This window comes from Molossus molossus, unplaced genomic scaffold (assembly GCF_014108415.1).
Source record: "Molossus molossus isolate mMolMol1 unplaced genomic scaffold, mMolMol1.p scaffold_m16_p_4, whole genome shotgun sequence".
NCBI lineage: Eukaryota > Metazoa > Chordata > Mammalia > Chiroptera > Molossidae > Molossus > Molossus molossus.
The window spans coordinates 59,639,166-59,711,254 of NW_023425377.1; the positions used below are offsets into that span (position 1 = coordinate 59,639,166).

A 72,089-nucleotide genomic window follows, 5' to 3' on the forward strand; every position below is an offset into this window, starting at 1 on the left:
AAGGCCATCTGATCTCTCAAAAACAAAAGATAAGGCAACCAATGAGACACAGCTACAAGAGTGTCCTTCCCTTCCACGATGCCAGAGTAAATACACCACCTGCCTGGGGTGTGTGTGTGTGTGTGTGTGTGTACTCACGTGAGCGCAAATATCCCATGAAAAAATATAAAGTACTTGTGAAAATTTGATAAGAAAAGTAGAAGAATAAATTGATTCCTGGAGCAGAGAGAGGAGCTTTAAACAGCCATAGTGTGGGTCTTATTCCACAGAGCAACGAGGACGAGTGATAAATCTCGAACTCTGCTCATTCCACCATCAAACACTGGTGCAAAGGCTCAGGAGCCTGAAAGACCCCACCAATTCAATAGAAGTGAAAAAGCGGAGAGAGAGAGTAGAGGTCCTGGAAATGCTAGGGCTGCATGCTCCATTCTACATCCCCCTCCATTTTTGCCCCCTAGCGCCCACTTTCGCTCCAGCAGCTCACGCTGACTTTCCTCTGCTCATTGGTTTAAACGGGTCAGGCTGGCTAATTGGTGGGAGGTCTGGACAGTTCAGGATATGGTGAGAAGGGCATAGTTGCCTGCGGATACTGCAGCAGAGCCTTTACCCATACCCCGCTCAGAAAGGACAGGGTCACCCTGGTTCTCAGAAGTGGCGCCCGGGCAGCGGTGTTTTTGGTGAGGAGGGACAGTAATACGTGCCATACGGGCTTCTTCCTCCCACCCAAAGTCGTCATCCCGCTGTTCTGCCTTGGGAAGCAGCCAACTAGAAAAGTAGAAACTGCACAAAGTTACTTAAAAGCCAAACCACTAAGAGATTCAAGAAGTGGTGTGTGTGTGTGTGTGTGTGTGTGTGTGTGTGTGTGTGTGTTTTGGGAAAGTGGATACACCAGCAGAATTCGGGCCGTTACTGCAGCCTTTTGCACTGAGCAGCACACATTTTCCAGGGTGTTGTCAGTGCTTGCGCCAGCAACCAAGGGCCTGAACCGGCATGGCGAGGGGTGGGCTGCCCAGAAGAAGAGAAAAGGCAGGAGCTGAGAATGGGCAGAGGAATTCTCTACTAGGAATTCCCAGAAGTAACTTTAAAAATGGACAGAAAAGGTGCTTCCGGCAAACCTTGGATTGGGAGAGGACAGAAGCCCAGAGGTTATATCGAGGTTGAAATGCAAATTGAGAACAGCAAGGTTAGTTAGTGTAAGAAAGCCGGACCCAGGGGAAACCCTTTCCTCTCTGAGTACCATTTCCCAACAGTAATACAAAGAGGTTGTTCCCGAGTGGTAATTCCAAGTTCCCTTTTGAGTCAAGAACGCCTCTAGCATGCGATGAAAGTTTGATGTTCTTTCTCCCCGAAACACGCGCGTGCACGAATACACATTCAGTGGCGTGCATTTTCATGGGGTTCCTGTACAGCCCCGCGGCTGAGTTCAGGTGCAGAGCCGGGACCCTCACCGATTGCTGGGGCTTCTTCCTTCTCTTTCCTATCTTCTCAGGGGAAGGGAGAGCAGGTGCTGCGGAGGGGACAGAATGACTTGCATCTTCCTGCGGCAGGCCGCGAGGATAGCGGAGTCAGCACCGCCTTAGGCCCGCGCTCTCTGGCGTTTGGCACGTCACTGCCACATCGATGTCTCCTTTCACCAAGGGACATTCCCTACTCTTCCTGGCCCGGCACGCGGCCAGCTTTGGGTGCAGCTTCCTAAGTCATCTTTGCTGTCCCCTTGGGTCTGGGCAGTCCACGGCACCCCCACACCGCGCCGCTGACTTGTCCCTCCCTGCAGCAGTCCCGGGTCATCCTCGCTGCGCCTCTGGTCCTGAGTAGGTCAGGGCACTCTCTCCACCCCGCAGTTGGCTTGCCCCACCTGGCAGCAGCCCGAACCCTCGATCACCGGGAGGCTGAAAAGAAAGCTGCCCTTCCGGTCCGCCGGATTGCCCTTCACTCCTCTGCGGTGCTTTCAGGCTTGCCCTCCCTCCCGCCTGGTCTCAGCTCACCGCCCCGCCCTCCTTCCCGAAAAGTTACAGCCGTATTGAACTTCTGCGGGTGAGAATGCGGCAGCGGAAGCTCCCCAGAGCCCGCGCAGGGGGAGAAAGCGTGGGGGCTGGTGCAGGCCCCCCACACCACAGGGAAGGGAGAAAGGATGTAAAACAAAGCCTTCCCGCAGACATTTTGCATCAACAGCGCCATTATGGCGACTCCAACCCTGCACAATCTGAAGGCCACGCCCTAGGTGGCCTGTCCCGGCGCTGGCACTTGCTCTCCTGTCTCTGCGCTCTGCTCCATCTCACCAGCAGAGGCGCTGTCGGAGCGCGCAAAGTGCTGATACCGAGCAGGAGGCTGCGTCGGTTGCCCGCGCCTTCATCCAAAAGGGTGGCGCCCGGCCTTTTGAGAAAGGGGGCGGCGCACAGCACAGACGGTTCTTAGCACAGCTTCACCTGTTCAGGGAAGAGGGAACCTGAAAAGCTTTTTCAAAAGAAAGGCCGTGGAGACATGTAGTTAATTTTCTCTTTGTTCCCCGTTGGTTGTCAGGCTGCAAGTGTAACTGTCAATCTAGTTAATCGAAAATATTATAATTAAGTAAGGGCCACTTCTTTCTTTCTAAGTTATGCCACTTTCTAGCCCAACTTGCTTAAACATTTATCCTCAGTGCCTGCTTTTGGTGCCAATAATTTATAAATCTATTACCTCCTTTCCTATCCAGATTCATGTCACCACTGATCCTCTGCCTTGTTCTTCATTTCTCTTAGTCCCTGGCTTTATGACAGCCCCTCCCTTCCCATCTCCCTGACTTTTCTTTTAAAGCTATATATTACCTCCTTTCTCCTATGCCCAGCTGAGAAAGGGTAATTCATTCACTCATTCTTCCAGGCCCCTGGCACTCCCTTTACCACCCATACTTCCACACTTCCTTTAAATATAGAAGTTTGAATCTCTTCTTTTCAGTCACTAACTTAGACATTCTGTGGTTCTACAATTCTTTTTATTCCTTTCTGCCTTTAATTGCTCATCACAGCTTCTTCTTTTCCATGTCCCTATGAAAAGGTTACCTAATGACACAGCAAAGCAATAAACTAAATGGGTGTCAGTGACAAAGCAGAATCTCAGAGCCTGGGAGACTCTTAATGAGACATAACTTCAGCCTCTGGCAGACATGCCAATGAGATAATGTCTCAGGAGGAAAAGATGAACTTGGGCTGTAACCTATTAATGGTCCGACCAACCTCAGATCTCTTTGCGGACTCTCCCTGGCACAACTTGGAGACACGCTGATGTCTGCTTTCTTCTGCAGCATTTCTGATCAAAATATGTGTCATTTGAGGACAGCATAGTTAGGTTGCAAATCTGACCCATCCGAGTATGTACATTTGAAGAGAGACCAGTCACCTGGGTCATACATGTAAGTCATTTGCCAGTGCTGCATGGTAAAGACAAAGGCAGAAAGGACCTTGTGCTTCTGATACTCCTTCCCTGAGCCTGAAATGCACCTGAAGACCTTGGAGACTGATCCTTTCCTGAATAGGAAACTGAGACCCAGAGAAGTTAGGGCTTGCTAACTTTATTTATTTATTAATTAAATTTTAGTTGAGGTCTAATTGACATTATAACTTTATATTAGTTTGAAGTGTACAACACAGTGCTTCGATATTTGTATCTTTTGCCAAGTTAAGGAGCTAGCTAACTTTAGCATCCAAGACTCTGGATTCTCTGTTCTCTTTTCTACTATCCAGTTTTTTCTTTAACAATTATTGCCTGGGATGTTCTTTAACTCACACACACACACATCCCATTGGGAGGATTGATGAACTAATATTTTGCAATACTAGTTTTTAATACTTTTAATAGTAAAAGAATGTGAATTCTTTTAGTAAGTTAATCATGAGGAGATGTCTTTGGGGGATTAGTGTATTTAAAATTTATTTTATTAAAGTATAATTGTCATGAAATATTATAATAGTTTCAACATAGGGTTTTGACATTTATATGCCTTATAATGTGATCACCATGGTAAGTCTAGCAACCATTTGTCACCATGATAAGTTATTACAATAATATTGACTATTTTCCCTGTGCTGCACATTACATCATGGGGAAGTGTCTTGAAGGAAGAAAGGAGTAGCAAAGAGAAGTGGGTGGTGAAAATTGCTGCAGTGGAGTGTCTTGGGTATCCGGTTGGCTCATGGGAGCTGTTGGGGCTCACAGGTAGGCTGGGAGGCAGGAAGGCAAGAGGGTCTGGAAAACAGTATCCTGCCTAATGTGCAGTCTGGTCGAAGGCAACACAGCAGTCCTCTTGGGTACCGCTCAGACAATTGCTTTTGACAGGCTGTGATGTATTGCTTATGATCCTTCAGCCACTTTGTCTCCCTTCTTGCTCTGAGGAGTGAGTGGAGTGGGGAGTGGGGCATCATTATGCAGCAGAGAGCTATGCATTTAGAAAAACACCCCTGGCTCTCAATTTAGTGTCTGACATTTTAATCCATCTAAAAGCTTTCTTCATACATGAACCAGCTGCAGGAGGTCACTTGTCAGCCTTAAGGAGGTGAGCTCAGCTACGAGGTGCTGCTGGAGTAAATGCAGCTGCGTCCAGATTTAGAAAGTGGGAGCTGTGCGGGACCGCTGTAGCGGGCGACGACGAATATGACTTTTGGGTTTCAAGTTCTAAATTTTCATACTGACTTTTTCCTCAGCAATTTACCTACTCTTTAAAAAAAAATTTTTTTTTAAATTGATTTTAGAGAGAGAGGAAGGGACAAGGAGAGGCAGACAGAAACATCCATGACAGAGAACATCAAGTGGCAGCCTCCTGCATGCTCCCCCCCCCCACTAGGGATTGGGCCCACAACCTGGGCATGTGCCCTGACTGGGAATCAAACTGGTGACCTCTTGGTGCATGGGTCGATGCTCAACCAGTGAGCCGCACTGGCCAGGCTGCCTACTCCTTCTTGAATTCTTATATTGTTTTGATGAATCAGAGTTTTATGGGCAATAATGCTATGCTTCTGTCAGCCCCATGGCTTTATGGAATCAAAGAGAGATTAGGAGAGTCATGTACATCATTTAAGAAATATGAGCACCCTGATCACCACCTACTTTTTCTTTATTTTTTGTTGATAAGCATAAACACAGTAAACCAATAATTCAAAGATATTTATCCCATAGTTATTGCTCCTGCAGTCCCTTTGGGTCTTGTAATGTCAACCCTCTGACTAAAAGAATACATTTGCCCCTGAACGATGTCTTAAATTTTACTGTAATTCTGTGCTCTGTAATACATGGGTTGAATTATGGGAGGTGGGGGCAAACAGATAAACCAAATTTAATGTATAAAATGGCCATTGAGGTTGTTCAGATTTGGTTTGCTCTACAGATATGGTTAAATATAAAGTCTTTTTAATGATTTTGTTTTCAAGAATAGAACAAGGTCTTCACATACTCAATTGTGTGACACTTTCCAGAAAGAATATTAAAAAAATAAAGATTATACAGGATCAACAGCAACACAAAGGAAAGGGAGTATTCAACAACAAAATCCTTTTCTATATATTTTCATTTTAGAAAAGACACCACCAATCAACTAAATATTTTAATTAAGAAGTTTAATTAAAGAATTTGGATAGCTCATATTAAGAAGGAATATAAAAACCATTCAAATAAGGTAGAAATAAGTTTCTCTTCTCTATTAATTCTTATGCAGCATATTGCCAGTTTGGTTCTAATACTTTGAAAAATGGTATGTCCTATTCAGGGCAGTTCAAAGCAGGCTTGTGATATCTTTAAATTCTTTTTCTTCTTCTTATTTTTTTTTATCCTTACCCGAGGACATTTTTCCATTTTTTGTTTAAATAAAGTGAGAGAGAGAGAGAGAGAGAGAGAAACATCAACATGAAAAGGACACATGGAGTGGCTGCCTCCTGCACGACTCTACCAGGGCCGGGGACAAACCGCAACTGAGGTATGAGGTACGTGCCCTTAGTGGGAACCGAACCTGGGTCTCTCTGGACCACAGGCTGATGCTCTAACTGTTGAGCCAAACTGGCCAAGGCTATTATTATTATTCTTTTCTTTTAAAAAGACAGCTATTATTTTAAGGATTTTTACATTGATCAATTCAAAAAGTGGTAATGTTTCCTGAAATTTATTAATTTGTATTTCAAAGGAACTGTTAACAAAGAGTCACTAAAAATAGTCTGAACAAGTGGGAAAATACAGTTAATAATACTGAAATATTACTAAAATAATTTTGGACATATGGGTTAACTGATAATACAACGTCTCTTAGATGTTGTCATTGATACAAAACGTGACTGCTTTTTACCTTTCTAAGCACAAAGAGGTATACTTGACAATATTCAATTGCTTCTATACTTTCCTGAATATATAAAAATTAAAATACCAATTAAAAACATATATCCTTTCTTTAAATGTTTCTTACAGATACAATTTCAATATTTTAATTCAGTAGTGGTGCGGTTTAAGAAAGTTTTCCTTCACAAGTCAAATAACAATCCACCCAAATGGAACTGATAGTCTTTAGGCTCGTAGTGCAAGAGTTTAGGAATGCAGCAACTGACATTTTGAAAATACAAAACAGATGAAATTCTTAAGGAATACATGCAATAAGCTCTACAAAGCAGCTGGTCACAGAACTAGAACATTTGATAACTTTACTGGTGATTTCAATAGGACTCCAGATGTTTCCAAACTCAATTTGAACTCTCATTTCAAGCTTTGTATTTTGCTTTTTCAGTTTTACTAATAACACCAACATGATTCAAATCCCTAAAGTGTTCATTATAGTCAAGGGCATATCCTGCAACAAACTTGTCTGGAATTTTAAATCCAAAAATCTTGTCTATCCCCAACATTTCCAGGGGTCATTTTTACCAGCAAGCTTGCGCGATCTTGGCCATTTTAGGATTCTGCTGCTTGACCGGGAAAGCAAGGTTTGCATTGTTTTGCCAGTGTCAATTATGTATTCAACAATCAAGACCTTCTTTCCAGTTAAAGTTGAGAGATCATCTCCATCAATTACTTTTATGTCCCCTGTTGATTGGTCATTACAGTAGCTCTTCAGTCTGATAAAATCTACAGTCATAGGAATAGATCTGTCATTATGTTCAGTGCTTTGATGTAATCCAGCAAGTCAGCAAGGAATGTATAGCCCCCTTGAACACGCAGAGGACTATAGTGTGATGGCCTCGCATCTCCTTCATCATATCTCAAGCAAGCCATTTGGTCCTGTCCATGATTAGCCCACCTTTTCCAAATCTTCAGGGTAATGATTAGGTATATAAAATAAATCTAGGTCATACCTGGTTCATCATCACTAAGCACTACGCTGGGGGACGAGTCACCATAATGGGGCCGGCAGATGTGCCTGGGGAGGACAGTCTATTTACATTACTTTTATCTTTATATTTGGAGATCCCTGGCTCCTCCAATCTGCCCTTCTCCTGCCTCTTTCCTCCCTCAGAGACTCTTCTTCTCACTCAAACTTTTTCTCAGGAAAGAATCTGATATTAGTTCCTTACACCTTCTTGGGAACATACATCAAAATAGAAACTCTTAACAGGGCCAGCAATGTTTTAAAATATATCTGAGTTCAAAATGAAATGGTTGGGATTTCAGAATATAAAATACTTTGAATCATTAAGATGAAGGGGAGAAGGTATTTTTGAGGCAGAACTTCCTTCTGGAACATCTTGTAAAGAATCCAGCTGAGGAACAACTAAGGAAATTGAAGAGGTAATCAAGACTCTGGCCAGCAAACAAAAGCCCAGGCCCAGATGGCTTCACAGGGGAGTTTTACCAAACATTCAAAGAAGAACCAACACCCATTCTCCTCAAACTATTTCAAAAAATTCAAGAAGAAGGAAGACTTCCAAACTTGTTTATGAGGCCAGCATAATTCTAATTCCAAAACCAGAAAGAGACACTACAGACCAATATCCCTGATGAACATAGATATGAAAATCCTCAACAAAATACTAGCAAATCGGTTTCAGCAATACATCAAAACGATTATTCACCATGACCAAGTGGGATTTATCCCAGGGATGCAAGGCTGGTACAATATTTGCAAATCAATAAATGCAATACACCACATAAATAAAATGAAGAATAAAACCACATGATCATATTAATAGATTCTGAAAAAGCCTTAGACAAAATCCAGCATCCATTTCTGATAAAAATGCTCAGCAATGTGGGAATACAGGGATCATATCTCGACATAATAAAGGCCATATATGAAAGACCTACAGCCAACATCATACTCAATGGGCAAAAATTAAAAGCATTTCCCTTAAGAACAGGAACAATACAAGGATGCCCACTTTCTCCACTCTTATTTAACATAGTACTGGAAGCCTTAGCCACAGCAATCAGACAGGAAGAAAAAATTAAGGGGATCCAAATTGAAAAGGAGGAAGTGAAACTGTCATTATTCGCAGATGACATGATTCTAAATGTAGAAAACCCCAAAGACTCCATCAAAAATTTACTAGACTTAATAAACATATTTGGCAAAGTAGCAGGATACAAAATTAATGTCAAGAAATTGATGGCATTCTTATACACCAACGATGAACTCACGGAAAGAGAAACTAAGCAAACAATCCCATTTACCATCATGGCTAAAAAATTAAGATACCTAGGAATAAACTTAACCAAAGAAATAAAGGACCTATTCGCAGAAAACTACAGGTCATTGAAAAAAGGAATAAAAGAAGACATAAAAAAGTGGAGCACATATTTTGTTCATGGATTGAAAGAATTAACATCATTAAAATGTGCATACTACCCAAAGCAATCTATAGATTCAATGCAATCCCCATCAATATACCAATGACGTACTTCACAGAACTAGAACAAATACTTCAAAAGTTCATATGGAACCAAAAAAAGACCTCAAATAGCCACAGCAATCTTGAAACAGAAGGACAAAGTAGGAGGAATAACATTACCAAATTTCAGGTTATACTACAAAGCTACTGTAATCAAAACAGCCTGGTACTGGCACAAGAACAGGCATATAGACCAGTGGAACAGAACAGAGAACTCAGAAATGGACCCAAGGCAATATGCTCAATTAATATTTGACAAAGGTGGCAAGAGCATACAGTGGAGTAAAGACAGTCTCTTTAATAAATGGTGTTGGGAAAATTGGACAGCTACATGCAAAACAATGAAACTAGACCATCAACTTACACCATACACAAGAATAAACTCAAAATGGATAAATGACTTTAATGTGACTCATGAATCCATAAAAATCCTAGAAGAAACTGTAGGCAACAAAATTTCAGACATCATACGCAGCAGAATTTTCACTGATACATCACCTAAGGCAACAGAAACAAAGAAGAAAATGAACACATGGGACTACATCAAACTCAAAAGCTTCTGCACAGCAAAAGAAACAACCATCAAAATGGAAAGGCAACCCACTGTATGGAGAACATCATTGCCTATGATACATCAGATAAGGGGTTAATTTCCAAAATATGTAGAGTACTCCTACAACTCAACAAAAGGAAGACAAAGAACCCAATTGAAAAATGGGCAAAGGATCTAAATAGACACCTCTCCAAACAGGACATACAAATGGCCAAGAGACATAAGAAAAAATGCTCAACAGCACTAATCATCAGAGAGATGCTAATTAAAACAACAATGAGGTATCACCTCATACCTGTCAGAATGGCTGCCATCAACAAATCACCAAACAAAAAGTGTTGGTGAGGTTGTGGAGAAAAGGGGACTCTAGTACACTGCTGGTGGGAATGCAGACTGGTGCAGCCACTATGGGAAACAATATGGTGTTACCTCAAAAAATTAAAAATTGAATTGCCATTTAACCCCGTGATCCAACTTCTAGGAATATACCCTAAGAAGCCTGAAGCACCAATCAGAAAGAATATATGTACTCCCATGTTTTTAGCAGCACTATTCACAATAGCTAAGATCTGCAAACAGCCCAAATATCCATCAGTAGATGAATGGATAAAAAAGTGGTGGTACATATACACAATTGAGTACCATGCAGTGAGAAAGAAAGATCTCTCATCCTTTGAGACGACATGGGGGGACCTGGACAGTATTATCCTAAGCGAAACAAGCCACGCAGAGAAAAACAAATATCACATGATCTCACTTATTTGTGGAATATAATGAACATAACCATCTGAGAAACAGGGTAGACCCAGAGACGTGGAAGTAGGGTACAGACTGACAACCCTCAGAAGAGGGGGTGATAGGGCGAGGGAAGAGATAAACCACAGAACTTATATGCATGTACTCATAACCGATGGACATGGACAACAGAATTGGGTACGTGGTGGTGGGGGGGGGATGGAGAGGAGGGTGTCAATGGGGAATAGAAAGGAGAAACTTCTGTAACCAAAATAAATTAATAAAATAAAAGAAAAAAGAAAAAAAAGAATCTTGCTGAGGATTAGCGAACCGATGTCTGGACAATTTAGGGCAGTGTGGTCTCATGTGATGAAAAGTTATGGCTCCTATGTTTTTTCAGGATGCACAGCTGTGTCTGTGTAACTGTTACAAGACTGGCTACTGGTGTGAGACCTGCATGGAGTGCCCCATCCATCACTTGCTAGTTGTTTACATTTGGGCAAGACTTTGTCTTCTCACCTGTAATATAGTGTTCATAAGTGGGTTGACCCCAACCAGGCTGGTGGGAGAATGAGAAAATATCCTGCATGCTTAGGACAGTGTCCAGTGCATGGTTAGCATTTGCTAAAACATTTTTTTTTTCTTTTCTTTATTGATATTATAGAGAGAGAGACAGGAATGGAGAGGGAGAGAAAGATAGAAACATTGATGAGAGAGAACATCGACTAGCTGCCCCTGCATGCCCCCCAGTGGGGATCAGGCCCACAACCTGGGCAGGTTCCCTGAGGGAATCAAACCGGTGTCCTCTTAGTGCATGGGTCGACACTCAACCAGTGAGCCACACTACCTGGGCCACCTCCTTGATAAATCTTTACAAAATTAAAAATAAATTCAGTTACAGTTGACATACATTATATTAATTTCAGGTGTACAACATAGTGATTAGACATCTATGTAACTTACATAGTGATCTCTCCATAAGTCTAGTACCCATCTGACACCATAAATAATTATTACAACATTATTGACTATATTCCCTATGCTGTACTTTACATCCCCATAACTGTTTTTATAAATGGTAAGATTGTAAATCTTAATCCCTTCCCCCTTTTCACCAACACACCCACCCCTCCTCCCATCTGGCAATCATCAGAATGTTCTCTGTAGTCCTGGATACATCTCTCTCTCTTTTTTTTTATCCTTACCCGAGGACATTTTTCTACTTTTTGTTCAGATAGAGTGTGAGGGAGAGAGAGGAAGAGAGAGAGAGAGAGAAACATTGACGTGAAAGGGACACATTGAGTGGATGCCACCCACACAACCAACCAGGGCTGGGGACAAACTGCAACCGAGGTACGTGCCCTTAGCGGGAACTGAACCCAGGTCTCTCTGGACCGCAGGCCAACGCTCTAACAGCTGAGCCAAACATCTTAACTATTATTATTTTCAGTAACAAATGAATGCAAATTTAGGAGTTAGGAGACTAGGTTTCCTGTTTATATACTGATTTTGACTTTTTTATTTCTCTAAGAATTTCTTTTTCAAAAGTTTCCAAGTCATTTGGCAAACATATTCCGGTGTAGGCAGTGTTTGCACCAGTATATTACACTTTGGGGAAGGATCTTAAGACTCAGGGTGGAACAAAGGGCCTCAATCTTGCCAGACTAGAATTTCAAGCGTTGTAGCTGCCATTACTTCTATTCAGCTTTTCTTAAAGGCAAATTCAGCACACATTTATTGCATGCCTATTTACTGAGGCCCAGTGCTAGCAACATTATCACCTTTACCCGTCATCGCTGTAACGTAAAGCAAAGCAGAGTTTATTGTCTGGACTATAAAAATGAGGAAAATAATGCTGAAAGAGATGAAAACCTTATCTAGAACCACACAGTGGTATTTGGTTAAGACAGATAATTTAGGTATAGTTTCATTGTTATTGAAATCTCTGTGTTAATTTTTTAGGCTTCTCTTGGGAGACCGGTTCAGAGTTAACAATAATTGAGTTTCCCTTAATCTCTTAGTTTTCAAGACAATAAAAAATGATCTCTCCTTTCAACCAAGCAGAGAAAAGAATAGCTGCCAGAATGCTCCATCGTACTATGTTAGTCCCAGACAGTTTAATAAAATGAACAATAAAATTTTACCAATTACTATTTCAGTAATTCATTGGGTTTACTTCAGTTATTTATTTTATTTTTATTTATTTAATTTTATTTTTGTTACAGATGTTTCTCCTTTTTTACCCCAGTTATTTCTTAACCTTTGACAATATCTAGGGATATTTATTGACACCTTATTAATATTAATAAGGAACCTGTAATCTATTTGCATGTCCAACAAGATGAAATAAATTAATCACAATATAATTCATGCATGTGGAAGAATATTAAGAAGTATTGCAAATGAGCCATGGAATATTTAATAAATTGGAAATGTACTTTAAAAATATATAATATGAAATTTTAAAGCACAGGATATGTTTTAGACAACATAATCCAAATATGGGTAAAATTTCATTTAAATATGTATGTATGATTGCAAAGTCTGGAAGGGAATATGCTGAGACATTAACAGTGATTTTCTTTAGGCACTAAGATTTGTAGTTGTATATGTTTTGAAATTTCTACACTAGGCATATAGGATTGTTAAGCCCCATTCCCTCCTCAATCACCTCCCATCCATTGTAAATGTAAAGCGACTGGGAGGATCATCATGATCATTTACGTAGTCTTTGTTAAGCATGTGACACCAAAACCAGCTGCTGACCCCTGGGGCTTCTTTCTGTATTAGAGAGCTGGCTGTCCATTTTTTTGTTTGTTTGTTGTTGTTGGTTTTGTGCCTCAGCGGGGCATTTATGTACTCCAGATTATTAATATTGGGCTTTCTAGACAAGAGGCCTGATGAAGTCTTCATTTAGTGAGCTTACTTGTTTTGGAGCTCTATATTCCTTTGTCCAGAGTCTCAGCTGACAGAAAATAAATGGTAATTTCATTTATATCACGCACATTGACTGTCTGCTGTCGCTGAAGTCTTCACTAATATCATCCTTGATTAGATGTGTATGGTTTTCTTGCTTGTCATCCTCATTTGCTCTGGGTATGTTTTGCTGAATTCACTGTGGATTTAAAGAAACGCTTGTGACATCATAGAATGTCAGAAATTGGCTAAGTATATATGATGGAACACAGTCTATACAAAGCACATCTATATAAAAGATATAAAAATCTTGGGTTATACTCTTTGCTGAGAATAGCTCTCTGCCTAGAAAAACACTATCTTTGATGGAAAATGAGAATATAATATCTACTTTCTACTTTCTCCCTCACCCTATGTATCATTATCATTGGATGGAAATAAAAGGGGCTCAACTATAATTACTTTATAAATAAATAATAAGGTACTATTATTATTAATTAGGAAAACCTGTTTTGGAATGAGTCTCTTGATAGAAGCTGAAGTTTAATTTAGCTAAATAACTGTTCTGCATTAGTTAATGTGGCCCATTATTTTTAGGCTCAGAAGATATTTTCAGATGTACTGAATCAGTGGCAATCTACCACTCTTACTGGGGGCCACTTTCTCAGCATGCCTGTGACACATCTGGGTTTATCACTTTCCAATGATAATGTGGTAAAATTAGTTTCATATCATATTGTCCAAGTATCTATAGTAGAGTCTATGTAATTCATTTCAATACCATCTGTTCTTTGTAGAGTTCAAGTTCTAAATAAACTGTTTTAATATGAAATTAAGTGAAAATGCCACACATAGATATATAGTTAATATAGAATTAGCTATGTTAATATCCCTAGTTGATTATAATGTATATACATTTAAAGAAAACCTACGAAAATTAACTGTGATTATTTGAGTGAAGGTCTAGTAACCATAATATTTATCCTCGTCTATATATAATGCCATTATGTCTGTAATAGGCATGTATAATTTTTATAACCAGAAAAAAATAGAATTGGTTAGAAAAAAAACACATCTTTTTGAGGCCTTTGCCCTGATCTCACAGAATGCCTTATGAGACATTTCCACTGCATCCAGGGGGATTTCAATTTGATGACCTGGTTCCTAGCATATCATCAAAAATAACTGATTGACAATGCAATTCTTGGAACTTTCTTACCTCTATCTTGGCATCTGTGGTTCATAGCAGGAAAATGGATCCTTAGATAATTAGAGGGTACCTAATATTCTGATCCCAGGTGCTCTGTGAGCCTACAGAACATCAACTCAGCCAGAACATGCACAATTTACTTGAGTCTAAATAAAGAACACCAAGATTTTCAATTTTTCTCAGAAGTATCTTTAGCATTTAGTTTGGAGAAAGTAAATCCTTATGTTGAGAAATACCAAGGCTCTGCTTCCATACTTTTCATCAATTCGAAAGCAGAAGCCCTAGAAGTGAACTTCACTATTCTTTAATGTGGTTGCAGCCACAGAAGAGTAATTTGGTTTAGATTAAAATGCCACCCATCCCTTAGCTCAGATGGTTCCTGGCCACTCATAGTGTGAACATTCTTGAACATCAGAGTCTTTAGGACCAGGAGCAAATCCTGTAAGACCTGGTCTGGAGGATTCCTGGAGTTTCTCTGTACCTCTTTTTACTCCATTCTCAGCCCTGGCACTAGTGCCCAGGCAGTGTTTTTGCCTCCAGTTGAAAAGATGGGTCCTGTTCTTTCTTCTTACTTTGTTAACTAATGAAATTCCAAAAAGGCCCTATATTTCTGATGTGTTTTTATTTTGGCCTTCCAAAGCTACATTCCTCTGTTCCTAGAGAATCCTCTTAGTGTTAGAAAGCCTGTCTAGAACTGGCCTCCTCTCTTACCTTGATATCTGATGCCCAGGGTATTGGCTTCTGCTCTCATTTGACTCATAATCCTATTAGCATCAACCCCCAGGAGTGAGTGATCTTTCTTCCTTTGCTCTTATGTTTTCTTTCTGGCACTCTTCCTAAAAATGACATTGAGTACAACCTTTGCCACATTTTTACTAAAAAAAATTTTATTCACTTAAAAGGGTAAAATATACCACCTCCAAAGCTACCACAAACATTCGGACTAAAGCCAGGATCTGGGAAAATGAGGAAACAAAATCTCAGATGGGTCAAGTATTCTTGTCTGTCTTGCTCTTCCATTGTGCCACACTGTATGGAGTGCTCCTCGACATTGATATTGATCTGAAAATGTGTTCCTTATATCATGAATAAATTATAAATGTAGTACAAAACTAGCGTACTGACCCAAACATTTTTAACTTGACAAAATGTTTCTAAAGTTTATCTCGAAGAATAAACACTTGAAAATGACTGAAATTATTTTGGAAAAGGAAAATAATGATGGTGACTTGTCATACCAGATAGATGAAAGAGAGTAAAAGTAAAAATATAGATTCTAGTATATACAATTTTTGGTATGGGATCAAAAAATGATACCTTGAATCAGTTCAGAAAAGAATGGATTATTTAATAAGTGATGTTGAGGTAATTGACTAGCAATACATTTTTTCATGCATCAAAAAAATTTCAGATATATTGTTTTAAAAATTAGATAAATGAAACAAAAAATCCTGCAAGAAAATATAGGCAAACATTTACAGACCATTGAGATGCAGAAGGACTTTGCAAGCTTTAAAACAAAAAATTAAGAGGAAGAGCAGAATAATGGGTTTGAATTATTTTAAACTATTATAGTAAAAAGCCATCTTAAGCAAAGTTGAAAAGCAAACCACAAACTGAACAGAGCACAGTTGAAGATATCACTCTTCCTCATTTCAAACTATATTACAAAGCTATAGTAACCAAAACAATATGGTATTAGTATAAAAACAGATGCATTGATCAGTGGAACAGAATAGAGAGCCCTTAAATAAAACCATGCATATATGGTCAATTAATTTATGACAAAGAAACCAAGACTATATAGTGGGGAAAGGATACTTTTCAGTAAGTGATGTTGGAAAAACTGGATAAACACATGAAAAAAACAAAACAAAACTGGACCCTCATCTTATGCTTTACACACAAAAAAACTCAAATTGTATTAAAACTTGAATGTAAGACTTGAAACCATAACATTTCTAGAAGAAAACATAGGGGTTAAGCTCCTTGACATTGGTCTTGGCAATTATTATTTTTTAAAAATTTGATACTAAAAACAAAGGAAACAAAAACAAAATAAACAAGTGGAAATATATGAAACTGAAAAGTTTCTATACAGCAAAGGAGACCATCAACAAAATGAAAAGGCAACCCTCAGAATGGGAGAAAATATTTGCAAATCTTTTATCTCATAAGCAGTTTATATTCAAAATATATAAAGAATACATACAACACAATAGTATAAAAACCCCCCACAAAAAGTTCAATTTTAAAATGGGCAGAGAAATCGAACATTTTTCTTTTTTTATTATTAATTAATTATTTTTTGTTACAGATGTTTCTCCTTTTTCCCCCCACTAATTCCCTCTCCCCCTCCCTCCCCGCCCTGTCCCCAGCTTTGTTGTCTATGTCCATTGTTCATGCATACATGCATGTAAGTTCTGTGGTTATCTCTCCCCTACCACCCCCTCTTCTGGGGATTGTCAGTCTGTACCCCACTTCCATGTCTCTGGGACTATCCCATTTCTTAGACTGTTATGTTCATTATATTCTACAAATAAGTGAGATCACATGATACTTGTCTTTCTCTGCATGGCTTGTTTCGCTTAGGATGACACTTTCCAGGTCCCTCCATGTCGTCTCAAAGGATAAGAGATCTTTCTTTCTTACAGCTGCATAGTACTCCATTGTGTATATGTACCACTTCTTTTTTATCCATTTGTTTACTGATGGACATTTGGGTTGTTTTCAGATCTTAGCTATTGTAAATAGTGCTGCTACAAACATTGGGGTATATATATTCTTTCTGATTGATGTTTCAGGCTTCTTAGGGTATATTCCTAGAAGTGGGATCATTGGGTCAAATGGCAATTCAATTTTTAAGTTCTTGAAGTAACACCATATTGTTTTCCATAGTGGCTGCACCAGTCTGCATTCACACCAGCAGTATACTAGAGTCCCCCTTTTTCCACAACCTTGCCAACACTTGTTGTTTGATTATTTGTTTGGTGGCTATTCTGACAGGTGTAAGGTGATACCTCATTGTTCAAACAGACATTTTTCCAAAGAAGACATACAAGTGGCCAATAGGTACATGAAAAGGTGCTCAATATCATTAATCATCAGGGAAAAGCAAAGCAAACCACAATGAGACAATTACATTATACCTGTTAGGCTGGCTATCATCAAAAAGACAAAAAATAACAAATGTTGGTGAGAATGTGGAGAAAAGGAAAAGCTTGTGCACTGTTAGTGGAAATTTTAATTAGTGCAGCCACTATGGAAAACAGTATGAAGATTCCTCAAAATAATTAAAAATAGAACTATCATATAATTCAGGAATTCTATTTCTGGGTAAAAATCTAAAGGAAATAAAATCACTACCTGAAAAAGATATTTGCACACCATGTCCATTGAAGCATTATTTACAATAGCCAAGACATGGAAACAACTTAAGCATTCATTGATGAATAAATGGGTAAAGAACGTGTGGTAAATATACACAATGGAATATTTTTCAATCATAAAAAGAAGGAAATCTTGCTATTTGTGACAATATGCATGGACCTTGAGGGCACTATGCTAAGTGAAATACAGTCGGCCCTCGTTTATTGTGGTTAATCGGTTCCAGATTCTACCGTGATAAATAAATTTCTGTGAAGTAGTATTCTTTATTTATAAATTGAATATTTTCGCACTTAAAGCATAGAAAACCTGTTTACAACCTTCTAAATATGTTTTTTAACATTATTAGAGCCCTCAAGACATGAAATAACACCCTTTAGTCACCATTACATTTGTATTACCCAATATATTAGACAAAATAAGAGAAAATAAAACATATGAGATGTTATAAATATCATATTATTATTATTGTACATTTAATTACACACACACACACACACAGTTCTTACATACAACCACTAACCTATGAAAATAGTGCAACTTGTTTGATGATGAAGCGATGATGAAGAGGTGTACTGCACAGCAAAGAAGAGCAAGGTTACTGCTCCTCTGCAGACATGATCTCAGCAGGAGAGCCTCCAGGTGGTGCAGTATCTTCAGCAGGTGCATCATTGTCTTCTTCCACTGAAGGAGCACTAGGTGTAGGCATTGGATGTCTGGGTGCGCGGCTGAAGAACATCATGATAGGCAGTTGCTGGCACTGTCCTTTCATATGCATGAGGAGGCTTTTGTAGGGTTCTATCGTACCATTAAGTGCATTCCAGAACAATGCATGCATCATTTGTGGGTCCCATTCACCAACCATGTCCTGTACTACCTTAATAGTCCTCACAACTTTCGAGAGATGCTCAAGTGTAAGGCCAACTTCCTCCTCCTGACCCTCAGGAAACTCTGGCTGCTCTTCCTCCTCCTCACTCACAGACTTAATCATCTCAAACAGACCCTCATCTGTTAAGGGATCCAAATGTGTCTTCAGCAGCTCATCCATTTCATCACGGTTCATATCTGTGAAACCTTCTCCCAGCATCTGGGCTCGCCTAACTGCCTTATCTCTGCCGAGTTGCTTATATCCTCTGGGGTGAATCCTCTGTAGTCGTGGACAACTTCAGACCACAATATCTTCCAGCTGGCCTTCACGGTCTCCGTCTTTGTGTCCTTCAGCATGGCCTGGATGTTCTTCAGACAGGTCGCGATGGTATACTGCTGCCAGTACTCCTCCAGCAAGAAGTTCTCCTCATGGTCCATGCCTTCTACGAGGTGCTGCAGGGGGTTTTGCATATAGAGGGACTTGTATGCACAAATAATGCCTTGATCCATGAGCTGGATCAGCAAAGTGGTGTTGGGAGGAAGGAACTCAATCTGCACACCGTTGTAAGATAGGTCTTGCACATGACCTCCGGCATTGTCCATGAGGACAAGGACATTAAACAACTGTTAAGTACCATATCTTCCCTACTTGTAGGAAATCTGAATTTTAAAAGAGAATTCTGAAGACCAGTAATCCTTAAAAATATTTATTTTGTAATGCATAAATACTTATTTTGAATGCAAAATTTTGGAAAGGGGAAGAGGGCTTATTTTGAATACAATAACACTGCATAGGAGAATATATTTGCCAGTGATACATCTCATCAGGCATTAGTATCCAAAATGTATAAATAACTGAAACATCTTAGCACCAAAAGTAAACAAACAATCCAATTTATAAATAGAAAAAGGACCTCAATAGACACTTCTCCAAAGATGGCATACAGATGACCAAAGACATATGATGCTCAATGTCACTAATAATCAGAGAAATGCAAATTAAAACCACAATAAGATATCACCTCATATCTGTCAGAAAAGCTGTCTTCAATAAATCCACAAATGACAAGTGTTGGCAGGGATGGAGAGAAAAGGGAGCCCTCCTGCACTGTTGGTGGGAATGTAGATTGGTGCAGCCAAAGTATGGAGTTACCTCAAAAATGTAAAAATGGAACTGCCTTATGACCAATCAATTGCACCTCTGGGGATACATCTGAAGAAACCTGAAACATTGATTTGAAAGAATATGTGCACCCCTATATTCACTGCAGCATTATTTACAATAGCCAAGATTTGGAAGCCGCTCAAGCGTCTGTCAGTAGATGAGTGGATAAAAAAGCTGTGGTAAATTTATGCAATGGAATACTACTGAACTCTAAAAAAGAAGGAAATCTTACCTTGCAACAGCCTGGATGGACCTAGAGGATATTATGCTAGGTGAAATAAACCAGTCAGAGAAAGACAAATACCATATGATTTCACTTATATGTACACTCTAGTGAACAAATAAACAGACTCATAGATACAGAGAACAGACTGACAGCTATCAGAGGGGAGGTGAGCTGGGGAGCTGGGTAAATAGATGAGGAAATTAAGCAAAACAAACAAACGAGAGAGAGAGAGAGAGAGAGAATTATAGATATAGACATTATGAGGATTACCAGAGGGAAAGAAGGGCATGGGTAGGTATAAAAGGGTAAACGGGGAGACAAATGGTATCAGAAGGAGACTAAAGTTTGGATGGTGAATACACAATAGAATATACAGATGATGCATTATAGAGTTGTACACCTCTATAATAATTTTATTAAGCAATGTAAATTATGAAAAAATTATACTCAAAGAATTAAAGAAAGAGACATGAGAGAGATGTTCTTTCTTTCTCTTCTCTCTTCCCCCTCCCCCATATGACAAAGCAATATTGCATTCATCTACGAACCAGGAAGTAAGCTTTGACCAGACACCAAGTCTGCTGGTACCTTGACCTTGGACTTTCCAGCTTCCAGAACTGTAAAATGAATTGTGAAATAAATGTTTACTGTTTAAGCCACTCAGTTTATGGCATTATGTAATAGTAGTCCAAACTGATGGCTAAGTCAGTATTTTGGGGCTCATCCTGGAGGCAATCAATTGATGTTTCTCACATTGATCTCTCTCTCCCCTCCCTCCCTCCCTGCCTTTCTCTAGGATCAATAAAAAATATCTGTATTTTTCAAAGAGCCAGACTTATGGTGGATGTTGATGGATGCGGAGTGAATGTTAAACAAAAATGTACAGAGATCTAATGCCTCATTTCTAGAGTCATGTGTATAGTATGTGTTCAATTTAAATCCCTGGCTGCAAGTACATATTTTTAAAAAAACAGAATGCTTCATAATTGTACTTTGTTGGCATTCTCTTATATTCTTGAGGAGTGACTCCTACCTTATACTCACCCTCAACGATCACCACTGTTGACTTAAAATGATAGCAGTAAGAGCTGAACTTTAGATACAGAGGAGGAACTATGGTATGACTATCAAAAATAGAACTACGGTGCAATGGGAAGTAGCTGCCATGTAGATCCTTGAGTTACTGGACTCAGCGCGGAGTAGCCTGATTATAGCTGCGGGTAGGGGAAGAACAATTATGCTGTCCTCATTCTTCTTCACAGAAGTAACTTGTGATGCAAGTGTGGGAAGGGGGTCATTTTTTGGACTCATGGAGCTGATATTTTATGGTCACAGTGTGTTCTGTGGGGTTTGGGAATTCAGATTGCAACTGAGGCCTCATGGTTTTATTATCATGATGCTTGTCATTAATTGAGGCCTTCCAACAGGCTAGGTAGGACTCGAAACAAAGGTTTGCAGTGGTTAAGTGACCTGGTTCAGGTCACAGTGAGGGCAGTGGGAGAGACTGAGCCAGCCAGGCTGCCTGCAAAGCCAGACTTCTTTCTCAGAGGCATGCTACACTCCCAGTCACACAAAGCCCTGGATGGAGGGCGGGTACACTGGCATCTCCCAGCTTGACCGAAGAATAAAAAAATGCATTAACAGAGAAACCTGTCAAAATTTCTGTTCCCAAAATGAATGCTTTAGTAATCCAATATTTCATTTTATTACCATGACTGCAATTTCACAAATTGCATGTTTGGCTTCAATTCACACCATAATTAGTTCAAGTGACTGCTTTAATGTTTTCAGGCACTGGAGGAGAGAAATATACCAGGAGACCTGTTAATTCTATTCTGTTCCAGGATTCTGACACCTTTATGTGAGCAGTCCGTTGACTTATCTCTCAAAAGTCCTAGAGCCATCTAATTCATCGCATTTCTTCTGGAGAACCTGGAACATTGTTAAATGGGCCATCAGAAAGGCCATGGTTCGGAGTACTAGGAGTACTATTTTAGGGCTTTCACAGTCCGGCGTCCACTTAATCTCCACTCTCCATGCTGCCCTCAATCCTCTTGCACAGTGATCCTCAAACCCTCCTGCTTTCCTCTCCAGCTTTTTGCATATGCTGTTCCCTCTCTCCAATATAGCTTTTTTAAATTGGTCTTACCTTTGGATCTGAGGCTATCAAGATTCAGGTTGCTCCTGGCTTCCGGAGAAAGGCAGAGCTGCAGTAGCATGGTGGCTAAGCACACTGACTCCATGGCAGGCAGACCTCACTCACAGCACAGGAAATACAGTCAATCATATTGTAATAACTACATATGGTGTCAGATGGGTACTAGATCAGGGTTATCACTTTGTAACTTATATAAATGTCCAATCACAGGGTTGCACACCTGAAATAAATATAATATTCCATGTCAATATTATAAGTTTTTATTGATTTTTAGAGATAGGAAGGGAGAGAGAAAGAGAGATAAATAGATAGAGAGAGAGAGAATCATCAATGTGCAAGAAAAACATTGATTAGTTGTCTCCCATATGTGCCCCAATGGGGAATCAAACCTGCAACCTACGTATGTGCCCTGACCAGGAATCAAACTGGCAACCTTTTGGCACATCTTGGAAGGGCTCTCCAACCAACTGAACCACCCTATCCTGGGCTACAAATAAATATAAAATGTCCTGCCTCTGTGGCCTTAAGCAAGCACCCTAACTTCACTAAGCATGGACTTTCCCATCTGTTAAGTGGGGACAAGAGGAGAACCTTCAACATAGGGCAGCTGTTGGGATTAAATAATTCATGTGAATCTTTACCATAATTAGCATCACACAGCTAAGGTCAATGCTGGGAAAGGCCTTCCCTGCCACTTCCTTTCCCACCCTCATGCTAAAGAAGCTGCCCCTTATCTCTGATCCGATCTCAAGTCTGCTCCCTCTAGAACAGCGGTAATTAGACTGGTTATTGTTGGTTTGTCTTTCTCCTTCCTTAGATGGTGAACTCTTCAAGGATGGGGACTGTGAACTTAAATTCTTCATATCATAGGCCTAGTACAATACCTACCATACAGTAGGCCTTTAATAAGTACAGAAATAATTGAACTTTTATAGTTCATTTATTTCTTTATTTATTGCCTTTTATTTACCATGATCACAATTGAGCTTTATATGAGATTTTATAGCTGTGGATAGAACAAAATGAGCTTTTCAAGGTCAACAGCAAATAAATGGCAGAGTTTGGGCTAATTGCAGGTGCCCTGACTCTTGGTCTGGTGTTCCCCCCGGAAGGGCTGAGCAGCACACAGATTAAGAACATGGGCTTTGGAAGAAGCCAGACCTGCTCTCAAAATCCACCTCTCCTCTTCACCAACTGTGACGGGGATCAAGTTATTTCATGTCCAAAACATCCATTTCCTAGTTTTTAAATGCAGAACCTATTTCACAGGACAGCCCAGAGCCAGCGAACTCAGTCCGTGGTCCCATTATTATGCGAATGACATTGCAGTTGCCCATTACTACACAGATGCCAGATCCTACAGAGGGCACTGTGATCCTCGCACAGCCAGTCTGACAGAGGAAGAGAAGTCTGCATGGTGTCGGTTCTGTGCCCCAAACCGCATCTCAGGGTGCCTTGCTGTGGAGGGAAAAAAGGACAGTTTGTGACACTCTGCTCTGCCTTCCTGCTGTCTCTCATCTGTCCACTGCTAAGTTCACTCACACAGGGTGTTGTCCACCTGCATTGCAGTGATTTTTGCCATCCCAATGATTGAATTTATGCCAGGTACAGACCATTTCTCCAATATATTACAAGTTCAGCTCTTATTGCTACATTTTAACTTGGAGAGGTGGTGGAGGATGGGAAACATTTGTTAAGGATATGGAAGAATGAGACATCATACAGTCTCCAATAAAGAGGGTGAAACACTCTGTTTTGTCTTCATACTGCTATCAAGAATTCAAAGTGGGTATATGCTGTATAAGAGGCTGCAAAAATTAAAGTCACTGGATCTCTGCACTTTATAAAACATGTTTTGTTCATTAATTCAACATTCGTTCAACTCTTAATAAGTACCAGGCTTAGTGGGGAATTCAGAAGTGGAAAAGACAAAATATATAACCCCAAGCACACAGCTATATAAAAAGAAAATGATGTCCTGGCTGGTTTGGCTCAGCGGTTAGAGCGTTGGCCTGCCTGCATTCCAGAGAGACCCAGGTCCAGTTCCTGCTAAGGGCACGTACCTCAGTTGCAGTTTGTCCCCGCCCCGTGGCAGCCACTCGATGTGTCCCTTTCATGTCGATGTTTCTCTCTCTCTCTCTTCCTCCCACTCTATCTGAAGAAAATATGGAAAAATGTCCTAGGGTGAGGATTAAAAAAAAAAGAAAGAAAATGAGACATGCAAAGGAAAGATTCTAAGACACAGTAGAAAGCCACTGCAGCTCAGAGGAGAGAACGGAGCAGACATTTTAATCTGGTCCTGAAGGGACGGGAAAGGCAGAGCGGGGAAAGGCGCTGGTGTCCGTGATAGCACTGGGACAGGGACAGCGGGAGCACAAAGCTCAGTCTGGATGAGATAAAGGGAGGTTTAGGTGCCTCATGAAGGGGATGAGAGCAGACATGAAGAGCCAAGCACTCTGCTGACCAGGGCCTGCTGACAGTGCCAGGTCTGTGCTCCACGGAGGCCTGCAGCAACAGTGGGTGGATGGACTGAGATTGAAGGGAGACTGAGGCACAGAGACCTTTGGGTGAGTGTTAAAAGAATCAAGGACCATGAATGCCTGTTTTCTCATAAGTGATTTGTACTCAATTATGGAGCAGGCTCATAACTTTACCGTCTGTTTTTGTTCTTGTTTTTGTTTTTTTCATTGAAATGCCCTGCTTTCTGGTGCTAATTTTAACATCAAAATCCCAATACAATAGTTCCTCAAATAATGTCTTTTCATTCAATATCACTTCATTATAACATTGATGAGATGCCATAGGAACTTAACCCTTGTTTATATCAATTAGCCTATGGTAAAATTGGTTTCACTATACATCGTTTTGCTTCAAGTCACAGAACCTATAGACAACGTTGACTGAAGACTTTACTGTCTTCAGAAAATTATTAGAAAAGTGATGAAAAGCCATGCGATGGCTAAGTCACAGCTCCTTGGCCCTTGAGTAACTGACGCCAGAGACACCAAGCCAGTAAACAACGTAACCTGATGAAAAGAGCCATTTGTTTAAAATGCCACCCATTTATTTCTTGATATATGGGTTGAACAAAGCACATGTAACAAAGGCTGAAGTGGCCTCACTCAACAGCAACCCTTGAATATTACCCAGCAGCATGTAGTAAGGAGGGTCACATTCTCATCCTGTGAGTTTGAGAAGGGCCCTTCAGGGCAGGGCAGTGGAAGCAAGCCAGCCCCATGGCTGCTCAGGTGAGAGGCAACATCAGGACCAGAGCCTAGAAGCCCACTGAGTGTACTTAGTGGACCCTTGTAGTCTGTTCCAAGGATGGGTGGACAGAGATATACATCTGAGTGCAATGAGGCTTTCTTCACAGGAAGCCAGCTGGAATTGGACAACCAGAGGATGAAGTTTGCATTTGTATTTTATAAATCAAGAAAAGATGTTACAACATCCCACTGACACTTAAACTGGCTTGGGATCATATGCTAGTGCAGCTCTGGCAGTTTTGGGTCTATATTTATGGCCAAGAGAGAATGGAGCCTCCAGTAGCCCAGGAAAGAGACGGATTCTGAAAATCCAGGGTGAAAGAGGAGTGAGAGGGTAGACAAGGGTCACTGAGAACACGCAGGCATGATTGAGGCCCTGCAGATAGCCTCAGAATTATTGTCTCACGCTTAACCTTCCATGGCCCTTGTGGAGTGATTTTATGCATCCCGAGATGTAAATTATAAAGAATACACTGCATAAGTGCTCCTAATGAGCTTTATAGATTCAGAAGAAACAGATTTGTTTGCTAAGGCAGTCTTGTAAAAATAATATATGAAGTAATTAACCGTCTGATTAGAAGCTCACTTTTACACTAGAAATTTATTTACAGCAGTAACGATTCTGCTGCATGCTAAAAGCACAAGTACAGTTATAAATAATAACCAAACCATATTTTCTACACTGGACATAAAACACCTCTAAAATTTGGTACAGCAGCTTTCACTCTGGAGACCTCTTAAAAATAAGCTGGATAATCATTGCTGTATCATATATGTTAAGTAGCACTAAAAAACCACCCTAAATACCCCCCAAATGTCCTCTATTTAACAAAGACCTGAAATTTTACCACTAACAGTCAGCATTTTGGGGTGACTCTCTAGGAATCCTGGTTTTTGAAAGCAACCTTGCTCTGGAAGGTGCGGGTGTATTGCTAACATTTTCAGGCAGGCACTCATTGTGCAGTGTACTTATTTCACCACTAGATGTTGGTCTTGTTGTTTTAATAATTTTGAAAAATTATTCTGCCCATCAGAAATGATGTTAAGGTACTTTTTAAGATGTAGAAAACTTCTCTAAAAGATCATGCTGATCTGACTAGCTCTTAATAAATACCTGCTGAAATGTTAGCACTCTGTTTTAGAAGAAGAAAGCATCAGTTAGGCCTAAACCTCAGTTCCTTTAGAAGGTGATAGATAAGTTTACAGCTTGGAAACTAGTGCCAGTTTCTTAAAACCAAAATAACATGATAGGTAGTACACAAAATAAGCAACAATATATTCTACCTACAAAGAAATAAAAACATAAAGTCATTTATTCTCAGTGATTCTTTTGGGACTCAAGATTAAGACTGAAAAAAAAACAAAAAACAAACCAACAGAGAAATGGCCAAATATTAATTATCTGACTATTATTACCCAATAATGTAGTTTATGTACATGTTCTTATTTGACCCTCTCAACGTATCTGTATGCATACTTGACTCTGTGTACAGATAACGAAAGTTAAAATCAGAAAGGTTATTTGTTCAAGAACCTCCAGTTAGTAAGTTGTGGAACTGGGATGTGAATGCAAGGCTTTGGACTTGAAATTCAGGGTTTTTTTCCCCACACCACAACTAACCACATGGGAATTTTCACTGAGGAAATCATGCAGCTGAGAACACAAAGCCCTTTGCAGCTGTCCAAGTAGGATGGTGGAAAGTGGGCATCACTGGGCAACACTGGGTACTTTGCATAGACTAAATTTAGACTTCAGTAACTCTACTGCTGTTAGATCTTAGCCACCAAATAATAAAAAGGGTTAAGGTTTTCAAAATGGAAAAGAGAGAAAAAGGAAATAAAGAAAACTTGACCACTCCAAATGAAGGCAGAAAAAAAAATGCTTAGAAAAAGCAGGGTAAACAAAAAGCAAAAAATAAGATGATAAAAATAAATCAAGAATATTTGTAATTATAATAAATGTGAATAGGTTTAATTTACCTACCAATTAAAAGCAAAAGGTTGTCAGAGGGAATAAAAAGAACAAAATCCAGCTTTCTGCTATTTATAAGAGATTGCTAAGGAGTAAATATTATAAATACACAATGAAAAAAAGCAACTATTATTCAGAAAGATGTAAAAATTTTACACCTGTAAGCACTTATAAATAACATAGGTTGAAATACATATAAGCAAACATTGGAAATATATGTAAAGAAGCTTATAATCCAATTTTAACTCTTGTTTCTTTTTTATTTGTTTGATTTGAGGATCCAATTGCCAAGCTTAGTCTAATGGATATATACACAATGCTATACTCACCAAACAAAGGATTCGCAAACTTTCCAAGGATCAATGCAACCTTTATAACATTGACCAAATACTACATCATAAATCAATTCTTAACAAATGATACAACCATGCCTCTTCCCCCTCCAATCATACAGAACCATATTCTCTGACCAAAGGGTAGACGAATTAGAAGTCACTGACCAAAGGTAAATGAAAAATTCCATATGTTCATAAATTTAAAGATATAGTTCTACGTAATCTTTTGGCCAAAGAATAGAATAAATCGCATTGACATTTAGAATGCATTTGAACTGAATGACAATTAAAATTCCACAAAGCTCACCTGGAATAATACAGCATTTATATATATATATATATATATTATATTTATATATATATTTTATATATATATAATAAATAATATTCTTACTCCTTGTTTTATTTTTTCATAATATTCAAACATCAATGTACACAGTTGGAAAAAGAATCTTCAAAACATTCTCAACTTAAATGGAAATTATGAATTTAGTTCTTTTTTTTTTAGTTGAGAGGAAGACAAAAGCAGTTATCTTTGTAGATGGAAAGACTGAGAACTAATTGTTTGTGTATTTTCTTTCTCATATTTCTAGATGCACAGTAACCAGGAAGCTCCCATTCCTATCCCAGACCATCTGGTAGAAAGTTTAACTTAGTCTATTAATGGAAGACAACAGAAAAAATATTGTTTAAATTTCTTCATATAAAAGTGAATGTGCAAATCTTTGTGTGGATGTATGTTTTCATTTCTTTTGGATAGATTTTTAGAAGTAGAATTGTTCAATCACATGGTCGTTCTGTTTAATATTTTGCGAAACTGCCAAATTTTTCCAAGGTAGCTGCACTATTTAACAATCTCATCAATAATGTTTGAAGTTTCCAATTTCTTCACATCCTTGTCAACCATGTTATTGTCTATTTTTATTATATTCATTCAGTGGGTGTGAATTGATATCTCACTGTGATTTTGATTTAAAATTTGCTAATGACCAATGATGTTGAGAATCTCTTTATGTGCTTATCAGCCATTCATATATCTTCTTTGGGGAAATGTCTATTCAAATCTTTGCCCAAGTGAATGTACTTTAAACATTTTTTTTTCTTTTACTCACGCACTCCCTTAGATAAATTTAGAAAATCTATATAATCCTTACTTTTAAATTGTCTAAATTTTTCATCATAAGTTTAAACAGTTTTTGTTGCAAAAGATGTAATTTTAAGTATCTTTTAAATATAGACATTTACAAATAGTTACACTATTAAATATATCAAATGAAATTTAAACACAAAACCAACATGTTACCCATCTCCATTCATTTAAAAAAATGCATGAATAAGCTCTTTTTACCCTTCACTGTGTTTTAATTTTATTTTAGAGAGACAGGAAGGGAGAAAGAGAGAGTGAAAGAAACTGTCGATTGGTTGCCTCCCATATGCACTCGAACCAGGGAATCGAACCTACAACCTGGATATGTGCCTTGCCTGAGAATCAAACCCTCGAGCTTTCAGTGCACAGGATGATGCTCCAACACAACCACGCTGGCCCTTCACCAGTTTTAGGGATCCTGTTTTGCTTCTTGAACTCTCATTTTCACTATCTTTTCCACATTCGTTTATCCCTAATATAGTATGTTTAATGCTTGTAAACTGTGTACTATAATTCTATCATTCTTCTCTGCAAAATAAGTATGAGAATTGTAAATTAAATGTTATTTCATGTAATCATAAACATCTAAGTATTACAATATTTTCTGGATTGAAATATGATTACAAGTAATATTAGTAGACCATTACTCAAAACAGGCTTATCTTATAAGTTCTAATAAATAATCATTAAAACCAAACTGAACTTCTATTTGCAATGAACCTCTTAATTAATCCATACATCCATGAATGAATAGTACTGATTACTAGAATGAATAATAAAACAATTGTATTCCTTCTTTTTAAAAAAATACACACAGACATGTAAAATAAAAAATTGCTGAAAGCCCTGGCCGGTTTGGCTCAGTGGCGAGAGTGTCGGCCCTCAGACCAAAGAGTCATGGGTTTGATTCTGGTCAAGGGCACGTATGTTGGTTGCAGTTCGATCCCTGGCCCTGGTCGGGGTTGTGCAGGAGGCAACCAATTGATGTGTCTCACTCACATCGATGTTTCTCTCTCTGTCTCCTTCCCTCCAACCTTTCTGAAGATAAATGGAAAAATATTCTTGGGTGAGGATTAAAAAAAAATTGCTGACAAATCTTGTTTACCTAAATAAATAAGTATAAAAGTATACAAGTGTATACGCACACACACACACAAGCATATATATATATATACACACACATATATATGCATATAGGTTATAAGAATATAAGTATACAGGAATAGAAGTTTTCATGTTGTTTTATATTGTTATAGCAAAGTCACTCAATAATTGAAATCTTTCCAAATTTTAAACCAGAAAGCACCTATTGACCTATTATAAAAAATATTTTAGTGCTCAATCAGTTAATCAATCTATTAAATACTTCTTTAATTTTGTTAAAAGCAAAGTTTTGGAAAGCAATTAGCTTGCATAAGGGTGTATCTCTGATGATTAAAATAATTTATTCACTTCATTCCTGGAAGTATACCAAAAGACACTTCACCAAGTGTTATCAAATGACTATACATAATACCTATTTATTTGTCACTTAGAACACCTTGAAATATTACTCATTATACTTAGAAAGGTCTGGAATAGGAAATACATTTAATTTCTATTCATTTTTATCAGTAGAATGTTAAGAATAAAATTATCTTCCTATGTAATTTAAATGCATTTTTGTTAAAACTATGTTGCTACAGATTTAGCTCATACAATTTATGATGAAAGTAGGAAGAGAGAATTAGCACAAATTCTCAAGCAGCTAGATTTTACAAAAGACTACATAAGGCCACTGGAATGGGGAAACATTCCCTCAGCACTATCTATGCCTGTGGGCCCTTGGAAAGTCCTTCAGTCCCTCCGGGGGAGTGCGTGGCCCAGCTTACAGAGTTGCACTTGGTGAGTGGCCCAGCTACATCCAGGATCAGACACCTCGACCTCAATCCAGTGCTTTCCCCACCTTCTTGTGTTGTTTCCCAAAACTTTATGCACTTTCAAAATTATCTATACGAAAACATCATATCCAGAAACTTCATTTTTCTGGAGAAGATGATACTTGCTACATTTTGCTGACTTAGATGACTCTCTCTCCCCCACACCTATTTTTTGGAAGTAACATCTGGCTCCACTCACCATCCAGGATGGTTACCATAGTGATACCTAAAGATTATTTGCATGTCCTCCCTCTAACCCTAGACTCCACCTACTCTTCCTTGGCATTCAGTTTAAATTCTTAGGTTTTTTTCTTCAAAGGGAAACCAGCAATACACATATTTTAAAAGGAGATAAAGAACCAAAGACAAGAGAGGAGTGGTGGTGGAGAGGGATTGATTTTATTTTTCATGCTGGGGTTTGGGTACTAGGAGAAAAATGTAAATGGACCTGAGACTCGCTCTGTTTCAACAGTTAATTCTGAAGCAAGAAAAAGAGGAGCATCTGATTTCCGCCCCCTTTCTTTCAAATTCAACCTATGAAAAGAAAAAAAAATCAGGAGAGAAAAGAAATTCCTTTTTATTATTATTAATTTATTTATTTTTGTTACAGATGTTTCTCCTTCCCCCCCCCCCACTGATTCCCCCCTCTCCCTCCCTCCCCACCCTGTTCCCAGCTTGGCTGTCCATGTCCATTGTTCATGCATACATGCATATAAGTTCTGTGGTTTACCTCTCCCCTACCACCTCCTCTTCTGGGGATTGTCAGTCTGTACCCCACTTCCATGTCTCTGGAACTACCCCATTCCTCAGACTGATATATTCATTACATTCCACAAATAAGTGAGATCATATGATACTTATCTTTCTCTGATTGACTAGTTTTGCTTAGAATAATACTTTCCAGGTCCCACCATGTCGTCTCAAAGAATAAGAGATCTTTCTTTCTTACAGCTGCATAGTACTCCACTGTGTATATGTACCACAGCTTTTTTATCCATTCATCTACTGATGAACACTTCTGGTGTTTCCAGATATTAGCTATTGTAAATAATGCTGCTATGAACATAGGGGTACATATATTCTTTATGACTGGTGTTTCAAGCTGCTTAGAGTATATTCTTAGAAGTGGGATCACTGGGTCAAATGGAAGTTCAATTTTTAATATTTTGAGGTAACACCATATTGTTTTCCATAGTGGCTGCAACAGTCTGCATTCCCACCAACAATGTACTAGAGTCCCCTTTTCTTCATATCCTGACCAACACTTATTGTTTGACGATTTGTTGATGAAGACCATTCTGACAGATGTGAGGTGATGCCTCATTGTTGTTTTAATTTGCATCTCTCTGATGATTAGTGATGATGAGCATTTCTTTATATGTCTCTTAGCCATTTGTATGTCCTGTTTGGAGAGGTGTCTATTCAGCTCCTCTGCCCATTTTTTAATTGGGTTCTTTATTTCCCTTTTGTTGAGTTGTATGAGCACTCTATATATATTGGAAATTAACCCCTCATCTGATATATCATTGGCAATGATGTTCTCCCACACAGTGGGTTGCCTTTCCATTTTGATGATTGTTTCTTTTGCTGTGCAGAAGCTTTTGAGTTTGATGTAGTCTCATGTGTTCATTTTTTCCTTTGTTTTTGTTGCTTTAGGTGATGTATCAGTGAAAATTCTGCTGTGTATGATGTCTGAAATTTTGTTGCCTACATTTTCTTCTAGAATATTTATGGATTCATGGGTCACATTTAATTCCTTTATCCATTTTGAGTTATTTTTGTGTATGGTGTAAGTTGATGGTCTAGTTTCATTGTTTTGCATGTAGCTGTCCAATTTTCCCAACACCATTTATTAAAGAGGCTGTCTTTACTCCACTGTATGCTCTTGCCACCTTTGTCAAATATTAATTGAGCATATTGCCTTGGGTCCATTTCTGGGTTCTCAGTTCTGTTCCACTGGTCTATATGCCTGTTCTTGTGCCAGTACCAGGCTATTTTGATTGCAGTGGCTTTGTAGTGTAACCTGAAATCTGGTAATGTGATCCCTCCTACTTTGTTCTTCTTTTTCAAGATTGCTGTGGCTATTTGAGGTTTTTTTTTTTTGGTTTCACATGAACTTTTGAAGTATGTGATCTAATTCTGTGAAGTATGTCATTGGTATTTTGGTGGGAATTGCATGGAATCTATAGATTGCTTTGGGTAGTATGGACATTTTAATGATGTTAATTCTTCTAACCCATGAACAAGGTATGTGCTTCCACTTGTTTATATCTTCCTCTATTTCTTTTTTCAATGACTTGTAGTTTTCTGTGAATAGGTCCTTTATTTCTTTGGTTAAGTTTATTCCTAGGTATCTTAAATTTTTAGCCATGATGGTAAATGGGATTGTTTGCTTCGTTTCTCTTTTTGTGAGTTCATCATCAGTGTATAAGAATACCATTGATTTCTTGATATTAATTTTATATCCTGCTACTTTGCCAAATTCATTTATTAAGTCTAGTAAATTTTTGCTGGATATTTGGGGTTTTCTACGTATAGTATCATGTCATCTGTGAATAATGACAGTTTCACTTCCTCCTTTCCAATTTGGATCCCTTTATTTTTTTTCTTCCTGTCTGATTGCTGTGGCTAAGACTTCCAGTACTATGTTAAATAAGAGTGGAGAAAGTGGGCATCCTTGTCTTGTTCCTGTTCTTAAAGAAAATGCTTTTAATTTTGCCCATTGAGTATGATGTTGGCTGTAGGTCTTTCATATATGGCTTTTATTATGTCAAGATATGATACCTCTATTCCCAGATTGCTGAGCATTTTTATCAGAAATGGGTGCTGAATTTTGTCGAATGCTTTTTCAGCATCTATTGATATGATCATATGATTTTTATCTTTAATTTTGTTTATGTGGTGTATCACATTTATTGATCTGTGACTATTGTATCAGCCTTGTATCCCTGGGATGAATCCCACTTGGTCATAGTGAATAATTGTTTTGATGTATTGCTGGATCCGATTTGCTAGTATTTTGTTCAGGATTTTGGCATCTATGTTTGTCAGGGATATTGGTCTGTAGTTTTTATTTCTTTGTAGTGTTATTTTCTGGTTTTGGAATTAGAATTATGCTGGCCTCATAAAACAAGTTTGGAAGTTTTCCTTCTTCTTGAATTTTTTGAAATAGTTTGAGGAGAATGGGTATTAGTTCTTCTTTGAATTAGTTCGGTAAAATTCCCCCGTGAAGCCGTCCTGGCCTGGGCTTTTGTTTGCTGGCAGAGTCTTGATTACATCTTCAATTTCTTTTGTTGTTATTGGTATGTTAAAGTTTTCTATCTCTTCCTGGTTCAGTTTTGGGAGACTATGTGTTTCTAGAAATTTTTTCATTTTACTTAGATTGTCGAATTTGTTGCCGTATAATTGTTCATAATATTTGTTCACGATCCTTTGTAGTTCTGTGGTGTGAGTTATTATTTCTTCTCATTCATTTCTGTAGTTGTGTATTTGGGTTCTCTCTCTTTGTTTCTTGGTGAGTCTAGCTAAGGGTCCATCAACCTTGTTTATCTATCCAAGGAACCAGCTCTGCTCTTTGTTTCATTGATCCTTTGTATTGTTTTTTTTTGGTCTCCATGTCATTTATTTCTACTCTGATTTTTACTGTTTCCTTCGTTCTACATGCTCTGGGGTTTTCTTTTTGTTTGCTTTCTAGTTCTTTAAGTTGTGAGGTTAGATAGTCTATTAGAAATTTTTCTTGTTTCTTGATGTAGGCCTGTAGTGCTATTAACTTCCCTCTCAGAACTGCTCTATCTGCATCCCATAGATTTTGTGTTGTTGTGTGTTCATTTTCATTGGTTTCCAGGAAGTTTCTAATTTCTTCCTTGATCTCCATGGTAACCCATTCATTGTTCAGTAATATGGTATTTAGTCTCCATGTTTTCAAAAGTCTTTGCATGTTCTTGTTGCAATTGATTTCTAGTCGCACGCCATTGTGATCTGAGAAGATGCTTGATATGATTGAAATCTTCTTGAACTTGTAGAGACTTTGTCTGTGCCCTAACATGTGGTCTATTTTGAGAATGTCCCATGTGCACTTGAGAAGAATAGAAATTCTATTATGTTAGGTGAATGAGAACCAATTTGATAAAAAAATATTGAGCTGTTTAGCTGTGATTATTACCTCTATTCTATAAGAAAGGTGAGTTTCATATGAATAAGCAGATACATATTCCCTGAAAACTTCAATTAATAACTCTCTATTTCTTCCCTCAAAAATCTCATTCTGTTGGCTTTTGTTTATATTCTGTCTTTGGTTCACGTCTGGACTAAGATATTAGAAGGTTCCAGTTTTGGAAGTCATGCCATGAATTTGAACTGTCACTCATGATTACAGATCACTCTTAAGATTTGATTGCTACCCTGTCCTAGCTTAGCCTGTGTTTTTCACCTTTTAAAAACTTTTGAATCAGAATATCGCAGGTTGGCAAGGGACCTAGTAGGTCATCCAGGGTCAAGGCCAGCGTAGATGTGGAGTGATTCCCTTCTGCCTGCTATTGCTGTGTGCCTGGAGGAGTCTCTTTCAGCTTTGGACAGCTCTGAATTTCATAAGGAGCTAAGCCTTCCATCCATCTGTACCTTTAAGTGTTAGGACAGAGCTGTGTGCTTTATGTAATTAATTTTTCCAAATTTGGAAATCCATAAGAAAATTTTAATTTGGATAATTTCTAAAGTAAGTAGTAATCAGGGTAATGGGCAAACACTTTTCTGGCATGAGAAAACACTTTGCCAATTGAAATTTTTCAGGCCTATCCTAAAGCACATCTGTTACTCTAACGTGATTTGGCAGTGTTGTTTATTAAATTTGTAAGATAAAGTGATACTGAAAGAGGCAGGGAATCTTTTTCAGTGCACTTTTTTTCTCTCCAGATAATATAATAATAAAAGGAATTGCTAGTTAGCAATGCGACAGTCAGCCTGTATCTGGAGAGAAATGCCCAAATGCAATTTGGTTCTTATAACATTTTGCAGTGATGGATGTCTATTTTTGGAGCCTGTTAATAAAGCAGAGCATTCACTTACTTGGCTTGTGTCTGTAGTGCTCTGCTTGGTTGATCATTGTATGGATTACTTTACTTGTATGCTATTTGAGCATCCTCAATTCTGATTATTGTAGCATTTTCTTGCACCAGTATACAAATTCAAACTTTGTAGGAATAGAAAAAGAGTGAGAGTTCTGATTTGCATAGCACCTTTCAAAAACATTCTATCACTGTGGTCATACAAGAAGTGTGAGAATTCAGACAGCTGTGTGACTTTGACCAATATTCTTAAATTCTCAGAACCCCATTTTCCTCCTCATAGCATGAAAATAATACCTTATTAGAGTTCTGTGTGTATTCAATGGTATAATATACCTGTATTTTTAGGTATATGGTTTAGGCTCCAGTCTAACTAAAACTTAGCTTCCACATCTTTAAAATGAGGATAATTTTAACAGCTAACTCACCAGGATTCTGTGATGATTAAATTAAATTGATATTGGCATTTTAACAGTAGTTAGAGCTAAGAGGGGATGCTCTTTGAATAGTAATGCATCAAGAATCCAATCTGAAAATAGGAAGTAACTGAGGCTTTCCTTATCCATGGAAGGGCATCATGAAGGGATCTGAAAAAAAAAATATATATATATACTATAAGGCTGTATATGTTGCAACACTATCAGATTCAGAGAAAAATGCCCAGTGACTTTGATGATAGGAAACCTGGTGAACAGTCCTGGACCCACTGTTTCAGGAGACATGGTTTGGGATAAATCTCTTCACATGTGCAGATCTTTCAGCATCCTTATCTAGAAAGCGAGGATGGTAAAACCTGCAGATCTGTTTCTGCCTTATAGGATAGCTGCAGGGAACCAGTCATAAAATGCAGAAACATGGAGGAATCTTCAGCTCTCCTTATAAATGTCACCATTGTCATCTCTGTTACATGACAATGCTATAAGGATCACATGGAAAATAAATCTGAGAGTAGTGAGATTTAGAAATTGAAAAATAAGAGCTCATATTTGGGCACTAATGCCTCTGCCTCCCTAGGAATTTCTGCTCTGGTTGGAAGTTATGCCCAATAGCCACAGTGTGGAAGGATAGGAAAGGGAGGAGCCACTCCGTGAACGGGGTAACCAAAGCAAAGTTCAGGAGCTGTTACAGATGAAGAAACCTGTGGATGTGGGTGGAAAACATGTAGGTTTTAAAACTATTACAGCAGATTTGAACAATGGACCAACAGAGTTTATATTAAAGATTAGATTTAATGGGAACAAAAGAAAGTTGTGTTTGTGTGCTTTAAAAAAGCCACAGTGTAAATTAATAGCCTTAGCTTTCAAAGTTTTCTCTCTCTTTTTTTTTTTTGGCTAGGTTGAAACAAAATTTAATATGAGGCAGCAATGTAAAATTGCTTGAAAAACACGTTAATGCAACATTAGAATAGACTAACAGAAATACAATATCTACTCTTCTTGAGAACAATAAGAACATCCACTTTGTAGAGCTGCTGTTAGGATTATATACAGAGCATGTAGCATAGTAACCAGCCACAGAAACGTTGCATCATTTACTTCATTTGACTTCCTCATTTTCTCAAATCATAGCAACTATTGCTTTTATCATTCTTCTGTTCTTCGAAACATCTCTCAAGATTTTGCCTTTTATTATTTAACTTCTGTATAATTCTTTACAATATGACCTGTATGTTTCTCTGCTTAGCTATTTTTAAAAGTAATTTGCAATACACATTTTTGTTCAGATAGCAATTTATTTATTTTTTAAAAAACTGATATAAAATTTTTTAGAACTCAGTAACAAAAATTTAAACTCGTTCATTGCATATCATTGTGATAATCATTGTGAAGATCATAGTGATAGGTAGAATGAATAGACATACATACAAGGGCTCTCTGAACTCCTGTAATTATTTTATTATACATTTTAATTTTGTAATATTTTCATGTTGTATATTTATATATAGAGTTTACAGGGTTTTTTTCCCTTGATGTAAAACTTACATTCAATGAAATGCACAACTTCTGTTACATCCTAATTTTGACAAATACACATACCTACCCAATCAGAACTTCTGGAAACTAGAACAATACCGGCACCACAGCAAGTTCCCTTTCTCCTGCCTCCTTTCAGTCATCTACCACCTCACAGTTCCTGAAGGAACCACTGTTCTGATGTTTTCCATCACTGATTAGTTCGTCTGTTCTAGAATTTCACATAAATGGAATTATACAGTAGGAAGCCTTCATCTAATACTTCTTTCACTCAGCAACAGTATCCTGTTTCTGAGATTCGACCATTTTACGGTGTGTGTCTACTGACACACACCGTCTTTCTGTGTGCTGGTCTTTCTCAAGCCTTTTGGAGACAGGGGCTGTGCTACGACTCCCTGACTGCAACACTTCACGCCCCCACCCCCACCCCCATGGCACTTGTACAGAATTGTACACATTAGAAGGGTTCCGCTGACAGGTGGTGATTCCATGGATGAATGAACGTATGAGTTATTTAATCAATCAACGAGCCATTTAGAAAAGTTTCGCTTTTCTAATCCCGACGGTCCCTTACATGTTCAATTTACCAAAGCCAGTATTCTATATCCTGGGGTCAGAAGTCTGCCTGAATCCAGGGACACCCCCATTTGCAATTCTGGAACCGCATCTGCTGCATGCGTGCAGCAGCGCAGCACTCGCGAGACAGCGCACTGCGGCCTGGAAGGCTCAGGCAAGTCTGAGACAGCAGACCTCGGGCTTGGTCTCCTGCAGACAGAAAAGCCTTTCCTCTGGATTTGCAAACAGTCAACCTCGAATTCCTCCAATTGGTTTGTTAAACCACTGTAAAGGTCAGCAAAGAAACCCAGGTTCGGCATGGCATGTTTTTGAGGCCAGTTAGTCCCCACATTGCAGCAGCAGCATGAATCTCCTTGCGTCAGGAGAGCACAATTCAACAAACGGAATTAGTATTGTTGGTTCTGACTGGTCTGGTTGTGACCCTTCTGAAATGATTGTAAATTGAGCCCTTTAATGTCCCCAGCATACTCTCTTACCTCTGCGTCTGGTGACTGATACTAAGGGCGAGGAACTGTGGAGCAGGCATCTGGGGGAAAATACATTACCTTGGCTAGTTCCGTGGAGCAGGTCTGAACCTGCCCACATCATTTCTGCTTGGACAACAGCAAGTCTCGGTCATTTCTAATACTGCACATGTTCTAAATATAAATGTGCTTTTTAATTTTAATCTACTCAGATGACATTTTTGTTCCTGCTGCAATCTATTTTTTATATAGCCGCACAGCCCACTTTGTGATGCATTATTTCACAACAAAATGAGCATATTTTATATTGCAATTGGGAAAGTTTTTTTTTCAAACATATTACCAAGGGATGGGAGATTCATGTATTATGATGATTCCTATGTGAGGATAATATATAAAGAGATAAACCAGTTATAAGATACAGAAAGGAAATATATTTGTAGCTTCCACACACTATACATTTTCTGTTGATTTTCTCATGTTTCTTTTGATAAACTCCAACAATGAGATGGTGAGTGCCAGCATTTTTTCTTTTACATTTTCTGGCAATTTTAAGGTCACCTTTTCAAAGAAAACCTATTTATAAGAGTGAAAAAGGAAAGTATTTTAGTTAGAAAAAAAAGTGGAAGTCATGATGTAGTTATTTTAAGGAGTTTAGATCAGCTAAGTTGCATTTTAGGTCACTAATTCTAGAACAGGTGTTTTGCAAACCGATGTTCACAGTAATGTTTAACAAGTGACATCACCAGTTATGTGTTATGTTTTATGGGTAGGTTCCTTTTAATTTTACTTTGGGACATTTAAGACACCTACATATATACAGTTTATTGTCTCCACTAGCTGTTCAATGAAACATACTCATTAACAATCTCCTCTGGTATAAATCAGTTCATATCAGTGTTCCCCAAACACAAGAGGTTTACTACTCACACACCAGACTCTGCAGACTGTGGCATGCAGTTATCAAACTCCACAGAGACATATGGAAGCAGCAAATACCAGTGGTTGCAGTATGTGCAATCAGGGGAGCTAGACTCAGACTGGAAGCAGATAGAGTTCAGGTTTGAAGTAGCTGTGTGAGTTGGCAAATTACTTAACCTCTCTGGGTCTCAGCTATTTGCTCTGAATAATAAAATTGGGGATTTTATAATTATTAAGTTATAGATATCGAATACCCATCATAGAATAGGTGTCCTGCACATGTTTATATCCTTGATCCCTCCTTGCATGCATAAACTAATGCCAGCTTTGCTGACACTGATGTATCTATCTGACAGTGAGTTGAATGGAGACCCATCTGCTGTTCTGGACTAGGACTGTTCCCACAGCTCATCGGTGGCAGGAGAACTTTGCTCTGTTGTTCTTTGGACTAATGCTTTTCATGAGGCCTGTCTCATAAGAATTTCACCCTGAATTTGAGTTTTTCAAAACAAATACCAATGCAGAACTTCCTGCAGTGCCACAGCATTGCCGAATAGTGAAAAGCCGCCAGGTCCTATCCATCTGAAGCCTGACTCTTGGCACTGAAGAAGTAAAACTTTTTCAGTGGTTTTAAGAGTTATATTTTATGAGCTTTGTGGTAATGTTAATATATTTTGCTTTTAAAGTAAACTACCCCAAACGATCCCTTAGGGGAATATAGATATATCAGGGGATTATTGACGTATCAGTGATAACCAGTGTGAAAGTTTTATTAAGTTTCATCAACATACTTCCATATTTGTTTTCTAAATAATTTTTACCTTCTAGGAGTATATTTTGTTGGCAGCCCTCAGTCAATTTCATGTTGGTAAAGAATAAGCTTACAGGAGAATAAATACACAAGTGTGTACCAACACCCAGAAGCCCTCTTCTGAAGAAATAGCGACCCCACTGCAAACAATACTAATGCAAAGACATTTATGCTTAAGTGGTAGAAAAATCAAGATTGTGAAAAAGCTGCTCATTTTAACTTTGCTTTGCTACAGAGTAAATGTCACATGAGCATTCAGAGCAAAGTTCAGTGAAGAGGATTTTAAAAGGAGGATGATTGGACAGAATATTTTTAAAAAGGGACTGGCACCTAGCATAGGAAGGTTGAAGTAGAATCACCAAAACTCAGACATAGGAGGGATTCAGGAGGCCTTCTAAAGCAAGACTATAGTGGAGAAGGAGGTGGCTATGCCAGGAGCTATAACCCCCCACCCCTAAACCCTCCAGAGATTTACATTGGTAGCTACAGGTCACCTGCCCCCTCTCTCCACTCCCTGATCACCAGGTTCTGAAAAGCCAAGGGCTCTGAGCCCTCATTCCCACCCTTCCTCATTCCCGTGTGCCTCCCTTTTCAGCTACCCAAAGGACGGCAGCAGCTGCCCTACAGGTTTCTTTCTCCGCAGTATTTCACCGCCCCTGCAGCATTCATCAGCCCCTCCCTCTTTCTGGTCAGCCTTCTCTGCAGTCCAAGGCTTCAATCAAGAACTCGGGGGGGGGGGGGGGGGGGGATCGCTGATGGACTTAAGGTCTCCAAGGGTGACCTGAAACTCTTAAGGAAGGGAGCTAGCAAAAAGGAAATGAATTCATGAATACCTAAAGAGTGTGCTGCAGGCAGACACACAGTGAGTGTGAAACAATGCGGTTTACACCAAGCAGGTTAAAAAAATTCATTCTGCCACTTTTTATCCACATATAAGTAATTGGAAAAGACAAAAATATGGCTTCTCTAGGTTCTCTCCCACCTCCCTCTTCTCCCCAGAGAATCCTTTTATCACTGTTGAATCACTGATGAGTGGGGAGACCAAGGGCTGTGTGGGCTATAAAAAGTCATCAGAATAAGAGCCCTATCTTGTCTGCCAGGGCCAAATGAAATTCAGCACAGCCTCATGGTTTAGGCTCGACACCCTAGAATGATTGAGCGTGGATGGACCTCTTGATAGATTTAAGCTAGCAAAGTTATTGTTTCTAAAGTTGCATTACTGGAGACAGTACAGATGGTTTAGAATCACCACCTCCCCAAGTTCTCTAATGCAGTCTTTCCCCCTATTATGAAGAGGGTGGGGTATAGGAATAGCAGGGTTTTTTGTTTTTTTTTTAAGTTGCAAAGAACCTCAGAGGTTAAGCCTCACCCCACAGTCCAGTCCGGGGAGCAGTGCAGTACCTCCGGGGCAACTCTTGCTGGCTGCGAGTACTCCACCCTCTCAGCATCACCCAGAAAGCGATTCCGGCTTCTCTTAGAAAACTGTTACCATGTTTCTCCTTAGTTTCCTTCTTAAAACAACAGTAAGTTGCACGTCAATTGCCACTCTTATGCAAATAAAACAAAAATTAAACGCTGGCTTAGAAAAACGTTAGGTATTCTATACAAATATTTGCGATCCGCCCGTGAAAGTGGAAAAACTCCCTAACAAAACGTGTTATATGAGCTACAAACTGCAGGACAGTATCATGGTGCGTGACGCCACTTACACTGTTTCAGGTATGTGGGTGTTTTTTAAAGGAAGTCCATGGATTCCTGACTATATCTGTTCCCTGTTTATCAAGGGAAAATCATGCAGCTGTTCTTTATCCACCCCAGACCGAGACATCTCGGATCTGAGTTCTTCTCCCTAGGGCTCCAGGCTGGCAGCAGCCGCCTTCCTCTCAATCAGCCAACCACCTGCGCGGCTGGTTGAAATAACCAGGTTGGGTTCTACAAAGGTGTAAAAAGATGAAAAGGGACTTTTAATGTGATGGGGTTCTGGATATCAAGTAGAAATTTAGCTTGGTGAAGATGCAGGATGCGTTTACAGTATGAAGTACCCGCTGGGGAGCTCGCCGCTGCCTTTGCAGTCAGTTTTCTCCCCGGTGAGTTTCAAACTCATTCACGGCTGGCTCTCCTCTACTCACTCGCTTCACCACGCTACACGCATTGGAGGCTTCATTTCCCAGAAAGAAATGAGAAAATCTACGAACATTAAAAGGTTGATATTAACTGCTCTAAAGGCTTGGAAATGCTCAACACCCGCAGTGTCGCACTTCCCTGTGTGTAAGCAGCGAGAGAGAGAGAGAGAGAGAGAGAGAGAGAGAGAGAGAGAGAGAAAACAAACTCCAGGAGAAAGGGAGATATATTAAAGAAAGTGCCAGAAACAGCTACAAAAATATAGAAAACTTTCCTCCACACTGGCGGCAGGCATGCAGCCTTAGACGACCCTCTGTATCTCCAGGGCCCTCGAGGCACTGCATTGTCACCGTAAACACCAAGAAGCGTGATGACGGAGGCCCCCGATGGGGAAAGGGAGAGATAGGGGGAGAGGATGTCTTTGAGGTCCCGAGATCTGGAAAACTAAGATGTCAGTAGGAAGTGAGAACTTGTTATTGGGGCTACATTAGAATCTAGGTGATACGAGGTCGAAGGAGTAAGTAGGATGGGGTACGAGAAGGGAAAATAAATAAGTGAGGGGGTGTGGGGTCTCAGAGAAAATTCGGGGCCTCAGAAAAGTGGAAGAGAGCCGCCACTCCCCAGCTTCCTGTCGCTCGCCCCCGCCTTCCTTTTGCGCAGAATCCTCGGGTCTGCAGCAGCGCTGCCCCCACCGGCCGGCGCGCCATGATCGATCGCAGGCTGCGTCAGAATTCTCCCCGAGTATAAATAGCGGTGGCAGGGCTGCGCCGAGCCGCACACAGCCATCCATCCACCCCTCTCCCTTTCCCCCCTGTTCTTCTTTCTGTGTAGGCCCACCTCTGCTGCTAGCCAGAGGGGCACCGACCGCCACCATGAGTTCCTTCAGGTATGAGCCGTACTACTCGACCTCCTACAAGCGGCGCTATGTGGAGACGCCCCAGGTGCACATCTCCAGCGTGCGCAGCGGCTACAGCACCGCGCGCTCCGCTTATTCCAGCTACTCCGCGCCGGTCTCCTCGCTGTCTGTGCGCCGCAGCTACTCATCCAGCTCTGGCTCCTTGATGCCCAGTCTCGAGAACCTTGACCTGAGCCAGGTAGCCGCCATCAGCAACGACCTCAAGTCGATCCGCACACAGGAAAAGGCGCAGCTGCAGGACCTCAACGACCGCTTCGCCAGCTTTATCGAGCGTGTGCACGAGCTGGAGCAGCAGAACAAGGTCCTGGAAGCCGAGCTGCTGGTGCTGCGTCAGAAGCACTCGGAGCCGTCGCGCTTCCGGGCACTATACGAGCAGGAGATCCGCGACTTGCGTTTGGCGGCGGAAGACGCCACCAACGAGAAACAGGCACTGCAGGGAGAGCGAGAGGGGCTGGAGGAGACTCTGCGCAACCTGCAGGCGCGCTACGAAGAAGAGGTACTGAACCGCGAGGACGCCGAGGGCAGGCTGATGGAAGCGCGCAAAGGTGCGGACGAGGCAGCTCTCGCCCGCGCTGAGCTCGAAAAGCGCATCGACAGCCTGATGGACGAAATCGCCTTTCTGAAGAAGGTGCACGAAGAGGAGATCGCTGAGCTGCAGGCGCAGATCCAGTACGCGCAAATCTCCGTGGAGATGGACGTGTCCTCCAAGCCCGACCTCTCCGCCGCGCTCAAGGACATCCGCGCCCAGTACGAGAAGCTGGCTGCCAAGAACATGCAGAATGCCGAAGAATGGTTCAAGAGCCGCTTTACCGTGCTGACCGAGAGCGCTGCCAAGAACACTGACGCGGTGCGCGCCGCCAAGGACGAGGTGTCCGAGAGCCGCCGCCTGCTCAAGGCCAAGACCCTGGAGATCGAAGCGTGCCGGGGCATGAACGAAGCGCTGGAGAAGCAGCTGCAAGAGCTGCAGGATAAGCAGAACGCTGACATTAGTGCTATGCAGGTATGGCACTAGGCAAAACACAGTGTGTGTGTGTGTGTGTGTGTGTGTGTGTGTGGGCGGGTAGGGCTGCAGAATCGAGGGTGTGTGTGTGGGGGGGGGGATGGGGAGAGGGGTAAGGGCGCGCCCAGAAAGAGTAGACCAGAGATGAGGCCTCTGCAAGCGGGTCTTACGGGGTAAGACTTGGTTTCTTGGACTGTCTGGGACCGGTAGGGCACTTGGAGGGCGGGGGTGGCGGCGCAGCTGCAGTCTGGGAAGTTGTGCTTGGTGCTTTGGAATCTGTGTTCCGCATTAAAGCTGCCCAGTCCTGCATGATGTTGGATGGCGTGGAAGAAGGAGTGGGGGTAGCAGCTGGGCGTTGCCTCCGGCCTGCCTCTCTATTGCCCTGCACTAGCCACAAGTTGCTCTGAGGCGTGGATCCGACCATTAGATTAATTAATGCAACGAAAAGCTCTCATTAGTTTTCATCGATACCTGTGACCAACCAGCATGCTTACTGATTAGTTTTACTAACCACTCCTTTTCTTTAGCAGGTAGACAGGAATACTGAAAACTGTAGTAGGTAATGATATTCACAGTAAGACATTTCTTTTTTAAGGATCTCCATCTTCTGGGAAGGAGGGGAAAAACAAACAAACATGTAGCTACATGAAAAATATTTTAGATAAAATATATATTTTTAATTTAATTAATTTATTTTGTTATTTCCTTCTCCTATAAAGAAATGTATTTCTTGCATGTGACCTGGATAAAGTTAACCAATGAATGAGAGACAAAGTTTAAAGTAAATCAGTTTAGTTCCTTGAAGGCATCTTATGATGATCATTAGACTTAATTAAAGAAAACAAAAATTATTTTTCCATCAAATAATTTTTGCATTATTTTTAAAAACTTGTTTTTCTGTCATCTCATTGTTCATGAAGCTGATTTTTTTTTTTTTTTTTTAGGCAAGAAAGGAAAGATTAAAAAAGAGAAAAAGCAGTTATTTAGGGGAGATTTTTCTTAAGGTGTGCACTTGGAGTTTACACTCAGGCCTTTGTAGCTGTACTCCAAGTAAAATGATAGCAGTGGGGATACATGCTTGAATTCCTTTTCTTTTTTGTCTTCCAACAGGACACAATCAACAAATTAGAAAATGAATTGAGAACTACAAAGAGTGAAATGGCACGGTATTTAAAAGAATACCAAGACCTTCTCAATGTGAAGATGGCTTTGGACATTGAGATCGCAGCTTACAGGTAAACACACTGAGGGCCAAGGCCACAGTCATTCAGCCTCAGGAAGAAAATCAGATTTCATTTATGTTGAATCAGAAACCTTAAAGAATAATTCTTTGAGATACTTGTTTGCTCTTTGGATTTTTCCAAGAAGGCATTTAGACAAGTATGTAAGAATTTATCTCTATAAGAATGGGTCCTGTTCTCAGCTTCCTATTACATTAAATCTAATAGGACTATTTTTAAAGTTAAAAAAAAAAAGTGTTGTTTTTGTTCTAGTCTCTGTCTATTTCCAATCATTAGGTTTTGTTAATTTCCACCCCTGCTCCTGCCTGCCCAAGCCTTTAAGGATGGCATTAGGGGAAGGTGATGAGTGGTGGGCTTAGAGCAAGTCATTCAACACACTTCTGGTGTTCATGTTTGTTAATCCCACCCTGCCCTTGCCTCCCTAGGAAACTCTTGGAAGGTGAAGAGACGCGGCTCAGTTTCACCAGCATGGGAAGCATAGCCAGCAGCTACTCCCAGAGTTCCCAGGTCTTTGGTCGATCTGCCTACGGTGGTTTACAGACCAGCTCCTACTTGATGTCCGCTCGCTCCTTCCCTTCTTATTACACCAGCCATGTTCAGGAGGAGCAGATCGAGGTGGAGGAGACCATTGAGGCTGCAAAAGCTGAGGAAGCTAAAGATGAACCCCCCTCTGAAGGAGAAGCTGAAGAGGAGGAGAAGGAGAAGGAGGAGGCTGAAGAAGAGGAGGGAACAGAAGAGGAAGAAGGTATGATAAAAAAACCAAAACCCCTACAACTTCAAGTGCAAACTGAGTATGGATTTTGTTAGAACATGGATAAGGTAAATGAAGCCTTGCTCATGCCAAGGAAGTTCCACTCATATATGAGTTTAGGATGTTAAATGATACATTAATTCTTTAGTAAGCACCTGATTTCTCAGATTGGCTGTCTTCCCAGAGATACACATGTCTGCTTAACTTGGTAGTTTTTTGAAAATGGCATTTAGATATATCCTCTGCTCTCTTCATTCCTCCTAAATATTTTAAAATGTATTCATTGACCAGAGCAGTTTGATGTCCTATAGGACAAAAATAAATACCAAGCATATAATAAAAGAGATACTGAGGTCCTGGAGAGCTGCAATACCTAGAAGTAATCTCATTCTATTTAAATTTGCCAGCCCATATGGCTGAATGAATTGAGCATTGTCCCATGGATTGAGAGGTAGAGATTTGCTTCCTAGTCAGGGCACATACCTCGGTTGCGGGCTCAATCCCCAGAGGCAGCCAATTGATATTTCTCTCTCACGTCAATGTTTCTGTCTCTCTCTTTCCCCTCCCCTCTCTCTAAAAAATCAATGAAAACATATTTTAAAATAAATAAATCTGTGTTCAGGGGCAAAGTATTTCTGGTGGGCATTGTCAACTGCATGTGTTTTGGGAGAGCAGAGCTGAGAGGTTATTGGGAAGTATTCAGACATTTGTGATTTCCTCCAAAACCTAAACAGAAATATTTGGACTGGACTTACCCTGGATTTGCACTTTTTTTTGTTGTTAAAGCTGCCAAGGAAGAATTTGAGGATGCAAAGGAGGAAGAAGGAGGGGAAGGTGAAGAAGGTGACGACAAAGAAGCTGAGGAGGATGAGAAAAAAGATGAAGGTGCTAGGGAGGAGCAAGCAACCAAGAAGAAAGATTGAGCCCCCCTTTCTTTAATTATTTCAGAAATAATCCTCCTGAAACCAGGCCAACCCCATCACCAATCAAGCAGTTGAGTTCCTGATACTATACAGATTAAGAAGTCAATATATGTAAAATTCTGAGATGACTCAGGTTGGACATTAAATGTTGTGCTATGACTTTTCTCCTTATGCAGAGTATGTGTTTGCTTGCAGAGTGGCTTCCTGGCGTGCTGCCAGCCTGTGCATGGTCCATGCTTATGAGTTCAGGATCTATGGCAATGTGAATAATTCAGATGTTTACAATAAAGAACACATGAATAAATAAATTAAGTCACTAATATTAATGTTATACTTCATGGAAAAAATGTCCTTTGAACTTTTGGTGGTTACAAATTGAAGACCTCAAATTATGTGCAATAAATAGTAAATAAAGTTACACTGAATGACATTTTTTGCTGTGGTTGTTGACTCAAACTATCTTAAAGAAGGTATCAATATAAGTCATATAAAAGTGGACTATTGACCTCCAATTTAACAATTACAATGTATTTTTTGCTCCTTAATTGGTAATTCTGAGGGATACAGTTAAGTCATGATCTTTCATGAAATCTCTCCCCTCAAAAATTTTACAGATAATACACTTGAGTAAACAGGAGTCTCTGGGATTCTTTCTCTTTTATAAATAACAGACTACTCTGCCCCCATAAAATGTAATGTGTAATGTTGGGAATGACTTTCTTGGAGGCAATTCTGAAATTACATGATAAGTATACTCTTTGTGGTAAATAGGTAACTTAAACAATACTATATAATAAAAAATGCAATTTAGATAGAATATGACTCCTTCCTGTCCATCATTATAGCCATATTAAAATATATAGTCAAAATATCATGGGCAGAAGTTGAAACCCAAGCAAATGACATAATCAGAAGGAATAATTCTTTTTATCAATGCATAATTTTGGATGGAGAGAATAAGAATATCAAAAGTTATTTTGATATTGTCATTTCAAACATGTTGCCTGCAATCCTGAGCTCATGATTCAGTGTGTTGTTAGCTTAATTTTGTTGCCTCAAGTAAATGACATTTAATGCCACCCATTTTAAAACTTTTAAAGGCTACAGATACAGATAATGAAATTGTTATGAGCCACTATTTCAACAATAGTTTTGACTGGGCTTTGCATCAAATGCACACCCCACCTGTCCTCTCCACTGTGAAGTTATGAAAGCTTTTGCACTTGATGTGGAATGTTGATGAAATTATCTGCTGCTCTGCTTCTGTTCTTACACAATTGCCTCGTCAGCTAATTTTGTTTAATATTTGTTTTTTAGATAACTTGTAAAAGTGATGAATTTAACCTGAAAGCAAAGTGGTCTTCATTTAAAGTTATCCCTTCACATTACCTATTTCTTGTTATATATATCATCACATAAATAGGCAAAATATTGCTTTATCTACTATGATGCTATGGATTTGAACTTATGAAGATTCTCAGTACATCGGCTTCTGTAAAGACTAGGAGTCACCTCAGAAACCAAGCTTTTCACATTTATGTTAATTAAACATGGGATGCTGCATATGGTAAATCTCAGAGAGGAGCAAATTACATGTAAAAATGTAACTTTAGCCAAATGGAAACAGCTGGTTGGTTTGAGAATTACTTGAAGTAAGAACACTGTACCATACTCTATCCTGTGTGCCATAATAAAATACTGAAAAACCGAAACTGAATGAATTTGAAGTTGTAAAATTTTTTTCTCAAGTTTGGTTCCTTGGTTAGTACCCTTCTCCCTTCTGTTCCCTCCTAAACTCCAGTTCTTGTTCAGTATTTCGGTTAATGACACCAGTCCCCAGTCATCCAATTCTGTGGACCAGAGACTGGATATGACATCATACTCTCCATTTTCTCTCCTCCAGTTCCTTTAGTCTAATCTGCCAGAGTCCTATTGATGTTACAGCGTACATACCCTGGACCCATCTACATTTCTCCATTTATACTGGCACTACCCCAAGGGACCTCCCAGTGTCTATGCTTGGCCTCCTTCAATCAGAACATTACAGTAAGCTAATCTTTTGAACAGAAAAATTTGATCATGCCATTCCCTCCAATAGTTTCCCATTTGTTTTAATATGAAACTAATCTCTTTAAGGTGCTTTTCAAGCCCCTTATAACCCTGATCCTGGACAACTTCTCTCACCTCCTTTGTGCATCTGTTCCCTTCCCTCCCGAGCTCCTGCACCCTGGTTCTCTTTCCTCCCACCAGCCACAGGGCTTTTGCTGATTTATCTGTCTGGAGCATTTGCCTTTTCTTTCCTTCCCTCAGCCTTGCCCATATTTAGGCTCAGTTGTCATTCTCTTGGGGAAACCTTTTCTGACTGGGCCAAATTCCTCTATTAAACATGTCCTTAAGATCATGTAGACTTTGTAGACATTTACACATCTGCAATCAGCATCTGTTTTTATAATCTCCTAAAAAGTGTCTGCATCCTCTGATATAATGTGATCTTCAGAAGTATAACAAACATTCTGATCTCTTGCTTACCAGTTAACCCTCAGCATCTAGCACAGTTCCCACCACAGGAGAGCACAGTAAATATTGATTGAAATAAAAATTCTTGATAGATTAAAATGTCTTTGGGATTACTAGAAAGCCAAGAGTAGTCAATAATTAGTCTCAGTCTAGTCAACACCTTGTGGAAAGAACAGAGAACAAAGAATGACGTTTCTGTTCTGGATTCTAGCATTGTTTGTTACGGAGCACTGGCCGTCCCCATCCCCACCCGCACCACTCTGGCCTGGACCCCTACTCTGATCTTCACCATCTTAGCTACATAAATGGTTCAGCAGTTGATGTCTCAGATCCTTTCTAGATTCATGATTCAAAATTTCCCGAAAATCTTTTACAAGCTCATGGTAAATGGCTGAATGGGAAACATCCATATAATCCATTACTTAAAGGGAATTATTGAAGATAATGTCAAGTTTCATTCTTAGCATTAAGTTGGTAACCAACTAATTTGATTTATTTTTTTCCCCCACATGAAAATTCTAGTGCTGTCAGAATAGTTGCTGTGTTCCAGGCACTGATCTAAGTGCATTATATGTATTAACTCATCAATTTCTCTCTTAGAACAATCTTATCAGTCCAGTGTGCTTATCGTCCCCATTTTATAGATGAGGAATTGGAGTTAGGTAACTTGACCAAGGTCACACAGGTAGTTTGTGGTAGGGCTGACATTTAAACCTCACAGTCTCGCTCTAAAGTTCATGCCCTTAACAGGTACAAACTACTGTCTCCTTTGCAGTCCACCTCAGGGGCATCCTCATGAAATCAGAGCTTATTTTCACAGGCATGTGTTGTGACATTGTCCTGGGAGTTTTCACACAATTATTGGAATTTTTACAACACAGTCCTTGTACCATTCAAGGGGTATATTTACATTCACAATGTTTAGTTACTTAAGATACTCCAACTTTTATTTAATCTCTTTGATTATTTATGTCCATATTTTAATCCCTCTGCTTACTTTTAAACTGTTGGAAGGCAAGAAATAGTTTTATAAACAGAGATGAATTTAAAGTTAATTTTTAAGGATCTTCAAGCTTCAGGGCATTTGTTTCCAAGATATTATTCTTCTATCTGGTCATAATTTTCTAGTTTTGTTTAAATTTAACTGGTTCTCAATTTTTTCTCCTTCTCCTTTCCCTCCTTCTGTTCTTCCTTTACTCCTTCCTTCTCTTTCTCATTCTTGCATGTCTTTTTGTCATAAGTTTTTAAATCATTTTGGGTATGGGGTAAAGGTTGAATAAATAAATAAATAAATAAATAAATAAATAAATAAATAAATATCTTTGTTTCTTCTTCCACAACACTCCACAAAGTGCTTAGTTATTAGGGCATCTTAATAAATGTTTATAGAATGGTAAGTTTTTTTTTTTTTTTTCAGATAGAGTGGGGAGGGAGAGAGAGAGAGAGAGAGAAACATCGACGTGAAAGGGACACATCGAGTGGCTGCTAGCTGCACAACCCAACCAGGGCCAGGGACAAACCACAACTGATGTACGTGTCCTTAGCAGGAACCGAACCCGGGTCTCTCTGGACCGCAGGCCGACGCTTTACCGCTGAGCCAAACAGACCAGGGCTAGAATGGTAAGTTTTAATATTTGTGAAAACCTTTCATAAACATGGACAGGATAAAGAAGTTTGTCTTCCTCTCTTGGGGACAGAGTGTAAGATGTCAGAATAGGCTCAGACATTATTCACACAGCGTACTTAATTTTATTATGCTTCACAGATACTATATTTTTCACAAATTGGAGACCTTAAAAAGACTATAACTTTCTGAAGGCTCAGACGTGGCTAGCATTTTTTTTTTAGCAATAAAATATTTTAAATTAAGGTATCACATTTTTTAGACATAATACTGTTACACACTTAATAAACTACCGTATAGTTTAAACATATCTTTTATACACTGGGAAACCAAAAATGTGTGTGTGTGTGTGTGTAAATAGGCAATGAACAAATAAACAAGTCAATAGGTAGGTGACATTATATCTGAGCCAGATGTGCAATGACCTGGAGAAAGAGTGCTCCAGGTAGAGGGAACAGCAAGTACAAAAGCTTGGCTTGTTCGACAGTTCCTACCACAAACGCCTTAAGTCCATTAATGAATATTAAAAATATTTATTAGCCTTGGCCGGTTTGGCATAGCAGTTAGAGCATCGGCCTGCAGACCAATGTGTCGCAGGTTTGATTCCGGTCAAGGGCACGTACCTTGGTTGTAGTTCTGTCCCGGGTCCTGGTTGGGGTCATGTAAGAGGCAACCAGTCTCTCTCTCTCTCTCTCTCTCTCTCTCTCTCTCTCTCCCTCCCACACACACACACACACTCTATCTGAAGACAAATAGAAAAATATCCTCTGGTAAGGATTAAAAATAAAAGAATATTTATTAGACAGAATAAGAGATAAGGCTGAGAGAGGCAGGCAAAAGCTAGATTATGCAGGGACTTGTATATAAAGAAGTTAGATTTGATTCCTTGTGCAATTAAAAACTTTTGAAGGGGTTAAGCAGAAGGTGACATGATCTGATTCCCGTTTTATAATGACCTTTCTGGCTCTTGTGTAGAGAATAGGTTTTAGAGATGCAAGAGTCAAAGTAGAGAGAGTAACCTAACTAAAAGGCTGCTTTAGTCCTGGTAAGAGGAAATGGTGTGTTGACTTAGAAAAGGGAAAAAGCAGTAGAGATGGCATGATGTGGTGTGATTTAGGACATTTTTGTGGTAATTTTTTTACTAACAGAATAAATGCATAAAATGGGAAAGTTGTAAATAGTATCTTATTTTTGATAACTACACAATATTTCAATAAATTAGTATGTAGTATGCATTAATCTTCTATTGTTACATAACAAATAACTCTAAAGCTTAGTGACTTAAAAAAATCCAGTCATTCATTGCTTCTTAGTTTCTGCACATCAGAAATTTGGGAGTGGCTTAATAGATTACAGTATAGTTTAAACAGTATAGTGTCCCAGTTGGGACACTCTGGCTCTGGGTCTGTAATAGGGTTTCATTCAGATGTTGGCTGAGGTTACTATTATCTGAAGGCTTGACTAGGCCTGCAGAACTGACATCAAGGTGGCTTACCCACTTGACTGGCAATTTCTCCTCCATGTGGGCCTTTCCATGGAGCTGTTTGAGGATCCTTCCAACATGGTGGCTGGCCTTCCTCAGAGGCAAGGCTTCCAAAAAACCTAGCCTTGAGAGTCACATATCATCATTACCACTGTATTCTCTTGGTCACAGAGACCAGCCTGGCTGATTCAGTGTGAGAGGAAACTACAAAAAGACATACTGTACATATCAAAAGGTGAAGCTCACTGGTGACTACCATAAGCTAATGGGCATGTGATTCTTTTTTTTTAAAACAGTAGTTTAATTTTATTCACATCTTGTTGCCAAAAAAAAAAATATGGAACACTTCACCAATTTGCACGTCATCCTTGCAGAGAGGCTATGCTAATGTTCTCTGCATCATTCCAATTTTAGTATATGTGCTGCCGAAGTGAGCACTGATCTTTTTTTTTTTGTAATTAAAAAAATTGTTTTTTCCTTTATTGATTTTAGAGAGGGAGGAAGTGAGAGGGAGAGAGATAGAAACATTGATGAGAGAGAACATCGATTGGCTGCCTTCTGCATGCCCGCCACTGGGCATGTGTCCTGACTGGGAATTGAACTGGTGACCTCCTGGTGCGTGGGTTGATGCTCAATCACTGAGCCACACTGGCCAGACTTACTTTCTTTTTTTTTTCCAAATGAACAATAATTATCCATTTAAGAGATCCTGAAACAATTCCAACTTCAAATATTTTCCTTATTGTTCTCATCAGTGTACCCATTCTTGTTTGCTCCAGTGTCCCAATTTAAGTTGAAAAATGTTCATGAAAATTATAAATAGTTTGGCAATGAATATCTTTATCAGTGCATAGCGTCATGTTTTTCCTTCTACGGAAGTATGTCTTTAGTAATTCCCCTAATGGAATTAGTGTTCAAAGGGTATTATGTACATTTTAATAGCTCCTGATGTAAATCCCTATAAGTTTTTCTATAAAGCTTGATAGCTATACTTCAAAGCCTTAGTTTTCCTGCATTAATTCACTTGAGATGAAATATGTATTATTTTAGTTAATTGGGATAAATATTGTAGCAGCTAATATATGACAGATGATAAGCTGAGAGAGAAAAACAAAAGTGTTTATTGTTTTGTGAGGTGGTCAGTCCCATCACAGCTGACACTTTAGATTTTTTAATACCTTAGGTTCTGATATAGTACACACATGATTTTAAATGTGACACTTCTCAAAAACAAAAACTATGTTTATTACAAGTAGTCTAAATATGAAGTGGCTTTATTAAAAAAACCTTATATACTATAGATGAGGATCAGGGTTCTTGCAGCCATTAACATCTTCATTTGTGTATTGATGGCCATTAATCCCTTTGCTCTTAGCTAAATACCATTCTTTAACCTATAACCACCCCACATCCTTATAATTTCATGCTGAGTATAGGCCATTTCCTGATGTGACCATTAAAACAAAACTAGTAGGATGCTTTGATGCAACAGAATACTTCCTTTTACTCTTCATCTAGCCCACTATTAAAAACAGACACCTTATATTAAAAAACTGTGTGTGTGTGTGTGTGTGTGTGTGTGTGTGTGTTTAATCATCTCTGGTTTGAGAGAAAGGAATGATTTGCTCATTCTGACTTGGTTGTTTCTAATCATTTACTTACAGGAGAACCCTGACATTTTACTGCGCACACACACACACATGAAGATGTGTGACAGAAAATCTCAACTGTAAACCACAAATCATTTGCACAGTTTAAGACAGAAATATTGGTGTTACACATGTGAGATCAGAGGGTGATGCTGAGGTGAGAATTAAAGCACCACCTTCCCCACACACTTAATGGGAGGGGAAATGTCTGTGGAAGTGACCTGAGAGTGTGAATCCTGTCTCTGAAGGGACACTGTGGTGACTTAGCAGGAGCAGCCGAGAAAGAGAAATGATCCAGAGACCCAGTTTGTTTTGTTTGCCCTCTCTTCTAGCTTCTGGCCAGTCCTCCCAGGCCCATCTGAACAGTGGAAATTAGAAAACAACTGTGACTTCTGAAAATGCTTTTAGACCCACTCTCACACCCCCACTCAGCAGTCTCCAGGCACTAGAGACTGGAAGCTGATTTTAGCTTCCTCAGTATCCGGGCACTTTTCCTGGGGTGACCCACCACCCTTAACCAAATAGCCCTTCCTCCGGCAGAGGAATCAACTTGGGACATATTTTTGGGGGGAGGATTGTTTAGACACCCTATAATCAGTTTGTTATTCGGAGATGGGACGAGACATCTTGCTGATCAAGTCACAGAAGCCAGGAGCCTTTGCTGCCCTGCACCTCCACCCTGCCCACTTACAAAACAACATTTGGCTCAAACTCAGGAATAATTTAAGCAAAATGAGTAGAAAAGCATTTCCTTTCTCCCGCCGGTAGACACACTCCTGAGGAGACAAAGATCTATTTGTAGATGAAGGCATCTTTCTCGGCTTTCTGGGACCGACCCCCTGAGCCCGCATTTCTTCCTTCCGGATTCAGGGCAGCCAACGCCGCCCCCTCTGTGAAGAGTGTTTCTAAAAAGGACTGGGCGCATCTCATGGTGTTTTAGGGTTACACTAGAAAGATGTATCGTTCTAATTCCTTTCTTATAATTTAAACAACAAGCCGCCCAAACCTATGAGAATCTAATGGGCTGAGATGAAAGTCTTTGAAAAATAATATATATATTTTTTACAAAAAGCCCTCTAGAAAGGGCTGCTGTCACTCCCCGCCGCGCCCCCCAGCAGCGACTGCACTGTCAGCCGCCCCTTGGGTTTCTGCTCATTCTGTTTGCCCTCGGAGCCACCACACCCTCCCGTTGTCGCTGGTCAGAGGTGTTTTCTTTTTTTCTTTCCACCCGACAGGGAGAGACAGAAAGCATGGGGGCGGGGGCGGGGATGGAGAGGACTTAAAAAGCTGCTGCTTTCAGAACAGTGGGCAAGCAGAGCCCGAGGACGCTCTCTGGGGGAAGAGACCCCTGGCTGCGCGCATCCGGGGCGCCCCGCCCCCAGCGATCGCCGCCGCTGCAGGTTCCGCGGCCATGAGGACCCACCCCTACCCTAGCCTCGCAGGGTCAGGTTCCAAGACTTAAAATACTTAAGAGCGGACGGGGTGACAAACGTTTGCACCCGGAAGTCCAGTCATTTGGGGTGAGAGCGTAGAAGGAAAACGGAGAGGCGTCGGAAACCCTAACTTGCCTGGATCTTTCTCCAGGTCGCCGCGCCCCAGAACGCTGCGGCACTGCGCCCTGGCGGTCCCGGGGCAGGCGCGCCCCGCGCACCCGCCCGAAGAGCAGCGCGCGGCTCCGGGTTCCTGTGCTTGCGGCGGAAAAATGGGGCGCGCGCGGGTGGAGGACAGTCCTCTACGGGAAACTTAGGTCGCCAGTGCTTTTCTGCTAGCCGAGAGGTGTCTCAGCCTGAGTCCAGGCTGGAAAAACGGAAGGGGGCACCCGCAGTCAGTCAGCAATGCCCCTCCCTACTGAGGCCTGGCCTGGAGATAAAGCAGCTCTGGAATCGATTTTAAAGCGAAGAGGCCAGACTCGGAGCAGGGTGGTAGCTGGGGAGAAAGAATAGAGAGAGGGCAGCGCAGCACCAGACAGGCCTGCACTGGCCTCATGCTGACTCCTTAGCCAAAGGACCGTGCACCAGCTGCGTTTGTCAGGAGTGTGTAATTTTATGTTGATTGGTCGGGGAAGATTTCTCTACAGTAAAATTTGAGCAGAGACCTGAAACAAGTGAGGGGGGAAAACCATGCAGAAAATGTGTAACGTCCAATCCAGGGGCCCGGAGGTGGAGGCAAACTTAGTAGATTGGAATAAGAATAAAGAGGCTGGTATGGCCAGAACAAAGAAGACCAGGTGGGAAGTGGAGGTCGGAGAGGTGGGAGTAGGTGAAGATGGGGCCTTGAAGACCTTTTGATTTTACAGTGTCGTTGGTTGGCTTCAGGCAGAGCAGTGACGAGGGTGACTTGTGTTGCAAAGAATAACTCTGGCTGTTGTGTTGAAAATAATTGAAGGTGGGAAGTGTGGAGGTTATTGATATAAGGTATGTGGGTAGTGACAGTGATTTGTTCTTGGGTGATTATGTTGGGGGTGGCGGGGTGAGTAGGAATTCTGCATATTTTTGGAAGGTAGGGTTGATGGAATTTGCTGAAAGACTGGATGTGGGAGAATGAGTGGAGTCAGGATGCCTCCAAAGTTTTTAATCTGAGAAATGGGGAGAATGGAGTTTTTATTTGATAAAGTGGGGGAAGGTTGAAGGTACAACTGGTGCATGTGTGTGAAGTGCAGTGCTTGAGACACAAATCTGGCTAGTGTTTTGAAGTCCTCTTCAGTACTCTAAGCCCGTTGAGAGAGATTTCCATGAGTGCAAAACATAGGATGATAGAATTCCAAAGTGAGATGCTAGCTAAGAAATCCTTCATTTTATATGAGGCAACTGAGATTCAGAGGGGTAAAGGAATTTGCCAAACGTGATGTAATTGATTATAGCACAGCTGGAACTAAATTCTAAGATTCCAAGTATTTTACCAACACTATGTAGTGTTGCTTCTTCAGAAATAAAGTTATTATTATTTCTGTTCTATTTCAATGGCCCTGATTTGGGTAAACTGTGCAGGTTAGTGAATAATAGTAATGTTCGGTTACAGCAACAGTGGTCCAACGATGGACACATCAGTGTCATTTATCATGGAATTTGCTCTCCCTCTCTCATTTTATTCCTCTTTTTCTGGGATTTTCAGCCTTTTTACTAAAGATTTAATAGCTAACATAAACTAGTTCTGTCAGTGGTCCCCTGTTGCTTTGGAAGTATGTGTACATATCAGGCAGGCTCCGAGCACTTTGAACCTCACTTGTCTTCTTTTGCTCTTCAGATTAACAGTAAATTGTTCATGTAAAAAAAATACACATACTTTCCTTTGAAATAAGCAAGCTGAATTTAACTGACTAATTTTCAATTTCAGTGAACTAATTGAGTAAATCGGGCTTTATATCTTGAGGATTTACATTGTGTTCTTTCCTCTGGAAGAGGGGAAGCTGGCATTCAGCATGGAGAGCAATCTGATGATAGCCACACGCTGCAGTTGTCTTGGTAGGACGAGCTGTCACTCCAGCAACATGGAGTCTGAAGCTCTGTCTGTTTTAATAGTCCCCTTCTCCCAAAACACACATGTAAGACATGGAGTTGAAGCATGAGGCTAAAGGACCATGAAATAAAGCCAGCTGTTACCATCTAGAGCAGTGATTTTCAACCAATGTGCTGCAAGAATTTTTAAAACATGCAATACCTGACTATTTACTCAGGGGCACTGATCTCTTTTCCTTTAGACTGTCAGATACAAAATGACAACAGCCAACACAACAATAGCTGTCCTGTGTGAATGTTCCATCTTGAACCATAAATATATCGGTCATATAATAGAGTTGCATCTTATGGATCATGTTACATAATAAGGTTACATCTGATTGGTTAATTCTTGGTACCAACAACCCTTATATACAAGTATAGGCACCTATCTTTTTAAGTAATTTTGGAGCAAAATGGTAGGTAGTTACTCTTATTATTACTATTATTATTTTTTGTAAAACAATCAAAATTATACTTACTTTTTGTCACAGTGGCAAAAAATAATTTTTTTGGTGTGCTGCAGAAATTTAGTAATTAGCTTTTGTGTGCCATGAGATTAAAAATGTTGAAAATTGCCCTAGCTGGTTTTGCTCAGTGGTTAGAGCATCGGCCCTCAGCCTAATGACTCTTGAGTTCTATTCTGGTCAAGGGCAAGTGCTTCGGTCACTGTTCATCCCTGGCCCTGGTTGGGATTGTGTGGGAGGCAGCCAGTTGATATGTCCCTCTCACATTGATGTTTCTCTCTCTCTCCCTCTCTCTCCCTTTCTCTCCCTCCCTCCCAGTCTATCTGAAGATAAATAGAAAAATATCCTCAGGTGAGGATTTATAAAAATGTTGAAAATCGCTCTTCTAGAGTAATCAAATTATCTATCATTACTTCTGAGCAATAAAATGAGATCTTTCCAGCCAGGAATTACTTGATTGTGAAGCATCAGAATAAGAAAATTTTTTTGAAAGACTTGAATACTCCTGTGGAGATTACAAGCAGCCCGAGCGTGTCATCATCTCCATGGCCACTTTACACCGTTACAGCCAGCACTTCCGCTTTTCACTTATGTGATCAGGCTTGTTTTCTCTGCTGTCCCCACCTTACTAGCCATATGGGGACAAATTCTCCATCTGTGCATTCCTATCATTCTTCACAGTTGACTTTGTAATTTCAGTGATTATAAAAATTTGATAGTGTGTTTCACCTTTTCTCACAATGCTGAGAGCTAGGAGAATGTGCATCCCACACATTTTACAGTAAAATAAGAGCACAGGGTTTATAACAATTGGTTTCCCTTGAGATGCCATCTTCATTTTAGTGTTTCATGGGCAATTTCCCATGGCAAAGCCAATGCCCCATTTTTCCCCTTCATCCCTTAACCTGCCCTCTTCTGAGGTCTTGCCCAGTTGTTCCCAAATTAATGGATGGAAACTCCATCTTTCCTGACTCTCAGACCAAATGCTCTAGAGCCAGCTTTGATTTCTCTTTCCTCCTACTCTCTAATTCTCCATCAGCAAACCTCATGGATTTTACTTCAATATATGGCCAGAGGTCTAACACTTATCATCATCATCAGTGCTGCCTTTTGGATCTAGGCACCCATGCCTCGATTATTACAATAGCTTCTTAACTGGTCCTTTTGTCCAAAGTCCTCCTGTCCAACCTATACTCAACAGAGTAGCCAGAGTGATTTTTTCTGGATATATCTGTATTATGCTTTCACTCAAAATGCTCCAAAGCTTTGCACTCACTGTGGCCTACAAGGGCTCCCTTGATTGAGTCCCACTTCTTTCTGACCCCTGCCTCCCTCTAGCCCATTCTGTTCCACTACCTTGGCCTTGTTATTCCACAAACATGTCAAACAAGGGTTTGCCTCAGAGCCTTTGCACTTGTTCTTTCTGCCTGTAATGGATTCCTTCATATATATATATATATATATATATATATATATATATATACATACACACACACACACACACCCACACCCACACACACATACACACACACACACATACATATATATGTGTATATATATACACACATATATGTATATATATACTCACACATACATATATATGTGTATATATATATACACACACATACATATATATCTCATAGATATCTATCTATCTCTATCTATTTATATCTATATATCTATATCAATCTATATCTATATGTCATAAATACCTCATATATTTATTAGAGAGCCCATTCTTAACTACCCTATTTAAAATAACAACTCCTTTTTCCCCACCCAACACTTCCTTACCTTCTTACTCTATTTTTCTCCAAAGCAGTTATCACCCTCCAAATTCTTTATCTTTTCTCTCTTTCTTCCTCCTACAGGAATGTAAACAAAAAGGTGGGAACTGAACTGTCCCATAAAATATTTGTGCTTACAAATGCTTGTTGGATGAATGAATGAGTTAATAAACTCAGAACTGTTCAAAGATAAAATGATCTGCCTTGGGAGACAGTAGACCCCATCACTGGAGGTTTCCCAGTATTGGCAGATTGTTATGAAGTGGACTTAAGGATCACAGGAGTTGGATTAAATTAGATGTCCTTTAAGGAAAGCATTATAATGTAGGTTCAAAAGCATATGTCAGAGAGAACTGGTTTGGTTATTTTCTCTGATACTTACTGATTCTGGGACATTAACATTGGATAATTGACTTAACTTCTAATAACTTCAGTTTTCTTCTCTGTTAAGACAGATTTTATACTTTCTATTTCAAATGGTGGTTATGACCATCTGAATAAGATAAACGATATAAAGCATTTAGCCTGGTTCTTGACACTAAAAAAGTATGTAGCAAACATAACTATGTTGATAATAATGTTCCTTCCAGCCTCAGGAGTCTGAAAATCTGTGAAGGGACATGCCTGAGGCCACACAGGAATGAGTGTACCTTTTGACTCTGGCAAGATCCCGCTTTCCCCACCCAATTCTGTTGCCAGTTCTTTCCCCTCAGTCTTCCTTCTTTAGTTTCGGTAAGATTCCTCCTCTTCTGATTCTCCCTTGGTCTCTTGAACTGTTTTCTGTTTTAAATTTTTCTCAAGCCTATCTCGCCTACATCGTGCCTTTTGCCACTGATATCTGTTTTGCCTAATGCCAATTTTTAAACCAAAAGCAACCTCGCCACTGACTCAGATTTAAGTGGGAAGAATCAGATACCAACTAATCATTCCTGGAGCTGTCATGTCCCTGCATGAACTGAATGCTCAATAAGCATCTGTTGATTATGCTTTGGTGGCTTGGTCTTCAGGAAAGGACAAAGTGTAATTATTATAATAATAAAGATTATTATTATTATTTTAAATCCTCACCAGAGGATATTTTTCTATTTATCTTGAAATAGAGTGGGAGGGAGGGAGGGAGAGAGAGAGAGTGAGAGAGAGAAACATCAATGTGGGAAGGACACATTGACTGATTGCCTCCCACAGGATCCCAACCAGGGCCCGGGACAAACCATAACACCATGACTAAGATACTTGCCCTTGACCGAATCAAACCCATGACTCTTTGGTCCATGGGCCGATGCTCTTACCACTGAGCAAAACTGACCAGGGCAATAATAAAGATTTTATTGTGAACCCAATATGTTTATTTTCATAATCTAAATAGTTTGGGGTTGTAGTGTTATGGGTTTGAAGCTATGGAATCAACTGGAGTAAGTGGATTATGGTAACCATAGACGGGGGAGATGTTTGCAGAAAAATGGTGCAATATCAAAAATGTGTCCATAGTGTCCATGATATACCTAGTCATGGTGACAAATTTGAAACAAAGTAGGAAAACATTTATAATGTTGTTACTGAAAAAGTGGGTTACTAAATGGTATTTTCAGAATGACTATAGCCATATCAAATTTGTGCATAGAAAAAATTGGAAATATGTTGAATTATAATTATTATTTAAGATAGTGAGAATATGGTTGAATATTCTACAATGCCAATATTCAACAAAGCATATATGTTACACTTAGAATTTAAAAATTAACATATTTTTTCTTTTTTTAAATCTTCACCTGAGGATATTTTTTCATTGATTTTCAGATAGAGTGGGAGAGAGGGAGAGAGAGAAAGAAACATGGATGTGAGAGAGACACACTGATTGGTTACCTCCAGCACAACCCCAACCAGGGCCGGGGATGGAACCACAGCCGAGATATGTGCCCTCGACTGGAATTGAACCCACGACTCTTTGGTCCTCTGGCTGTCACTCCAACTACTGAGACAAATTGTCCAGGGCAAAATATCTTTCTTTCTAAAAAGTTCTAGTAGTATGTGACTTTCCTCTCATGTAGATAAATCATTCCTCTGAACTTCTATTTCTGCAAATTGGAAAGAGAAATCACATCTCTTCTACATATTGTAACACTTAAGCAGGATGATGTATCTGAAGCTACTTTCTAAACTGTAAAGAAATATACAAATTTTAGATGTTTTAATCATTGTCATTGCCATAGAGACAGATGTTGCCTTTGCAGTAGAGACTCACATGACCAGCTGTCTTGGGTGTGGCTCTTGCTAAATGTATCTTCTAGCTTTCTGGCTTTGGGGACACAACAGGTAGTCATGCCTCACTTGCTTCTTGGGCATTTCTTTTTGGCTTCTCAGCTTTTCCTTAACTTTGTCATATCATTTCCCTCCATTAAATTACAGTTTGAAACCCCTAGAATGTTTTCATGTTTTCTTTCTCCTGACTGGCTCCTGACTTAGTAACTCTGATCTGAACCAAGGTCTGATCAGACACCAAAATCTGTGTTCTTAAAAGATATATTGTGCTTCCTAGGTTGTTGCAGTTGTCTGCCAAGATTTGGTGGAAGAACTAAGTAAATAACCAAGGCTGTGTCTGACCAGTGCCATGCAAAAGAATGAAAATGGAAAGAAGTTTCAAAAAAATGTTAGTTTGGGCAAGTTATGAGTCTTTAACATATTAAATATTCTCATTCCTTGACAAGTCTTTCTTCTCTCTCTAGTAAGAGTTTACTTCTTTCTACCAAGTTCAGGATAGAGGTGGATACTTTGGAAGATCTATTTCACTTTTCCTTTCTCAGCCTTATTTTTTGCATCCCTTAATGAGGATATGGAAATCCATGTGTCTTTCTGAGAATGATAAGCAAATTCCTCACAAAGAATCTAAGCAGAGCAGTTTTCTAATTATCAATAAGAAAGCAATAAATTTTATAAACATCGGTGGCTAGTTCCTGGGTGGCTGATGAAGAGTGGAGCTGGATATCTGCTCTCCAAATGTCATGACCACATCATTTGATTCTATTTTTAATGCTAATTCTAAAGGTCAAAGGAGTGAATTCATAGGTGGACAGGGATAACTGCTTTCACCACATGGTCATTATTAAGCTGGATAGTACCGCCCAGCAAAGGAAATTGCACCTTAAGCTCTGATAGTCACAGGTTATAGTGGCTGGCATGTAGAAGTGACATATCCAAATTTCTTCAATTTTCTAACATGTTATGTTCAAGGCATACTTTATTAGAACTGTCTAAACCTGTCTGGTTGCTGATGCTTAGAAATAACTTAATCATTTTATTTTATTATTATTTTTTCAAATATGTTTTTATTGATTTTTTTAGTGAGAGAGAGCAAGGGAGAGAGAGACAGAAACATCTATGTGTGAGAGAAACACCAATTAGCTGCCTCCAGCATGCCCCCTACTGGGGATTGAGCCCACAACCTGGGCATGTGCCCTGACCAGGAATCGAACTGGGACCTCTCAGTCCATGGAACGCTGCTCAATCCACTGAGCCACACTTTTCATTGTTGTGATTGCTGAGGAGCAAATTATTTGTCAAAGATAATAGGTAGATACATGTTGCTGTACCCACGAGAACCAGTTATGTATTATAGGTTACTAATTTACAGAAGAAACATTCATTTATTTTCTCATTGTTTTCTTAGGAGCCTGAGAAATGGAAAAATAAACACATGGAGTGTCTCAAGCACTGGTTGGAATCTTAATACTATATTTTATTCAGTGAAGAGAACTCCACAAAATACGGATACATATTCAGGCACCTAGAGTATAACTCAGGAAACTGATGTTGAGCATCATGTTTTTTTTCCCCATTTATATAGCAGTGAGTTTAATGTAACACTCTCAGAAAGTCAGTTTATTCCTCTATAAGCTAAAAAATGTATAATGGGGACTTAGGTCTGTGGGGTTGGGGGTTTGAAAGATGGACATTTTTTAACCTTGTGTTAATCACTCTCAACCTAGTATTAATGCATTCTCAGAATCCTGGGGGGGGGGGGGGTTACCTGGCCTGCCCAGGTGTTTTGGATGCTTCATTTGCATGTGAATAAGGGTCTGTTATCTTTTGGCTTCAAGGTCTCTTCCTGTAAAAAGCAAGAGACAAAGTAGAGTGTTTGTTTGCAGTAATGCCATCTCAAGGAAATAATTTAGTTAAATCTACTTGTGACCTGGGGGTACCAATCTGCAAATAAATGGGACTGCGTCCAGAGAACTGGAGCATTTGCTACCTTGCAAAGCTCCCCCTCACTCCAAGCAGCATGTGCTTGTAGTTTCATTGTGTTGCACCAATCCCGGCAGGCCGAGAGACGGCATAGGTCAGATCAGGTCAGAAAAGGTCCAACAGGTAAAGACTTAGGTCAGACCAGGTCAGATGAGACCCAACAGGTAGGGTTCATTCCAGAGGTGAACAAATACAGAATATATATTTGCTGTCTTTTCTATAAAGTAAGTAGTAGAAAAGGTGTGGGTTTGATAAGAGAAAGGCCTGAGTTCTAATCCTTATGCCCAAACTTCTGCAAAAAACGGCAATGAAAATAATTCTTGTATATGCTTATTATGAAGATACAATGATTTATTACAGGCAAAGTGCCTGATATGTAGCAAACTGAACAGCTGTTATTATTTAATATGCTTTTTAAATTGATTTTTTTTCTTTTTTTAGAGAGAGAAGAGAAACAGAGATAGAAACATTGATTGATTGGCTTCCTTCTGCATGCCCCCTATTGGGGACTGAGCCCGCAACCTAGGCATGTGCCCTGACCAGGAATCAAACTGGCAGCCTCTTGGTGCATGGGATGACATTCAACCACTGAGCCACACTGGCAGGGTATCAGCTGTTATTTTTGTGATGAGCTATTTGGCTTGGGGCATGAGTGTTCATCTCTCTTAAGGTCCATTCTGAGGGAAAGGAAATAAAGATTGACATGACTCCTCAGAACTTGCACAGTGGGTAAAAGTTATAGGGTGTCAGATTTTGAACAGAGAAAGGTTTTGCAAACTGTCAAAGTTGTTTGATGGGTGCCCTGTAACAAACTAAGTTCCTGTCACTGAAGATACTCAGTTAAAGGATAGGCAGCTACTTTTGAGGTATGAAAAAGGGGTGTTCAATAGCAGAAGCTAATTCAATGTTTAGGAGCATAAGATTCCAAGTAGCAAATACTGAATCTAAATTTTCTACTTCTTGGTTTGCTATAGATTGAATTTTTGTGTGTATCTCATAGAAATAGTAATTTAATATATGCTACTATTTTAATTAATACTTTTAAAATTAATTATAATAATGATGGCAAGTAGAATTTACCATTTACAAGGAACCTACGATTTGTCATACATTTGTAATTTTATTTAGGCCACTAAGAAGTCCAATTCAGGAATAGCTAGGCAGCCTTGATTAGAAAGAAATCTGAAGAAGAGGACAGACAGCTTCCTCCTTCTTAAAAAAAAAGACATTCAGGCCTGGCCAGTGTGGCTTAGTGGTTGAGCATCCACCATGCACCAAGAGGTCACTGGTTTGATTCCCAGTCAGGGCACATGCCAAAGTATGGGGCCTAATCCCCAGTGGGGGGCATGCAGGAGGTGGCCAATCAATGTTTCTATCTCTCTAAGTATATATACATATACATATATATATATTTGCATGAATATGTTAGTAAATTTTAACTTTTGATTCTTTCTAATTTTAGTATATGCTATTTCAAGTACAAAATTACCTTTAGCTGAAATATTCATTCTGGCTATGAGTAAATTTTTGACCTCTAAATTGAGAAATATTTAGAACTATTATGTCAGGATTCAAACTATCCTTAAGTTTTCCAAGTTAAAATGGGAGGTGTAGGAATGTTGTGACTTATACTGAGGTCCAAACTTCCCAAGTCCAAGGTCACAGAAAGAACTTTGTGTGATATACAACTGTGTTGTTAACCAACCTGTGGTTTTCTGGAGGAGATCATGAACAATTGAAATTGTGTGTATTCAGAAGCTCTAATGTGAGTTGGTAATTTTATTCTGTTCACTAAAGTTACTTTAAGAGATGAGAACCAATTAGACAAGGAGGCTAATTTCATTGGCATCTCTTTTAGCTGTCATGGCCTGCTCTCTTTTGAATGTGAGAAATCCAAAAGATAGAGCCTATGATATTTGCAATCATCCTCTGACTTGTGATCCTATGATCTTAATGCAGTATCAGGAATATCCCATGTCTGCCTTCTGGAGACAATACTGTTATTTGAGTTCTTGGATCCATGAGTCTGTGCTCCCTCTCCTTGTTACCCACCCCCCATATGCCTGCAACACCCCCTACTCCCTTCCCAAAACAAGACCACAGGCATGGGGTCATATATAAGTGGCCTAACTTTCTACATTCTACTTATGTCTTTAGAACAATTACCCTCCCCTTAAAGATTACACACACACACACACACACACACACACACACACACACACAGTGTTTTTGATTTTAGTAAATGGCTATTTTTTTTTTCAACTAGGCTCTATCTAAGACCAAAAAGCTAACTGGATCTACAGAAATGATTTAAGGAGAATTACCTAAAATTAATAACTATTGAAAAGATGATGTGATAACTTCAAAATATCTCAAATAAAAAGCTGAAGAAAACTCTGAAAGTTTTGCATTGTGGTATTAAGAACAATCAATATGGATTTGAGGATTTATTCTTTCTAGGCTTAGTACAAAACTATTTTTCTCTCTTGTTCTCAATATTGTCTGAAATGATTTGCATCAAGAAACTTTTAAACCCCAGAATTGTGTAAATGAATTATTGGGTGTCTAAGCAGTGTACACTGATGAAGAAATGTATGTGCATATGAGTACATATATATTTGTATTGTATTGTGGTAAACTCATTGTAATTGCAATCTGTATTGATCATGTATAGGGAGATTAATGTTCCAATTAATTTCTTATCTTCAAATGAACTACATTCTGCATCTATAGCTTTGATTCCATTTAAAATGCAATACATTAAACAATTTTTTTTATACTCACCTGAGGATATATTTTATTAATTTTAGAGAGAGAAAGGGGAAGAGAGAAAGAGAGAGAGAGAGAGAGAGAGAGAGAGAGAGAGAGAGAGAGAAATCAATGTGAGAGAGAAACAACAATCAATTGCCTCCCTTATGTGCCCCGACTGGGGATCGAACCCACAACCTAGGTATGTGCCCTGACCAGGAATCAAACCCACAACCTTTTGCTATATGGAACAATGCTCCAATCAACTGAGCCACCCTGACCAGGCTCAGCAAATGGTTGTTATCAGCTTATATGTGCTTGTTGCAGTTTGAGGCACTTTCACTGATGTCATCTCATTGAATGACCTCAGCAGCCCTTTGAAGAGTGTGTTAACACCCCTATTTTACAGATAAGGAAGTGAAAGCTGCCTTAGAGAGTTTGGGCTGCTGTAACAAAATGTCATAGATTGGGTGGCTTATTAACAACAGAAATTTATTTCTCACTGTTTTGAAGGCTGGAAGTCCAAAATCAAGGCACCATGATTCAGTGTCTGGTGAGAGCCCACTTCCTGGCTCACAGATGGCTGTCTTCTCAATGTCCTCACTTGGTGGAAGGGGCAAGGGAGCTCCCTGCAATCTATTTTTTAAGGGCTGTAATCTCATTCATGTGGGCCCTACCCTCATAACCTAAGCACTGTTTAAAGGCCCAAAGACCTAAGACCATCACATTTGGCATTAAGATTTAATACATGAATTTGAGGAAGACAAACATTCAGTCTTTAGCAGAAGTTTAGAAGAGTAATATAATAGACCTGAGACATACACTTTAACTATCTATAGACCTGAGACTTGGAACTTGAACCCAAATCCAGTCCTTTTGCTAAAGCTCTATACATCTAATGATAGAGGAACCCTGGAAGTGGACAAATCTTGTATAGATTTAATAAAATAATTCACTTAAAAATAGCTTCTGTTTCCCTTTGAGCAAGTTACATAAACCACCAGGAAAAAAATAACTTGAGCCAAACTGGAACAACCAACCTATTTGTCGTGGTAACAAATATCCCAATGTTTAAGCACACTGACTGGCAATAGAAGGCAGGGTGCCCGAAATAACTTTCCTTTTCCATTGAATATTAAATTTACTATGAGAAAAGTGTTTGCCACATTTTTTGTAGACTGCGAGTTACTGGAGTAGAAGAAATCACTTATTTTGTATCTGGATGTTTTATTCTCATGATTCATATAGTGTCATTGCATAATTTTAACATGTGATGAGAGTTGTAAGCATATTAGGTGAAAGATTCATGGCTTATATCTACTTTATTTCTTTCAATCTGGAAAGAAAGAAGGGAACACAGCAGATGCTCCTTTTGAATCAAGAGGGCCACCATTAATGGAGTTGAGGGGCTGTGTAGTAAGGGGTTATAAGGGGTTAAGAGTAGATGCTTTAAAACTGGAAAGTCTGGGTTAAATCCCATTTCTATTATCTGCTAGCTGTGTGACCCAGAGAATGTTTCTTTTTTTTTTTTTTTTTTTTTTTCAGTGTTCTGTGCTTCAATTTTCCTATGTTTGAAAACTGAGAACTAATTAGCTTTGGTACTTTTTACAATATTTAAAATGAAATAACATCTCTAAGACAATCTACTGGAAATGTAGATTGTATTTTTCGAAGGCTTAATGTCATTATAGCTAGGGGCTGATTGTAATAAGAGAAAAGCTATTCTAATTTCCTAAATACTTGGAGATTTAAGTTTAGTTTTAAATATTGTCTCTGTTGCTGAACATATTTAGAAATATGAATTTCAAATTTCTTCCTATTTATTTATTTTTATTAATTTGTTTTTGTTACAGATGTTTCTCCTTTTTCCCCCATTGACACCCTCCTCCCCATGCCCCCTGCCACATCCCAGCTTTGTTGTCTATGTCCATTGGTCATGCGTACATTCATATAAGTTCTGTGGTTTGTCTCTTCCCCCCAACCCTCCTCCTCTGAGACTTGTCAGTCTGTACCCCACCTCTATGTCTCTGGGTCAATTTTGTTCATCAGTTTGTTTAGTCCATTATATTCCACAAATAAGTGAGATCATGTGATATTTATCTTTCTCTGCTTGGCTTGTTTTGCTTAGCATAATACTCTCCAGGTCCTTCCATGCCATCTCAAAGAATAAGAGAGATCTTTCTTTCTTACAGCTGCATAGTATTCCACTGTGCACATGTACCACAGCTTTTTTATCCACTCATCTACTGATGAACACTTGGGTGTTTCCATATCTTAGCTATTGTAAACAGTGCTGCTATGAACATAGGGGTACATATATTCTTTATGATTGGTATTTCAGGCTTCTTAGGGTATATTCCTAGAAGCGGGATCACTGGGTCAAATGGAAGTTCAATTTTTAATTTTTTGAAGTAACACCATAGTGTTTTCCACAGTAGCTGCACTAGTCTGCATTCCCACCAGCAGTTTACTAGAGTCCCCTTTTCTTCACACCCTCACCAACACTTGTTGTTTGATGATTTGTTGATGACAACCATTCTGACAGGTGTGAGGTGATACCTCATTGTTGTTTTAATTTGCATCTCTCTGAGGATTAGTGATGTGGAGCATATCTTCATATATCTCTTGGCCATTTGTATGTCCTGTTTGGAGAGGTTTCTATTCAACTCCTCTGCCCATTTTTTGATTGGGTTCTTTGTCTTCCTTTTGTTGAGTTGTGAATTGCTTCCTCTTTAAACAGTAGTATAATAATTGGCATTGACAACAGAATTAGTGAACTCCCAAAGAAAGGATCATTGTATCCCCAGGCCCAAGTCTACCATAAATACTGGCATTAATGAATCAATCAAGCAGTTTGATACATTTATAAATGTCTTCATGGTTTATCAAAGGTAAATTGTTCTATTATATTTCAAGAGGGAAAAACAATGGTATGCCTTTTGGAAGATGTGGAAGTATTATTAGATTCTTTTATTCTTGGAAAAAAAGTGAGGTGGTTAAAAACGGAGTTGGGAGCTGAGGGGACAAGTGTCTAGCACTGGCCTTGGGTGGGCGTGGGGGTGCTTGACTGATCCTGTCATTTTATTTATTTATTTATTTTTTTGTGGTACATGCCCCTAGTGGGAACGGAACCCGGGGCTCTCCGGTCCGCGGGCCGACGCTCAACTGCTGAGCCAAACTGGCCGGGGCTGATCCTGTCATTTTTAAATAGTGTATGCTAAAAAGGGATTTCTAAACTCTGAAGACTCAGGGGCCAGCACTGATAAATGAGATGATTTTAGTAGTAGCCAGATGAGTATATTTATAGTAACGGCTATATATTAGTAGGTATTTAAAAATTCAACTAGTTTGTCATATAGATCTAGGCTCTGTTTCCACTTCAAATAACAGTTTGCAGACTTTTCTGTGGGGAAAAGCTGCTGCGTCATTGGTGTCAGTCTTGGTGGGACTGTCAATCAAAGTGCTTCTTCCTTTACTGGCCCAGCTGTCAGGCAAATGTATGCTCTGTTTCAGAACTTCCAAAGAAGTGATTTGAAATGTTGAGTTCAGTGAGCACTATGACTGCATGCTGCTTCCTCCACCTCAGTTCCTGCACTGTCCCAGTTGGTTTTTCCCAATACCGGCCTCTTTCACTCATCCTTCTTCTATCCTGAGAGTTACTCTGTATCCTTCCGATATTCTTTTTTATATTTTAATTCTACATAACTAGAGTAAATTTTTGCTGATGATATTTAAAATCTTGTTTCACCTTGATTGTCATGGATATAATTGCTTCATAAAATTTATTTCAATATAAAACAAGTACAAGTGATATGCAGGTATAACAAAAATTATGAGGGTGGGCCAATGGCTAAAGGATGGGGAAAATCATTATACACACACACACACACACACACACACACACACACACACACATATTTTAAGTTTATCTGTATTGTTGAAAGTATTACAGATGTCCTTCCTTTTTCCCCACTGACACCCTCCTCACCTTTACCTCCAGCCTTCAACGCACTGTTGCCTGCGTCCATTGGTTATGCATATATGTGTATAAGTTCTTTGGTTAATTTCTTCCTGCTCCCTCACCTTCCTTCCCTTTGGTCATTAGCAACAAGCTTCCTGAGTACATTTAGAAATTAAAATAGGTATTTTGAGAAGCCTTTAAGATTATATTATTGGGATGATCCTGTTGATAAGAAAAAAATATGTACTTGGAACCAATAATAAATTAATAGTTTTCAAGGTCTAGAACAGATATACTTTGAGAAAGGATTTGTATTATTTCTTTGGTCAAGATCGGGACCTTTCTGTAAAAACATTAAAAAAATAATTTTTTCTTTATTGATTTTAGAGAGAGAGGAAGGAAGAGAGAGAGATAGAAACATCCATGAGAGAGAACATTGATTGGGTACCTCCTGCATGCCCCCCACTGGAAATTGGGCCCACAACTTGGGCATGTGCCCTGATCTGGAATTGAATAGGCGACCTCTTGGTGCATGGGTCGACGCTCAACCACTGAGTCACATGGCCAGGCCAGGCCTTTAATTTAAAAAAAAAAAAATACACTTAGAGTGCTTATATCAGATAATCTATTTTTCTAAGTGAGGTACTTTATTTATTTTTGACATTATTTTCCC

At 39.5% G+C, this 72,089-nt stretch overlaps 1 protein-coding gene, 1 non-coding gene and 1 pseudogene across 2 annotated transcripts; 1 reads left to right on the forward strand and 2 right to left on the reverse strand.

The window, feature by feature from the left end:
• Window positions 1-6,710: 6,710 nt before the first annotated feature.
• On the reverse strand, window positions 6,711-19,105 carry LOC118643802 (annotated as a pseudogene).
• A 24,291-nt stretch (window positions 19,106-43,396) lies between these two features.
• Window positions 43,397-47,875, forward strand: NEFL (neurofilament light). Its single transcript, XM_036241940.1, has 4 exons — window positions 43,397-44,532; window positions 45,643-45,767; window positions 46,199-46,518; window positions 47,311-47,875. Exons 1-4 carry the CDS (start codon window positions 43,489-43,491, stop codon window positions 47,445-47,447), a joined length of 1,626 nt encoding a protein of 541 aa, XP_036097833.1. The 5' UTR covers window positions 43,397-43,488; the 3' UTR covers window positions 47,448-47,875.
• Window positions 47,876-53,402: 5,527 nt separating this feature from the next.
• Window positions 53,403-53,509, reverse strand: LOC118616599. Its single transcript, XR_004956595.1, has one exon. It is a non-coding gene; the product is annotated as a U6 spliceosomal RNA (small nuclear RNA).
• Window positions 53,510-72,089: the final 18,580 nt, after the last annotated feature.

Coding starts and splice junctions, on each gene's coding strand:
- NEFL (XM_036241940.1), top strand. CDS start 43,489: ATGAGTTCCTTCAGGTATGAGCCGTACTACTCGACCTCCTACAAGCGG. Junction 45,768..46,198: donor ATTGAGATCGCAGCTTACAG/GTAAACACACTG, acceptor TTGCCTCCCTAG/GAAACTCTTGGAAGGTGAAG. Junction 46,519..47,310: donor GGGAACAGAAGAGGAAGAAG/GTATGATAAAAA, acceptor TTGTTGTTAAAG/CTGCCAAGGAAGAATTTGAG.